The sequence below is a fragment of the Vombatus ursinus genome, unplaced genomic scaffold (assembly GCF_900497805.2).
Source record: "Vombatus ursinus unplaced genomic scaffold, bare-nosed wombat genome assembly UNPS02014791.1, whole genome shotgun sequence".
NCBI classification, from domain to species: Eukaryota; Metazoa; Chordata; class Mammalia; order Diprotodontia; family Vombatidae; genus Vombatus; species Vombatus ursinus.
Genome location: NW_020954569.1, coordinates 44,550,787 through 44,622,875, shown reverse-complemented (window position 1 = coordinate 44,622,875; position 72,089 = coordinate 44,550,787). Strand labels below are relative to the sequence as shown.

The following is a 72,089-nucleotide window of genomic DNA, read 5'->3' as shown; positions in this document are numbered from 1 at the left end:
AAGCTCATTAGCCCATGGGGTCTGTAGACTTCACTTCTTTGTGAAAATAGGGACATCTGCTCACCTTCATTCCTAAGGGACCTCTTCTTCAAGGATTACTAATAGTGACTGACCAATCCTATTTGTCACTTCTTTCAGAAAAACAGATGCAATTTATCTGGGCTTGCATAAAAACATTCCGGACAAGATAAGGTCTCCTGAAAGGAAAAGCTTTACTAACAACCAGATTTCCTGAATTTCACACAGGTCACTACTGTCTATAGACCTATAATGAAAAGTATATCATGATCAAGCAATAAACATTAAAATGAACTTCACCTTGACACATGAAAACCTCTTATATGTGTGGCCTCCCCATTTTAGAACATGAGTTTTCCCTATACCAGGGACTGTGTCCATTTCCCTATTTCTATCTCCAGAACTTAACACAGTGCTTTGTAAATATTAAGTGCTTAATAAATGCTTTTTCATTCACTCATTCATCTTTAGTCTGATTCTAACAAAGGAGTTCTCAACTTTCTGTTGGTCAATCTGGTGAAACCTATGACTCTCTTCTCAGAATAATGTTTTTAAATGCATAAAATACATAGGACTACAAAGAAAACCAATTGAAATATAGTTATCAAAATATTTTTTAAAAGGAAAAAAGTTCATGAGCACCAAGGTTAAGAACTCCTATCAGGATAGACATGCTGAAAACAAAGTTGAGGTAAAATAGACACAGAGAAAAACTAATTGAGCATCAGATTTTTAAAATGCATTTCTTAAATGACAGTTAAAGAAATAAAAACTATTTTATGATCAAGCTTTGTGATATAATTGTTATTTAATAGTATTATTTCCAACATTTGACTGGCTTCATTTGTTTCAGGTTTTGCATTCTTCAATTAATTAAATTTTCTGAAGGATGGATGGTATTTTCGATGTCATTCCAGAAATCAAAGAGACTTCAACTGTCGCTGCTTGTGTCTTGGATTTGTTTCACAATACACAAACCATCGTCCACGCCTTTTCACAAAATAACAGTTCTTACATCGTTTCTTTAGAACAGCTTTTGTTTTGAACCCAAGAGCAGGTTGAAAGGATGGAAGCAGGTAACGTGAAAGAAATGGCTGAATTTTTGAGCTATACTTCATGGGATTTGCATCTATGGGAACTGTACTTTGTCGTGAGGCAAAGAGGAATGCAGAGATTGAGGAAGGTTTTGCCAAACACCTGCTCATTTGGAAAAGAGGACTGCTGATGGTAAACATCATTTTCTTTACAAACAGAGATGCCATGTTTTAGCCAAACCTGGGGGAAGAAGAAAAAAGATTTTTTATTTCCCCTTTATTTGATACTATTTACAACCTTTCGCCCATTTTATTCAATGCTTTCATGGCTCAAAGCTTAGAAAAGGTAGTCAACATATCTACAACTATTATCAAACCCCCAGGAGAATTATAATAAAACCCAGAGGTCATTCAGAGTCTTTGGTAGAAAATGGACATTATTAGAAATGATGATACTAAGGGCCAAAAAGGGCAAAACCCACCCTTCCCACAGTGAAAAAACAAAATAAATTGTTTTAAATACATTAACAGAAAAAAGGTATCACACACTAATAGGCAGGCAACACTTTCCTTCTCTTCTCAAGACCACAACTCACCAATACACACATACTCAGACACATACATGAAGAGACAGACACACCCCTTTAGATCTGTAGATCTTTTAGTGTTTTGCTTTGTTGAGTGGTTTTTAGATTTTTATTTTTCCCATGGGGCTGGTTAGGATATTCCGGATAAACTGGGAGAGAATGAGAGTCAATTGGCTGAGCACTTACTCAGTTCCCCTGTTAAACTACTTTCCTCAGGGAGAATAAATGTACAAAATTAAAGAGTTTGTTGTTGTAACCAGAGCATTTAGGCATCCTTAAAAATACATACTATCTTTCCAGTACATGTAAAAAATTTCTCATTGCTCATATTACACTTAACAACTACCTACTGGGCAACAAAATTAGATAAGTAAAGTACTGTAAACTAATTCCATCTATAATAAACTAACTTTATCAACAGTTCTACACATGTACAATATCTCAGATTATAAAATTACTTTTAGCAATTAGCTGAAATAAAATGACAGTTCCTTAAGGATCAATGATTGAACCTTTGCTATTTAATGTTTTTATCAATGATTTGGATAAAGATACAGATATATTTATAATAATGCTTATCAAATTTTAAATGACATAGGACTGGGAGATATAACATATAACAGTTAAGATCCAGAAAGATCAACATTAAGCTAATTCTAAAAAGATGAAATAAACTTTTACATTTAGGTTCAAAAAATCACCTTCACTAATAGAGGATGGGAGTAATATGGCCAGAGAGTTATTTATATGAAAAATACCTGGAGATTTTGGTAGACCTCAAGCTAAATGAGTGAAGTACGTTAGCCAAAAAGGCTAATGTGATCTTAGGCTACATGTTAGGGAACAGGGAGATGAGCATCTTAATATATTCTGCCCCAGCCAAACTACAGAATTTCAGTGTTACAAGGAGTCTCAGGGGCCTCCTAGTCCAACCCAAACCTGAAAATCAATACACTAAACAACCCCAACAAGTGATCACCTAGTCTCTGCATGAAGCACTTCAGTGATGGGGACCTCACTACCTTCCAAAGCAACCCATTCCACTTTGATAATGTTCCATTTTGAGGATGTTCCTTCTTTACATCAAGTCTAAATGTGCCTCTTTGCAACTTCCATCCACTGTTCCTAGTTCTGATCTCTTAGGACAAACAGAATGAATCTAATCCCTCTACCACAGAATACCCTTTCAAGTACCTATAGACAAGTATCCATCATGCCCTGCCTTTAGTCTTCTTCTCCATCCTAAGTGTCTTCAATTCCTTCAACAAGTCCTTACACTGGAAGCCCTTCATCAATCAGGTAGCCCTCCTGAGGAAGAGCTGAAGGAACTGGCAATGGTTAGTCTGGAGAAGATTTAGAGGAGCATGACACCTTTCCTCCAGTATCTGAAGGACAATCACCTAGAAGATGAATTAGCCGACTTCTTCTTGGCCCCAGAATGCAGGACTAGGAACAATGCACAGAAGTCGAAATAAGGTAAATTCAAGCTAAACAATTAGAACTGTCCTAAAGTGGAACAGACTTTCTCAGGAAGTAATGGTTTCTCCTTCACTAGAGGTCTGTGTTTTGCTGTAAGGAGGATTCTCAGTCAGATTCAGGTGGATCAGATGGTCTATGGTCCCCTTCCAATTCCGTTTCTATGATGTTGTGTAATATACCCCATTACATGTCATCAATGACTTCAAATTTTAAACCCCAACACTCCTATAATTAAAAGCACATCAACACTAGAAAACATTATTTCCAAGTTTCCATGAGTCCAGGTTTATGCAGGAGAAGTCAGATGCAGGATCTGGATAAGAAATATCAGGTCTGATTTCCAAAACTCAGTCCTAACCCAGTGAACAAGGCAGCTACACCCTAGGTTCTATATGAGATTATGAGCTTCTTGTGGTCATAAACCATTGTATACAGCTTTGCATAAGTAATAATAACAATAACACTTAGTAACATTAATGTGACTTATTTTATTTATGTTTCCTATCTACATGGCAGAGACTAACACTAAGGGCTGAAAACAAATGAGTAAATGCATGTTCTATGAATGAATAAATGGCACTTTAAAGGTTTTCTAACACTCTCCTTCCAAGCTTTAAGAACAGCAACCACGTGGGAGGAGTAGTGCAAATGTGACATCCATCTTTTACACAATGAGAATACGGCAGCTAAATGGGTAAGTGATGTGGCCAGGCTCACATTCACTTCAAACATGTCAAATTTTGCCTTTGATGCCTGGCAAATATGTTAAGTGCTTAATAAATGCTTGTTGATTTGACTTTGATGCTTATTCTCCGTTTGACCCCATACATGCAGCACCAAATCTCCCTGGCCCTTAGCTTGACTAACTGTAAAATGGGAGGTGGGGATTGGACCTGGATGGTTTCTGAGGTCCCTTCCAGTTCCAGATCTATTGTTTTATTACAATAGTAACAGCTAATACTTACATAGCACTTAACTAGACGCCAAGCATTGGACTAAGTGCTTTACAATCATTATCTTATTTGATCCCCAAAACAACCCAGGAGGTAGGTGTTATTATGACCCCTTTTTTACAGATGAGGAAACTAAGGCAAATAAAGGTTAAGTGACTTGCCCAGGGTCACACTGCTAGTAAATGTCTGAGATGGAATTTGAACTCGGGTCTTCCTGACTCCAGGCCTGGTCTTTTGCTGCCCCAAATACGGGTCTGTTTTTATGAAGATAAGAAAATAGAAACGAAACAGCCACTGCCCTGGAGGAGCTCACACCGGACTGGGAAGGCATGGGGCTGGGGCCCCGCCCGAGGGTGGGGTGGGGGCGGGTCTCGGGTCCGACAGGCCAGGCCCGTCCGCACCGGCCGGCCCAGGCTCGGGCTGGGGGCACACTCGCCCCGCCCGGGGCTCCGAGCTCCTGAGAGCATCCCCCCTCCGGGGAGTCGGGGCGCCGGGTCTCCTCGCCGCTTCTGGGGCGGAGGAGGCCGGGGAGGGGAGAAATGTGGGAAATCGAAATAAAAAAAATAGATATGATTAGTTTTGAAAATGCACGCCGCACCGGCGCGTCTCAGGAGGGCGCAACCCAAACCCAACCCCTCCCCAAAGCGTCCCAACAGCCCTGAGGGTGGCAACGACCAGCACGAATATGACCATTTTACAGAGGAGGAAACTGAGTCCAGGAAAGGCGAAGCACCTTGCTCACGCGGTGACTGCGCTTGGCACTGTGGCTGGCACACAATGGGCGCTTAATAAATGCTCACCGAAGGATTGCAAGCAAGAGGCGGAAATCAGGTCTGGCTCACGGTCACTCCCAGGCGCTCTCCGGCAGCTGCGCCCGAAGGCCCGCACGGTGGGGGCGCGGCCCCTTTAAGCAAAGGGAGGGGGCGACGGAGAGCAGGCCCAGGCGCCCGGGAGGTGGGGGGGGAGTGCGCCCAGAGCTCGCGCGCCCGGGTTCTGCCCGCTGCCACGCCAGAACGCCACTGACCTGGTGCGGAGGGTGGCTGTGAGGGGTCCCCGCAGCGCCCGTCTCGCGGGGTCACTGCTACCGAGTCAGGAGCAAAGAGCCGCAGCCACGGCAACTTTTCCAAGCCCTTCAGAGATATCGTGCTTGCAGCTCCAGCGGCTCTGCGCATGCGTTACGTCTTTACGTCACACGCAGGGAGGCGAACGAAGGCGCGGCGCTCACGCTCTCTCTCCAGGAGCAAAGATGGCGCTGGGGCAGTCACGTGACCGCCAGCTACCCTCCACCTTTCTCCTTTGGGCAAGAGCTGCTCGGGCTGTGGTGCCAGGGATCCACCAGACTGTTCCCTCTCTGGGAGGACGTCTAAACAGAATTTCCTAAACCAGTATAACTGACATATATATAAAAATAAAAAGATTTATCATGCGCAAATATATTTTGTTGTTGTTCAGTCGCCTTGGCCTCTTCGTGACTTCATTTGCCGTGTTCTTGGCAAAGATAGTGCAGTGGTTTGCCTGAACAATAAGCACATATATAATTATTACTAAGGACCATCATTATTGTACATAAGCAACCTCTTTTTACATGTGTGAGCATACTAGAGGTGAAGCCCATTCCAAACTTCTTTTAAATATGGGCTTCTATTCCATAAAAGCAGGAGTTTTCCTTACAAATTGGAGCTCTAGGTCCTCTAGTCCCAGGACTTCACTTGCTTACGTGGATTTTATGTGTCTGTTGTACATATGGGAGCTTATGTTCCTAGATCTTTTAAATACTCTATATGACTATTACATATGGAGCACTCTGTGTTAAGTTAAATATAAATTCACTAAAATGAGAGAGGTTAAATGTATAATCGTTAAAGATAAGACTCACTGAGGGGCAGCTAGGTGGTGAAGTGGATAGAGCAACTGTCCTGGAGTCAGGAGGACCTGAGTTCAAATGAAGCCTCAGACCAAACACATGACACTTACTAGCTGTGTGAGCCTAGGCAAGTCACTTAACCCCAACTGCCTTACCAAAAAAAAAAAAGAAAAAAATAAGACTCACTGAAATGTGCAGTATTGTTTCTAGATCTCAACAAGAGGTAAATCCAATGGCTGGATAAGAAAACATTAATAATCTTAAGAAGTTAAAAGAATTCCTCCTATGTATTGAATGGATCTACTATAGAAGATTTACATAAAGACAGGTACAAGAATTGTCTAGGATGATGTTTTGGAGGGGTTAAGATTTTCTCATTTATGAAATGAGGAGGTTGGATTAGATGATATCAGAGGTCAATTCCTACCCTAAATGTATAGTTCCAAGATCTGTACTAGTAAAAGGATGACCCTCACCAATGCTGTAGCAGACTGTAGAATCAGATTTAGTTAGACAGAATCTTTAATGACATTTAGTCCAACCCTCTTATTTTATAGATAAGAACGCTAAGACCAAGTGAGTTACATGACATCCATGACAGTTGTCGTTTTTTTTTTTTTTTAGTTGTCTGGCTCTGTCCCCATTTGGGGTTTCTTGGTAAAGGTACTGGAGTGTTTTGCCATTTCCTTCTCCAGTTCATTTTACAGATGAAGAAACTGAGGCAAACAGGGTTAATTGACTTGCCCTGGGTCACACAGCCTGTAAATGTCTGAGGCCAGATTGGAATTCTGGAAGATGAGACTTCAACCTCAGCAATCTCTCCACTTCGACACCTAGCTGTCTGATGTCACAATAGATAGTAAATTACTTATACTCTTTCAACTGAACCATCAAGCATCTAATTATAAAGCTGAGAGGTAGCTGACCCCTAGGAAGATCTGCAACTGGGGCAAAATGGCTAGGCATTGTCCTAAATGCCAACATTGGAGTATAGTCGTCAGGCATGCTTCCTTCTTATTGTGGTACATATATTGACATGCCTGTGCCTCACCAATCTCTGCCAGTTCAAAGCCCTTTGGGGAATGTGAGCTCTAGGAGAAGAAGAGGGAGTATGGTTACCCACAGGTGGAAGTCAGGGAGGAAACAGATAACTATACACGATAGTCACTGTCTCTCCCAGGGTACACCTGCTTCTCTTCTGCCCTGCCAACCTCCCCAAGGACATAAGACAGACACTGTAGAGGATATGTGTTCTCCTGCTCCTCAACTGGGTTTTTCCCAGGGGCAGAGATTCCTAATTATGGCTTTGCTGACAGTAACAAGCAAAAAAAGTAAAATGTCAATTGTTATGAAAATATTATCCCTTAAAAAGAAAAAAAATTCATGCCATTTCAGTTTAAAGTTACCACTAAAAAAATTAACACTCATTTTACTGCAATCCATTTTCAAATTTTAAAACTTTAAATTAGCTTTATTATATGTTTATGACTCTCCCAGATGAATATTTTATTTATTTTGTTGTATTTATTTTTCTACTTATCATCCATCACACTTCTCATGGTAAGCTACAGAAACATTTATTATATAGTTACAGATTGATCACACATCTAAATCATAGGTATTAACCTGACAAAATGAAAAACAGATAGAGGAGGGTAAAATCTTGATGCGTTTACGTATTGTTTTTAACATACATATTCATCCTAATCCTAAGTAAATTTCAATACTGGAGATGTGGAAGAAAACTCAGGACTCATCACTAGCATTAAGATATCATGAGGACATCACGCATATCTTTTCTTTATTTATGAGTTCAGACAACTATACAAAGGAGAAATATATTTAAGTTAGAGAATTACCTATCACGACGCTAAGTGATATAGCAATAAATTTTCTGATGTTAGTTCCAGACAAATCTTAAAGTTCCATAATTAATTTTTATCACTGCCAAAAATATTCATTTAAGAAAAAATCTTAAAGGAAAAGTGTTTCTTCCAAGCACTTCAATACAACAGGTGTATGTCTAACTAGATGACCAGAAAAGAGAATGTTAACTTTTATATACATAATAATTTATTAATATTAGATTTAGATGGTAACAGATATATTGGACATAATACATTAATTGTTGAAATAAAAACTATAGCAAGACAGGGGGAGAAATAGGTGTGAACTCTACCTCTGAAAGAATCAGTGAGGCATGTAAGAGTTAGCAAAATGACAGATCCCTTTTCAGATATGACCACAGCTAGTGTCAATTTCTCATGCATTGCAAAGCAGCTTTCTTTGTTCTATAAATTTCTTATCATTTTAGCCACGATACTCAAATGTCAAAAAACAAGTAGATATCTTAAAGAAAACTCAAAAATTATCATCAAAATTATAATATTTTCTTTATAAATAATTAATGGAAATAAAACAATTTAAAATAATCCAAAAAGCAAATATAAATAAACTTAAAAGAACCCCTTTTAGTGACAGGTACTAAATATATTCCATCCCTTGAGCTTCATTTTGCTTTATCTTTTCTTTTCTTTTTTTCTTTTAATTACCAGGTCTCCTTTAGGGAGAGGTGATATAAATGATGGAGAATCAGCAGCCTTTACTACTTCCCAGAATAAAATTGTTACTCATTCTGAATAAATATGTCAATAACTATTTTAAAGACTAAATTAAATCTTAGTGTAAAGTAAAATATAAAATACATTCTCCAACAGCTTTTGTTTGCAGGTTCACATAGATGAATAATAAAATATACTTAGAAGCTGTATACAAGGCAAAAAGTTTATATATACTATTGGTGTTCACTCTTATCAAGAGTAGTCTATTTTCTTACTGATTGCAAATGAACAGATTCATTACTTCTTGCAATCTTTCTGAACCTGTTTCTTCATGTATCAAGTAGATTTTAAATTTCTCAATAAAGACAATGCAAATTTAGTTTAAATCTAGCTTAAAGAAAACAAAGAATATACAAACTATTTTCTTCTCTGTTTTTATTCAAGTCCCTGGTTCCTGAAATTCACTTCTTCCTCTCCTTGGCTTCTGAATTCTTCCTTCAAAGCTACCTTTACTCAATGAAGCCTTCTCTAATTGCCCATTTATTTATTTTTGTACATTATTCGTCCTCCTCTCTCCCTTCCTCTCCCCCTCCCCCAAACTGAAATCTCATTAAGGGCAGGGTCAGCTTCATTTTTCTTTGAATTCCCAGCTCATAATATAATGTGTTATACAGAGTAAGCACCTAATATTTGTTGAATACAATACTGAAGGAATACTTTTGATCATATACTTGCAAGTTGAATTATTGTAGAAATGTCTTCATTCTCAAGAATCCCTCTTGCCATAACTTAACAAAGGAAACTTTAAACATTTAGCACATATAGTTATAATAAACTCCAAGAACCAATTATTCCAGTAATCCAGACTTATATATGAAGCCAAGTATGAATGTAAGGGAAGGGGATAATGTAATGTCAGGCTAAACATAAGGCCAAAAGGTGTACTCAGGGATCGATATACCATCCTCCACAGTGTTCATGGGCTTATTCTGTTGTTAATTCTCTCTCTTCAAGTTATAGGACATCTAATGAGTATGCTCTGCAATGGATTCGGAAATTATCAAAAAAAATTATCAAACTTTCTCTCTAATTAACTTGAACTCCCATTTTTCTCCCATAATCTAGTTTTCCTCTTAATCTCATACTCCCTCAACAAAATCACTCTTAATGGCCATGTAGAATGCCATGCAAATTCCCTGGGACAGAGTGAAGTCATTAAATATTTTGACTTAGACACGTAAATCTTACAACTTTTTTAATATCTTTTAGAAACTTTTAATTTGCTGTACATCCTCCTTTTGCCGTAATCATTTTTCAGATCTTGATTTGACATTGAATTCACGAGATTTGGGCAGATACTCTTTAATTCTTCATTAAGAAAACACTTTTATCCCATTGACTTTTAAACATACCTTTGATAAACGATCCATTTTTCTAAGTATCTCCTTTATTCCAGTCCATCAATTTTGAATGGATTTTACATCAGACAAGGTCCCGAGTCACTGAAGCATGTGTATTCTCCATCTCTTGGATAAATTTCTTAACTTTTTGTGATTTGTGGCATGGTACAAAGTTATGTTGTGATACTGTATTTCAATTTGGGAATTTCTGTAATTCCAGAACAATTCTGCTTCTCAGAATATCAGTATATTTATCAGAGTCGATAATTTCCTTAATGGAAACAAAACTTTTAGCCCTAATGGAAATAAAGTATCCCCAGAATATTTTGGGAATGCATGTTTTATAGTCTGATGAACATCCTAGATCTTACAAGCTTATTTGGTCCTCTTCTGATAATGATTTTAGCATAATTCTGGGTAAAAACATGTTTTATCAGTAAAAATCACCTTCTTTCCATTTTTCAGTACTCCAGTCATTACATTCTTTTACAAACGACAAACATTTTGCTTGTTCATAGCAATAGTTAGCAGGATTCCCCCCCCCTTTCTTCTTGCTATTCTTCAACTCCAAGAAGCCATATTATAGAGGAATCAATAACAACTTCTTCGGTTGCCAATCCCTCTGAAAATCTTTACTTGATTTCTGATGATTACCAACTAGACTGCAGCAATAGTCTGTGAGGGTTTGTTTGTTTTGTGCTCAAAAATCTTCAGTGTCTTCATACTGTTCAGACTTTTTTGCCTGGCATTTGAGGACTTCCAGCTCTGCTCTTCTGACCTTATCAAAAATTATACCTCTCCATTGTCAAAATACTCTACTGTTGCTTGAACATGCCTCATGCTTCCCAATTTTTATGCTTTTGCTATTCTTTTTGTCTAAAATGTCCCCTACCCTCCTTTGTCTACTGAACTCTTATCCACCCTGGTCCAACTCAAAAGTCACTTCCTCCCTAAAACCTTCCTGTTGTCTGTCAGAAACAACCCTCTCCCTTAGATGTTACATGCATTTCCTGTGGTCTCCTCACCATGGCCCCACTCTCTTACCATCTCCACTCCATCTGAAACTTGGGAGGACTATACAGGGTCCTTTTGCTCTGCCTTACCAGGGAACCAAGCCTCACATCATTTCCAACAGTCTCTACTCCTTCGCCTCTTCTGGCTCTCCCTTAAGGTATCATCATCCCCCCATTAGAATGTAAACTCTAGAACAGAGAAGCAACTCCCTAGGACTAAAAATTGCCTAACAGTTATAGTTCTGCATAGGTAGAGAGAGTCTGCTCAATAGGGAGTTCCCTACAAAGAATCACAGGTCTAGAACCCCTTACCCCAAATACAGGTATCTCATATAATTGTGTTTCTCTTTTGTCTCCCTCCTAGATTGTAAGTTCCATGAAGCTAAGGACCACCCTTTACCTAAAGTTATAACTTCCCCAGCATGTAGCAGTGCTGTTCATATAATAAGCAATTACTAAATGTTTCTTGAATATATATATATACACATACATATACATATATATATACTATATATATGAATTAGGTCATCAGGGCTAAGGCAAGGCTTTTCTTGAACTTTGTAGAATACAAATTATCCTCATTTGACAGCTATTGAACAAAGAAGTAATTTGTTTTTGCTTAAAGTCATGTAGCTATTTAAAGACAGAACTGGAAGCACAACAAAGACGTCCTGACTTTCAGCTCTATGTTCTTTTGATTTAATTCAACTAAGTTCAATTCAAAACACAATATATGCTCATCACCAGGATAAGTGCTGCTGAGAATTCAGAAGATGGGCCTATAAAAATTGGTTCCTTTGCTAAGAACCTTCCTTTTCACTACAGAGACAACACATACAAAACATAAAATAGCTAATAATATGGGCAACGTATAGTTTCATGCCAAAGACAGTAGTAAAGATAATAAATACGAGAGTTGTTTTACACAATTGCAATACACTTACTATATGAAAGTGGATAGGGACTAGACACATGATTTCCCGGGTATAGGGAACTTTCTGGTAAGGAAATTCCCTCATCCAACTCAGGTCACACCTTCTCTGCAATTTATAGAGTTGTCTTGTGCAATGAGAGGTTAAGTGAATTGCCTAGAATTACACAATCAGTATGTTTCATGGTAAAACCTGAATCCAAGGTCCTCCAGGGAAATTTTCTATCTACCATATTATGCTGCTTCTCAGTACGGTACGTTCCCGTTGACCACCACTTCCCTCGACACCCTGATGGGAACTGCCTGACCTCAAGAGCCTTGGAAATAGCAATGCTTCCAGCATAGTGACCTCAGACATCATTTTGGGAAGCAACCCTTATGGCCTTGTAGCCTGGCAATTGCTCCTGCAGGAGTTATAACCACAGGTACTAAAGACTCAGAAAAGAAAGGATTGGCCACCAAAGTCCTGGGCACTGTTTACATAGTTCAAAATCAAAAACTGATCCAATTTTATAGTGGAAATGATACAAAAGAAGAGGTATTACCATCTGCTTTGCCATTTGTCAGTCAGTCAATAAACATAAGAGGCGTTACCATCTGCTTTGCCATTTGTCAGTCAGTAAATAAACATTCATTAAGAGCCTACAGTGTACCAGGCACTATACTAAGCCCTGGGCTTACAAAGAAAGGCCAAAAATAGTCCTTTCCTCTAAGGAGTGCCTTGTTGTTGTCTTTTGTTTTCAAAGAAGAGCAACTAAATCACTGAATTAGAATTAGATTTAAGTGAGGCAGAGTTGCACAAAGTCACCAACCTTACTCTCTCTTCCAGAGTCATCAAAGTCCAGTGGCAAGACAAAAGTCTGGACAACTGGTGCTCCACAACGCCCACTTCAGCCACCTTCATGGTCATTGGAACAAATTGTTCTCACCTGCCCATTTCTCGGGGAAGTCTTCACATGCTTGGGGTAGACAGTCCTCAACTCACAGGCTTGAGGCCTGCTGGTTACCCTTAACCTGGTTTAGCCCATCTTCCAGACAGTATTACTGAGGTGTGGCTGCTGTGCATGCAACAGCTTCTTGGAGCCACAGGTGAGAGCTGGGTGACAGGTGGGCACCAAAGGTGGATGAGCAGCCCTGAAAAGGGCTTGGTAAACCTTCATACCAGAAGTGCTTCATACACCCCTAAAGAGCTCATAAACTTAAACAATATAGAAGAGGTAAGCCATAAATACAATCCCATGTTACTCCCGCCAGATTTCCAAAGCAGCTGGAGAGGCAGAATCTATCTGTCGACTCGCCAAGTCATTTTGGCTTTATGTCAAAACTCCTACCTTGGTGGAGTGCTCCCTCACCAATGTGAATGACTGGGGTCTCCCTATACAGGAAATTGGCTAATATCTCAGTTAGGGGATCTCAGTTTCCTTAAGTTGATACAGACCATCTCCACAAGAAAATTCTAGTTTCTATCCTTCCTTTTCCTTCCTCTCATACCTATTCTTTTTTTTTTTGCCAGATTGTTCTCTCCTGCTCCTCCCCTCTAGATCAACTCACCCTATCTTCACTAAATCTACTCCCACTAAAAGTTTCCTTAGCTTCTCACAACTCCACCTGTCCATTTTCAAGGCCCTCTCCCCACAAGTCATTATACTGCCTTGGGGGGGGGGAGTAGCAGTAGAGATTCCCACGAACACTTCCGAAAAGCAACGATTGATGTTGAAGACTGTAGCACTGTACTCCTGGATCCCTATTTAACGAAAGTTCCCGTTTACATCCCATGATATCCATCGTCACTTCAGCACTGATAGCACTCCTCAATCTGCCTTGAAGGTGACCTGCGTTACGGTGTTAGCTGGGGTGTCATGCATCCCCCAAACCAACCTGGTGGCTCAGTGGCAGGGGCTGAGGCTGCTCGCTGCCCCGCCCCAAAGCTCAGACTAGGTGAGGGTCTCGGTCACGTGCGCAGGGGTTTAACCAAGTGGTGCCCACGTGAAGAGTAGGGCGGTGACCCGAAAGAGCGCGGCATTCGGAGTTCGAGGTTGCAACCCGGCCGGGAATATTTAAATGCCTTTACTTCGCGGGCCCATCAGAAGAGGGGAAGAGAGGCTGGATCGGATAACAAAGTTCTCTTCCAGCTTTTAAATCCACGACCACTTAGGAAAGACCAGACGACACTACCCACTGAGGACACCAAGAGCCCTCTGGGCAGTAGTCACTCACCACTAGAGGCGGAGCCTCGGAAAGTCTGACATGCGCAGACGCCCAGGACCGCCGAGACGCGCCGGACCACCGTACGCATGGGCCTTTAGAATCGGCGGGGGGGTCATCAAAAGAAAAAGCAGGCCCTCCATGGAGGTTCCAGAAACAAACATGGCAGTTGGGCTGGTCACCATTTAAATTCACTCCATTGATTTTACAACTGAAGAAACAGAAACCTATTAGAGATAAAGTGACTTGCTCAAGGTCACACAATAAGTGTCAGGGCTGGGATTTCAGTCTGTGCCCTCTGACCCAATCTGAGTGGGCTGTCCACTCCCTCCCACAGGAATGAGATTGTACAAACCCTTAGTTTAGGGATGGGAAGCCTCTAGCACCTGCCAGTCACGCTGCCAGGACTGGGAATGCAAGTGCAGGGAACTTTTCCTCATCTCCCTCACCTTCAACTGCCAGTGCTTTCCCAAGGGAGGTAACTACTGTATATTTATTTGTATTTATCCTTTTGTAACTATTCTGCATATATATTTATGTACAAAAATGCTGGTCTTGGACACAGGAAGTCCCGAATTCAAATCCTCACGTACTTAGTAGCTGTGTCCGGCTGATCAGGTCATTTAACTCCCTCAGCCTCAGTTACTCATATGTCAAAGGATAATAGCATCTGCCTCATAGGAGTTGTGAAGCTCCAGCGAGATGGTGCTTTGCTATTTCTTCTTGCTTTGTATTTGTCTGAAATAGGTGAACAAATAGCGATCCTGAGATGGACATTTTCAGCCTTGAAGAGCTTTCTTAGTCCTTTGGTTGGAGCTGACTGGCAGCAGCAGGAGTTTCTGCACTTGAGAGGATTGGTGTTTGGCAAAGGAGCTCTGCCTCTTGCCAGGCTTCCCAGAAGACAGATCTGGAGAGAATTGTGTAGATAGTACAAAGCAAAGGTGAAATATGAAATGCCAATTCAGCAGTGAGGAAAAATTCTTTGTTTTGATGGTTTTAAGTCTCAATTTTCCAGGAGAATATGACAGTAGTCATAAATTATTGCATTCTGTTTTGTCTTTTTTTTAATATGTATTTGTTGTAAGAGCCCTCAGTTTAGCATTTCTTTTGTGTGGGAGAAATAAATAGCTAAATGATACTTGAATTGTATAATACACTGCATACGTTTCTTTTCCCCACATTAGAGACACCCTTGACATGTCAATACTAAGTTTTAATTATTTTTTTCCCTGGAGCACTGGGGTTGGGCTAAAGAATAAAAAACTGTGAGAAAAGGAGTCTGATCTTTCTTTTAGGTGGTCAGCTTCTCCCAGCACTAAACCAAGTCTTCATACAGGGGATTCAGAGAAGAGAGGCCCCTTATTTGACAAGGAAGGTCCCAATACCTTCATTTATAAAGTACAGAAATGGGACTTGTCAGCTCACGCCACCCTGTATCTGTTGCCCTGCTTGGTTTCAACTCCACAGACCAAGATGCCCCTGATCTTCCTCAAATATTCCTGCCTGAATTTGTGTGTTTTCTCCCCCCATTAGATTACAAGCTCCCTGAAGGCAAGAACAGTCTTTTATTAATTGTATCGTCACTTCTTAGTTTATTGGATTGGACTTAGATATGTATATATTTCTACTCCATATAAAAATGTATGCTTTTTGAACTTAGATATGTACTTTGTGTGTGTCTGTGTATATATATATATACACATACATATATATATATATATATTTCTACTCTATATGAGAATGTATGCTCTTTGAAAGCAGGGATTCCTTCATTTTTGCCTTTGTGCTTTAGGAATATCATTTTGGCAGCTAAATGAAGGATAGAGGAGGGAAGAGACTTGGGAGAGGAAAGACATTAGAGGTAGGGAAATCAGTTAGACTATTGCAATAGTTCAGGTGATAAGGGCTTGAACTAGTGTGATTGTGGTGTGAGTAGAGAGAAGGGGATGGATGTAAGAGGTACTGAGAAGGTAGAATCAATGATGCTTGGCAACTCTCTTAGTTTTGTCTCATAAGAGAGCAGTGACGATCCCAGTTCTTGGGATCATAAAACCATGGTCTACTACAAAATAGTTGTGTGTGGATAAGTCACCTAAACCCTCTGGTTTCTGATCAATCAATAAATCAACAAGCATTTATTAACTGCCAAGTACTGTGCTAGCTGCTGGGTATTCAAAGGTAGAATAACTTTTATTTATTTGGTGTGTGCTTGTTTTACATACTAATAGACCAGCTCTATAAGATTTCCATCCAAATGCATAGAAATAAGACATTCTTCATGCATTTGGTTTTTCTTGTGCAAACAGACTGGATTCTTGAGTGAACACAGATCTGTTTCTGGAGGCTCTTCAATATTCTATGTAATCAGCATAATACAGATGAACAATGAAGTGGGCCCAGTGTTGAATAGGAAGAGAAAAGCAGTCTGAATTGCTTTCAGGAGATTGCAAAGCTCCTTTACCCACCTGAAATTTTCTATGAAAGCAAAATCCCATTGTTTTAATACTACCAGATTCCTGTATGGAGGATCCCTGCTCAGGCTGGTTACACTGAGGTTATTTCCATCTCTGAGATTCTGTAATAAAGGCCCAGGAAATCCCTTCTGAATGCTATGCTTACTCCCATTGTTCTCATTATTTTTCTGTGAATAGTTTTTGCAGGCGGCCTACTCTCTTCTGGTTGTTGTATTATTGTTTACTCACTGTTAAGTATCACTAAATTCATTGCTTAGTTCACCATACTCTATTTCCAGTATTTTTACTCCAAGAGTCTTTTCTGTCCTGTAGCATTTGATGCTGGAATTGCAAGACATATGTTGGTATTAGGATGGCAAAAGTTATTAGCTTTTCAAAAATCTCCCTGCTAGGATACTAGAAACCTAAGTCTCTCTAGGTCATCTTGAGGCCCACATATATTAAACTTCTGGTGAGTGATACATTATTCAGTCCAGACAGTATCCTGAGAGAACAGAAAGAAATATTGAAGTTGCAAGTTAGGACAGGTTAAGAAATTCCATTACTTCAATAAATCTGAGAAGCTTTATTGAGTAGCTATGACTAGATAATAGATCAATGCTCAGGAGCTTATGAAAGTAAGGAAGACATATTATGTATGTACTTTTACATTTGAAGGGTTTTTATTATAATTAGTTAGCATACAGTGATAGTTGCTGTAGTGCTGGGATATGGGCAACCAATTGATGTATACCCTAAAATCTTGTACTTTTAAAAAATGATTTTAAAAAATTTATGCTGAACTTAACACCAATGAATATGACATTTCTATAGTTAAGAATACAACAGAAAAAGAGTATGCATGAATCCATGACTATCCATTATTTACATTACATATCTTCATTATAGATATTGGTTTTGGGGGAGGGGAGAGACCATCATCAATCCATGCTGAAGCCATTGACCATATACCTCAGGTTGAAGTCAGTCCCTCTCTAGCTGAACTTCCAACCCAAAGAAGAGGTTTTGAATGCCATTAGGCTCTCTCTCATGCAGTAAAGTTCTTGGTGGTGATTCTCTTCTGGCTGAGATTTACAAAAGCTGACTGAAATCTTCCAGCTTATATGGCAATAGGAGGTTATCCCCCAGGAGATCAAGGTTGCCTTCATTGTTCATCTCTATAAAGGAAAGGGAAATAGGTTGTCCTGTGATAGGGGAGTCTCTTTCTTAGTCATTGCTAACAAGATTATTACTAGAGTCCTTCTTAAGAGAATCTTCATCTGGATCTTCACCTGGAAGATGGTCATCTACACAAGAGCCAGTGTAGCTTCACAAAGAGACAAGGAACAGTCAATAGAGTGTTTGCTGCTCGATGACTCAGGGAGAAATGCCAGGAACAGAACAGAGATCTGCATTCAATGTTTGTTGATCTGACCAAGGCCTTTGATACTGCCAGTCCTGAGGGCTTGCGGAAGAACAGGGCAGAATTTGGTTGTCTGGAGAAGTTCATCAGTGTTGTATGCGAGTTCCATGACAGCATGCTAGCACGGGTTCTGTATAAAGGACAATGTTCTCCCACTTTTCTGGTCACCGATGGGGTGAAGCAGAGCTGTGTGCTTGCTCCCTTGCTTTTCAGCATGAGGTTTTCATTGATGTTGTCAGATGCTTTCAGTGAGGACTAAAATGGCATCAAGGTCAGCTACCACACTGATGGTAAATTATTTAACTTGAAAAGGCTACAAACCAAGACTAAAGTGGAGGGAGAGTTGTTGCTCACAGATGATTATACACTCAATGCAGCCTCTGAGGCTGAGATGCAATAAAGCATTTTTTTTTGTTTGTTTGTTTTTTACAATTGGGGTTAAGTGACTTGCCCAGGGTCACACAGCTAGTAAGTGTCAAGTGTTTGGTCTGAGGCTGGATTTGAACTCAGGTCCTCCTGACTTCAGGGCCAGTGCTCTTTCCACTGTGCCACCTAACTGTCCTGATGCAACAGAGTATGGATTGATTCTCTGCCGCTTGTGCTCATTTTGGCCTGACAATCAACACCAAGAAACCAGAGGTTCTCCACCAGACAGCACCATGCAACCATATGTGGAACTATTGGTTACAGCAAATGAAGAAATGTTGAATACTGTGGATAAGTTCACTTACCTTTCTACATGATGAGGTTCACACACACACTGCCAGAGCTAACTCAGTGTTTGGAAAGCTCCAAAGGAAAGTGTGGGAAAGAAGAGCTATTAGACTGCCTAACAAAATGAGGGTCTACAGAGCCATTGTGCTGACCTTGTTGTATGCCTACAAAACCTGGACCGTCTACCAGCACCATGCCAGGAAACGGAACCGCTTCCATTTGAATTGTTTTAGGAAGATTCAGAGAATCACCTGGCAAGATAAGGTATCAGTCACTGAGGTCCTTTCTTGAGCTGAACTGCCAAACATTAACCTCTGTTGTTGTAGAGAGTGCAACTCCAATAGAGATAGACTGGCTAAGTTGTTCAAATGCCAAACAAACATTTGCCTAAAAGACTATTTTATGGAGAACTCGCATAAGGCAAGCGCTTACACAGAGGTCATAAGAAGATATACAAGGACACTCTTGGGTTTCTGAAGAACTTTGGAATCAATTGTGAGACATGGGAGACACATGGACTACCCAGCATGGTGTGCCTGCATCAAAGAAGGTGCTGTGCTCTATGAGCAAAGCAGAATTGCAGTAGCTCAAAAGAAATGTGAGACGTGCAAATTTAAAGATATCTCTACGCCAAATATGGACTATTTGTACCCGACCTGTGGTAGAACCTGGCGAGCTTGTATTGGTCTGATCAGCCACAGTCAGACACACTGTGCCTTGATCCCAACACAGTGATGTCATTTTGGTCCTTTTTGGGCAGGAAGGAGAACAACTAACATAATACATCTGACAACTTGGGTCCATAGCTGTCCCAATTGTCTGTATTTCCCTTTTGTTTGGAGTACTTTTAAAAATGCAGCATTGATGCTATTATCATCTGTCTTTTGGCCTTACTATCATTTAACCCACTCTCTTCCTAAGGGTTTGCCTGCTTCAAGTATTCATGAAGATAACAAGGTGATTTTTCCTAAAACACAAGTCCAACTGGCTCACCTCTCTACTTCAATAAACTCCAGTGGCTCTCTTTTGCCTCCAGGACCAAATACAAAATCCTGTGTTTGGCATTCAAAGTCTTTAACAACCTACCTTCCACCCATTTCAGTCCTCTTATGCCTCAGTCCCCAACACAACTCTTCAATCCAGTCATACCAGCCTCTGACTCTTCAACAAACAAGACTCTCTATCTCTGTCTACAGGCATTTTCTCTGGCTGTCCCCCATGCCTGGAATATTTTTCCTCCCCATCTATACTTCCTGGCTCCCTTAAAGTTCTAACTAAAATCCCTTTTTTTATAGGAAGTTTTTCTCAATCATTCTTAATTTTAGTGCCTTCCCTTTTAAAATAATTTCCTATTTATCCTTATGTAGTTTGTTTGTAGGTGAGCTCTTTGAGGGAATGGACTGGACTGTCCTTTGCCTCTTTTTGTATCCTTTTTGTATCATTTAGCACAGTGCCTGACACGCAGGAATTGATTAATAAATGTTTATTGACTGAACTGACTGATTGGTTTACTAGACACATAAGCCAAGTTAAATTCTAGGGATACAAAGAAAGGCAAAACCAATCCCTGCCCTCAAGGAGTGTACATTTTAATGGAGGAGACCCCATATAACTAACTAGGTAGATATAAGATATATATAGAATAGATAAAAGTAATCTGAGAAGAGAAAGCACGAGCAGCTGGAGGGAACTTCTGCAGCTGCAGAGTGGAATTTCACTGAGTCTTAAAGGAAGCCAGGGAAGCTAAAAGGTGGAGGTGAAGGGGCAGAGCATCCTTCATCTCTAGCCCATCAACTCTCTGTCAAGAGATAAGAGACTATGAAAACTTGTCAAAAGGTTCATTTTATGTTTTGACCTGAAGGCTAAAATGCAGTGGGAAGCAAGGAGGAATGCAAGTGTCAACAATTTCAGGCATATATACTCTTTCCTTTGACTTCATTCAAAAGCTTTTTGATTGGTTGATTGATTGACTTTGTTACAAAATGCATCTCTGGAGCCCTTTTTCATAACTCTTTTCAGCAATAAGCAGGTGCAAATTAGTTGTCAGTCTGAGTTCAGAGAAGGTTAGAGATAGAAAAAAAAATTAGATTTTTTAACAGCTACAGGGAAATTAGCAAGAGTGGTAGGTTTTAGGGAAAGATTTGTTTTGGACCTGTTGAGTTTGAGATGCCTATAGGACATCCAGTGGAAAACGTTTAATAGGTGATATGGGACTAATTCCTAAGAAAGACTAGGGCTTGAGAGATATATAAATCTGAGAGTCATCTGTATAGAGATGATAATTGAACCCAGGTGACCTGATGAGCTCACGGTGAGAATGGCTATAGAGGGAAAAGACAGGAGGTCCCAGACAAAGTTTTGGGAGCAGAACACATTTAGGAGGAAGGAAATGGATTATTATCTGGCAAAATAGATGGAGGAATGGCCAAACAGGCAAGAGAAACAAGAGAGAATCATGCCACAAAAACCCAGTGTGATGAGAGTATCCAAATGCTTCATAGAGGTCAAGAAAGATGAGGATTGGGTAAAATCCAGTGGATATGAATAAATTAATTGAATGAATGAAAAAAAGTATTAAATGCTGGGGAAGCAAATAAAAAAAAAGCAGAGACTATTTTTGCTGGCAAAGAGCTCATTTTCTAAAGGAGGAAACAACACAACAGAGGTTTTAGGTGCAAGTCAGATGGAAAGGTCCTGTGGTGCTTAGGGCACAGGAACAAAGCAGAAAATAATTTATCTTCTTTAATGTCATTCCACTAATAAAATTCTGTTTCTGATGTTTAGATATTTGATAGTGGCAAGGAATTTCTTTTCTGGGTCTTCAGTAGCTGTGGTTGGGGAAGAGGTGGAGGTTTCAGCTTTTGAAAATGGCAATTAAAAGATCATTGGTAACTTTGGAGAAAGCAGATTCAGTTGAGTGATGAGGTAAGAAGCCAGAGTGAAAGGTGTTGAGAAGTAACAGCCTTTTCTAAGAAAGTCTGAAGATTAGAGAAAGAGAGGCTGTGGTTATGGGGGTAATTTGCCTGAGGAGATGAGAAACTATGGAATCAAGGATACAAGTTGGGGAGTGACCATGGCAAGAAGCTCCACCTCTTCTTCATCAGAGACTGAAGAAAAGAGAAAATGGGAGAAGACAGAATTCACAGCAAACTTGCCTCTTTTCTCAATACAATTTGGGATGAAGTATCCAGCTGAGGAGTAAGGAGGACTTGGTAAGGAAGGAATGAAGAGAGAGAGGAGAGGATTTGGAATAGAAACTGTGGGGATTGAGAAAGTCAATTTGGGGAGAATAAAGGGATTGCCTTGAAGTACTGAGGTCTCAGTTAAAAATAAGTCATACATATCTGTGATGAACCCAGCTTGCAAAATTTTGGGACTTTCTCCAGCACAATTAGGTGACATGAATAAAAGTTGAGGAATCAAATCAAGGGTTAGGGGTTTGCAAGGAATGAGCGAATAGGGACAAGGGATTTGAAGTTAGAGGACAGTAGGAAGCTGACCTGGTAAATTGTAAGGTCAAAACTGGTAAGGGAGGAAAATGAATAGTTGCAAACATCTTTGGTGAGCATTTCTTCCTGTTTTATGCCTTGCTTGATATTTATAATCACAAAATCATCAAATTCTGATACATATTTCAAGGAATGTTGTAAGATGCTTTTAAATGAAGTCACGGAAGGAAGTTTGTTGGAGAAGAGCCTTAATGTAACATTGTGCTCTATGAAATCAGGTAGGACTCCCTTCTCACTTGAGCCTCCACACTATCCCATATCCACTAAAAACCATAGTTTATGAGATCCCTCTGATAAGTTTTTTTTTTCTGTCTAGTCAATCTGAGGACAGAATTAGTTCAAAGTAAAAAGCTTCTTAATGAAATAGTATAATCAGAAAACTTATAATAGAACATCCTGTATTGCCCTCCTCCCCAAACTAATGAAAACAAACTAAAACCAGGGCAAAATACATACTGTTAATGAGGAGGGTTGGAAATGCATAAGGATTGTGTATACTTTTGATTCTTGTGGTGACTACCAGGCATGTAATCTCAGCTGAGTGTTGCTCTTGACATTTGATTGGCAGGCCTGCTCTACTGCTCTGCTCCTCTCCATTGGTCTTGTAGTAACTGGTGGCATATAATAACCTCAGCTAAGGATTGTCTTGGTCTCCATTGGGTATTACTCTCCACTATTAAATTCTGGGCTCATCTCTTCAGGGCCACCCGAATCATCTCAGCTCCAGTCTGCTAGGATATGATGGCTACAACTACTTTCTAATAAGGGCAGGTCAATAGGTTATGTGGACTTTATTTAATGCTATGTCTTCTCACTTTATTTTTTTCCCCTAATTTGGAACTTATTTTGATCTCTATTAAGTTGATCATCTGACTATAGAGAGACAACTCCTTCAGAAATGACCACTACGTTGGCAATCATTAGAAAGTAGCCTAAAGAACTTCAAAGTACTGAGTTCACAAAAAACTTTAGCAGGTCAGTGAACCCAGGAACATCAATAACCTGAAAGGAAAACTTCTCAGGGGCACGTGACATAACAAATAATTTAGACACCGTATACCTTAAAAAAAACCTCTCTAATTTTAGCAATATATAAGAATTCTACCTTAAACATAGGTTCGCCTGTGTTCTTCAATGTCATACAAGATGCACTGTAGAAAGCCAAAATTAAATGATTCTTTGTTGATGGCAGTTTTCTTCCAAATATTTCTGTTTGAAAATAACATTGAACTAATTATGTCAAGCCCTGAAACACTACAAAGCCATCAGAGTCAATTCAAAACAATACAAAAAGTGGTCTAACCATCCACGCTAGAAAAACAAAGTGATATAAAACATATTGTCTAGGCTATAAGATACACCCAAGCAGGTAGCTCATTAAATTAGTACAGAAATATGTATATATTTTAGATAGGAATTTCATATGGATAATGAATTGGCCACAGAATTGAGTAAAAATTGAACTGGATCAAATTTCAATTATTGCAAATTGCTTGCTACTGATGGAATCCTAATAAAGCTGCCCCCAGCCCCAATATTCTAACTTCCTTATAGGCCCCACTAAACAGCAAGCCCATTGCCCCTACCTAGCCACTGCTCCCTCCCCACCCCCCAATATCCTAACTTCTTCATATATGCCTCACTGCTCACTAGAATAACAGGTGTGTCCATGAACTCATATTTCTCATAGAAACAGGAGGCATGTCCATGTGATGGGATCCCAGCCACTGCCTCTAGCTAGCCACTGCCCCCAGACCCATTCCTCATATTTCCCACAGAAACTTCAAGTGTGTCCATGTACTCAAACACAACCATATCCTTCTAGTCTAAGACAGGACCATAATACTCAGCCAATTAGAAAGCAGCATGTGGGATGTGGACCCCCAAAACAATAGAAGGGACTTTCCCTAAGTAGGCACCTGCGCAGTAATAGCAAAAGCTGTCCTTTAGGTGAACTTATGACATAGAGAGGCTTATTATAATATCATTATCATACATACATATCCCCCTCCAATGGGTTTTTCTGTGTGCATTGTGGGAAATGGCATGCATAGTTCCACCAAGGCTGGGATCCTTCCCCTATTACCTAATCCCTTAACAAACCCCTCCTGCCTTTAAAATATTCATAATTTCTGTTATGTAATTGCATCTTTACCCTATAAAAATCCATCTTGCTTTCACTAAAATTGCTGGTTCTTCTTGGAACTTAGCCCATGAGAACTTAGCCACTTCATGAGAGGCATCAATCTCAATAAATGCCTATACTTGGATTAGAGGTGGTCTGACTGAATTCTTTGAGATGGTTCTGCCACAATATATCATGAAACCACAACACTGCTACAGTAACCCATGTCTTTAACAGTAATATTCTCTTGGATAAAAATTGAAGAATCATCTAAATGAAATGACAACTCATAGAGCAATGGAAAGATGCACAGGTAGACTGCTTTGATGTTCAGTCATAGCCAACTCTTCTTGACCCCATTTGGGGTTTTCTTGGCAGAGATACTGGAATGTTTGCTATTTCTTTATTCAGCTCATTTTACAGATAAGGAAAGTGAGGCAAACAGAGTTGAGGAATTTGCCCAGAGTCACATAGCTAGTAAGTGTCTGAGGCCAAATTTGAACCTCATTTTACTGGGGAAGAAATTAAAATCTCTAATCCTCAGTTTCTTTATCTGTCAAATGGGCATACTAATGTGTTCATACTGACTTCCTCACAGAATGGTTCTGAGAAAAGTGCTTATAAAGCTTAAAGTACTTTCTAAATGTAAGTGATTATTATTGATAAGTGATTGAATACAGAGGATGAAGTAGTTAAAGATGATCTAGGGATCTGGAGCCTAGAGAATAGTGATATCAGTACCAGAAAAGGGAAAGTCTAAGAAGGGTGATGATATTGTTTGGGGAAGATAATCAATTAGGGTTTAGAAACGTTTAGTTTGAGTTGATTTCAGGAGAAAGTAGAAAAGTTCAGCAGGTAGTTGGAAATGAGGGATAGAGAGGTTAAAGATAAAGATTTTTAAAATTTCACGTTGGTATTTATGTGAATACATATTATTACTAACAGCAATAGATTCTTTATTGATAATACTATATGATATATTTATATAATACTTTAAGGTTATAAAACATTTTATATACAGTATCTCATTAACAGTAATAATACCTAACATTTATATATCACTTACTATATAGGCACTTTACAATTATTATCTCATTTGAGCCACACAATAACCCTGGGAGGTAGGTGTTGTTCTTCCCATTTACAGATAAGGAAACTGAGGCAAACAGAGAGGTGAAGTGACTTGCCCAGGATTACACAGCTAGTAACTGTTTGAGGCTGGATTTGAACTCAGGTCTTTTTAACTCTAGACTTGGCACTCTATCCACTGCACCACCTATATATACCTATATATATACATACATATATGTATGCTTTAGATCCACACAAACTTGTGAGGTGTATACAGCAAACATTTTTATTCCTATCCTATAGATTTTTTTTTCCTTTGCTAGGTAATGGGGTTAAATGACTTGCCCAGGGTCACACAGTTAGTAAGTGTTATGTATCTGAGGCCTGATTTGAACTCAGGTCCTCCTGAATCCTGATCAGGTGCTCTATCCACTGTACCACCTAGCTGCCCCTTTATCCTATAGATTTTGAAACTAAAGTTCGGGGAGATTTTGTAATGCAAATTTTTTCCCCATTTGATGATCTCTTTTCTTATTCAATCCACAAAGATGCACGTCTTTGTATGAAATGTAACAACTTTTGCATAAGCAAAATAAAAGCAGATACAAGTAATTTACATTGTTTTTCTTGATGGTAGTCCAGATTTTTCCACTTGTCTGGTCTAGGAGTGCTGGGAACCCCAAAGTGCAAGGGTACAGGCAAGCGTCTGACTAGAAAGAATTTGAGCACTGAAGCCTTTCGGTCGAAGCAGGCAGTTCATTGTAACACCAATAGAAGCAGGCTCTGCAGGGTGAGTCTGCACTACTTGTGACCCTAATGCTAGGTGGGCAGATTTTAAGAATCTGAGCCATTGAGGAGGATAAACCAGATATTTTTGTACAGAAAGACTGTGGGAAGATCTGGATGAGATTTAGGACTGGCAAAATGCCTGGGGTGGTCTAGAGGTAATCAAGAAAAGGGCTGGGATGGGATTAAGGAGTGTCAAGTAAGCTAATTAAGTAATCAAGGTGGGCTGGAAACCCCAGGGATGTGGCCTGCCCGGGAGCGTCCAAGGCCTTTTAGGGTCCGCATCAGTGCCCCAGCAATCTGAGGTCACACAGACGGCTGAGTCTTCTAACAAGTCCTGCGCCCTTTTCATAACAGTCTCCAACAAACACTAGCTACTGAGGTGCTTAGTAACAACCACAAGAACGAAGTCAGCATGATAAGGAGAATACTAAGATCAGGAATAGAGAGCTGCAGGGGAGGCCATCTAGTACAGCCCCCTTGTTTGACAGATGAGGGAACTGAGTCCCGGAGGTTTAAGTGACTATCTCGCCCAAGGTCAAATCTTTTAATTCTTTGTTTGCCTCCTTAAGAGGTTAAAGGAAAGAGGAAGATGTGGATACGTCCAGCCCCAGGGGCCAATCTGCGACCTCAAACCCAAGACGCTCGCCTCCTTTCCTCGCCCCCCACGCCCGGTCCACTTCTCCTCCCATACCCCGCCCCGCCCCGCCCCATTTCTCCTTCCTCTCTTCCTCTGCCCGTGAGAAATAAATCCCAGAAATAAACTTTCAGTCCGATCGTCTGCGCATGCGTAAGACGTCACGGAAGCGCGCGTTCTTTCGCGCTGTCAAAGCGCCGGGGTCACGGGGTCATCCCGCGGAAGATGGCGGCGGCGGGGACGTTGACCTTCGGTCGCTTTCTGGGCCGCAGCCTCGGTGCTTCCCGGGGCCTCCCTGTGGCCCACAGGTGTTTTGGTGTGAAGATATCACCCTCAGGGGAGAAAATTACCCACACGGGCCAGGTAACGGGGGAAGGAGGAGGAAAGAGGGTGTCTCGCCCTTCCCCACTACCCTCTGCGATGCTGAGGTTCCCGCTCAGGTTTCTCGTGGACTCGGGGCTCTGGCGGGGGCGGACAGTTTGGGTGACCTCCTCTCCCTCTTTCACCCTCTTCTCTCTCCCCCCCTTCTTTGCCTTTCCCTTCTCTCTTCCTCCTCCTTTTTCTCTCCTCCCCTCCCCCTCCTCCTGCCCCGTCCTCCCCGCCCCCCACCCCCATCGGACACAGGTTTGTAGCTCAGGACGTGTCCGGGACCTGTGGGCCGCGCACCCCAGAATGCGGATCTCTTCAGTCAGGTCTAGCCCCGAGTCCTTTCTAACCCGTACACTGACACAGCCTTATCCCGTGCTCCCTCCTTTAGGGTAACTTTCCCATGTCCTGGAGAAGGATATCTATCTTCTGCTGATAAGTGTCAGCCTTCCTCTGTTGTGTGTCTTTTGACATTCGGTGGGACCCCGATTTTGTTTTTAATTTGTGTTGTATTCCCAGCAGTGCCTGGCACATAAAAACTCTTAATAAAATTCTTCTTTCTGGATTGCTGTCTCCTTAATTACCTTGTATTTCATCTTTTGCTAAAAAACAAAGTGGATATTACCTTGGTCAGTGTGAAATACATACAAGCTTGGTCAGAGTTAAAGATCATTTTATTTAAGGAAGGAATGTTATTCCTCTTCTGTGCTGTGTTCCTGTTAAGAATTTAAATGTTTTCGAGCCGCAGTTACTGAAAATTGTTAGAGTTGAGTTTGCATTTAGCAGCAAAGTGAAATGGATAACCTGTTCAAGTCTAGGTTTGTCGTATCGTTAAAGTGCCACATGTGTAATTGTAATATTCTAATCTTTGATGCCCCTTCTGTCCCCAACATTCTGATTATCTTTTGTCCACTTATTTTGATTATGATGGAACAGCTTCACATATTTCAGCATGTAAAAACACATTTAGTCTTCCTTTGAAAAATTTTTTAAATTTTGTTTTATTGTGGATATTGGAAGTTTGAATAAGTCGTTAAAACTATAAAATTTAGGTGTTTAAAATATAAGAAATTTGAATTCATCATTTGAGTTATTTTGACTGCATTCATTAAATCAACTGTGTAATGGAAGTGGCCTGTCCAGTAATAATAATTATTTATAAACATTTAGACAAAAAGAATTTAAACATATAAACAAAACACGCGAAGGATTTTACATATATCTCATTTTATCCTCACAACAGCCCTGGGAGGGAAACACTGTCATTATCCCCATTTTACACAGGTGAGGCAGAGCGATGAAGTTACTTGCCCAGGGTCACACAGCTGGAAAAATATATGAAACAGAATTTGAACTTACTCCAGGGCCAGCACTCTATCCATTGAACCACGTTGTTGCTTCATTAAGAATATATTGCAGCAGATACAAACAGTGTGCCCTTCAAAATGGTGTTTATTTTCAACCTATGTGCCTGTAATTACAGATTTCCTCATTTTACCTTACTTGGTTAAGTAACTGTGTCCAAATGTCGAAGGAAAGCTTCCTTAAATTACAATATTTATTACTGTTGTGTACTTTTTAAAGGACAGTTTTCTTCTTCATTTATATTAGAATGGAGAACTCATTCTTTTAACTGTTTAAGTAATTAATTTTGTATTACGAAAACATCAAGGGGCAGCTTGGTGGTGCAGTGGATAAAGCACCGGCCCTGGAGTCAGGAGGACCTGAGTTCAAATCCTGCCTCAGACACTTGACACTTGTTAGCTGTGTGTCACTGAGCAAGTCACTGAACTCCAATTGCCTCACAAGAAAACCAAAAAACAAAAAAAAGAAATCATCAGGGATCATTTATCAAATAACATATAGGAAGATGTTCTAAAAGGGGTTAAAAAACAAAATTAAGGCAGTGCTATTAATATCTGATTATTCAAAGAAGCATGTTATAATTAACTTTAGTGTCTACTTTGACAAGCATGTTTAAAATAAGACAAAAATTATTGTTTTAAAGGATAAGCTGTAAAAATAAAGCACAATTTTTTTTAAAGGTTTATGATGAAGAAGATTACAGGAAGATTCGCTTTGTTGGTCGCCAGAAAGAGGTAAGCTTATATCTTTCAGAAGAGAGTTAAGTCTTAATAAAACTAATTTGACAAGAGAAATGAAATAGATATGCACAGTTAAAGAGCAATACAGGAAGTCTTAAAATCATCTAATTTCTTAAGTTACATATTTCTTCATAGTGTTAAATGTGATCTTTTAGGGAGTGCAGTTCTTTTAGGGAGTGCAAAAATTGTGATGCCACGATTTTTGTTTTTGAAATGTCAAATTTTAAGAAAAATAATTGTTTCCCTTATAAACTGAGATCACTACTTTCTTTACCCCATGCAAGCTTTTTCAAGTCTACAAATTCTATTGCTAATTTTTTTTAAACCTGCTATTTTAGTTATCTAATGCAGTGTGATTTTTTTTTTTAGTTCGTCTTAAATAAGTTAGGTTGGTTTGTTATTTGGACATAAGGAATCTGTTAGATACTGGAAGTAGTATATGAATCATTCTTTTCTGAGGTCTAGACCAAATTAATGTGACAAGTTAGAGGTAAGTTCTCGTTTTCTACATAACTAGTACTATTTCTTGTCACCAGTGAGTGAATTTTATGGTTGGGCATGGGTCTTCTTAACTCCCCTTTCTGACTGTTTTATTTCAAGTGACAGTAATATTATCTAGTACCTAGATGTTCTTTTGGCATTGACATATGCTGCTACCCTGCTTCTCAACCTGTAGCTTCTCTCCTCCCCGTATATACTTGAGCGCAGGGACTGTCTTGTTTTTGTCTTTGTATCTCCAGCACCAGACACAGTGCCTAGCACATGGTAGGCACTCAAATGTTTAATTCCTTGTTTTAAAGAAAGGCTTTAACCTTGTTACCATTTGCCATTTTCATTTGAATTTATTTACAACCTATCTCTTTTTAATCTCTGTTAATCCAGTTTTTTGTCCTCTCTAGGACGTCTAATCATTCTGTTAAACTTCATCCAACCAATTAACTTACTTCTCGTTACTCTTCACATGATGTCTAGCTTCGACTTCATGACTATTACCATATTTCTGCCTAATCTGCCACCCTGGAGTTTTTTGCCATCTTGAGCTTTTGCCATGCTTATCGTTTTTGTTCTTTGCTTTATCCACTCTGACTTTAGGCCATAGAGTGTCATCACTGGAAAAGGTCCCAGAACTATACAGACCTGGACTCATATAGATTTATACTATATAGATTTATCTGGGTCCTCAGCAGTTTCTTTTACTCATCTTTTCTTGATTCACTGTCAGAGTCTAACTGTGGCTGTTAAAAATGTTCAATTCTACTCTTCTCAGCCCCTCAACTCTCCTATTGATAAAGTTATCTAGCATGACCTTCCCCTTTCAAGTTTTCTGTTTACCTTACAGTATCTGTTTCTTTTTGGTCATATCAGGGAGAGAGAATACACAACACAGCACCTACTATGTGTCAGGCAGTGTGCTAAGGGCTTTACAGAAATTATCTCATTTTGATGCTCACAGCAACCCTGAGAGGTAGGTACTCTTATTTTCCAAATTTTACAGATGGGAAAACTAAGGCAGACAGGTTAAGTGACTTGCCCAGGTCCCACAGCTAGAAAGTGTGTGAGGCTGGTTTTGAAATCAGGTTTTTGGACTCCAGGCCCAGCACTCTGTCCACCTAGCTGCCTGGTGTCTAGCAGTCAAATAGCAGGCATTTATTAGGCACTAATATATACCAGTCATTTGTGACGTACTGGGGATAGAGAAAATTAAAGCAGGCTTTGTTCTCAGGGATCTTGTGTTCTATCAGGACAGACAAACATAAGTAAATACAAAATAAATATAATGTTATTTTTTTTGGAGAGGGGAGCCATAACTGATGGGAATATTTTACCCATTTTACTGTCCTAGCTTCAAAGTCATCTATGAGAGTCATCTATCACTTCTAACAGAGTTAAATAAGTCAGTGCCATTCAGGCAGGTGATTGCCCCATGCCCCTATTCATTTTAATCTCAAACATCAAAATAGCTTGTATTTTTAGGATATTAGGGATAAACTTACATATGTGTTTCCATCCATGTGACAATCTTTGTCCATTATACAAGCCAGGTGATCATTGATTAGGCAACTACATGGACAGCTGGTTAGAGTGGTAGGTCTGGAGTCAGGAAAGACTTGTAGAAGATGGCACTTAAGCTGAAATTTGAAAGAAACTTGGGATTCCAAGAGGCAGAAGTGGGGAATGAGTGCATTCTAGTCATAAGCAATCTGTACAAAGGCATGGAATTAAAAGATGGAGTGATATGTGTGAGGAGCAGCAAGAAGGTATTTTTAGGTAAACTATAGAGCACGTGAAAGGAAGTAATGTAAAATAAGACTGGAAAGGTATGTTGGAATCAGATCATGAAGGGCTTTAAATGCAAAACAGAAGTCTATATTTGTCTCAGATGAAGTATTCCTCCATTTCTAAGAGTAACTCCTTTCCACTTGAGTTCTTGTCACTCCTTGCCTACCGTGAATCTTGAAAGAGACCACATGTAAATAACTTTCTGTAGCATCTTCTGTCTTCTTCCAATTCCAAACATTTATCTTCATTACTTTGAAAAAAAATTTGTTTTTATCTCTCCCCATAGCTTATATTCATTGACTTTACTTTATTCCCTTGTTCCCTAACAGTATAGGTGTCCAAGGTTTATTTATTATCTTGTGGTCTCTCTACATCCTGTTGGAGAGAGTTATCCCCTCTTACATGTTTCATCCATCATTGCTCCACCCTCTTGTCATTTCATGAATTTTAGCATGGTATAGTGTGTCAAGAAACCTAGGTTCAGGTTCTCCTTAGGCTGAACTGGCTGTGTGATGATCCTGTGCCAGTCACTTAACATCGATATTCCAGGCAATTCTAAAAGTTGATTGTTTCACAGTAGTTGATGATCTCCATGGTTGGACATTTTCTTCCCTGGGAACTCCCTGTGTTGATAAGATCACTGCTTTGCACTTAAAAAGAAGTCATTTCACAATAAAGTCATTTATGGATTATGACCGAATCCCACATTCTCTGTAACATAGTTCAACCAGTTGCTCATTTATAGTCGTTCCCGTCTATATTTTCCAAGGAATTAATGACCTTAGGCCAGATATGCTAATTTTCTGACATGTATCTTCAGTTATAGCCAGGCTTTTCTTTTCATTTTTCAATGTCATTTTTCATTCTTCAAGGTAATGACCTTGAGAGCTGGCCTCAAAGGCGGGAAGATGTGGTTTGAAGTCTTGCCTCTGACACATTGGTTTTGTGACACTGTGCAGATCACTTAAACTCATAGTGCCTTAGGTTGAGTAAGCTTGCAGAAAAGGTGCAATTCTGAATTGGTAGAGGGAGTTTGCTCACATAGGATTTCCTTAGTATACCAGTAAAATCACTGGTTTAGTATTCTGTCCATTCCATATTTATTCTCGCTTCTAAACCTTTGCTTATCCTGTTACTCCTTGCTTGGAATCTCTTTTCTCTTTACTCTTTATCTAAATAACTCTCCATGTTTTAAAATTTACCTAGTCCATGAATCTTTTCTCATTTGTTACCCCTATCATACAGATGCAATGTAGGTTAGTAGAAAGACCATTGTATTTGAAGTTGAGAGACCCATGTTTCAGTCTTATCTCCGTTACTCCTAGCTGTGGAACCACGGACAATTCATTTAACCTCTGTGATCTTTAGTTTCCTCATCTGTAAATTAAGGATGGTGATCTCTTTTTGTATCTTATCTCACAAGGTTGTTGGGAGGATCAAATGAGATAATATGTGTAAAAATCTTTGTAAATCTTAAAGCATTATGTAAAAGTAAATTATTATTATCCCATTCTATAGTAATCTCTACTTTCTCAGTTTTGATAGTATTTTCCCGTGCATTCATTTAATACTTGATTATGTACTGCTTGTTTCTGTGGATGTATTATTTTTCCAGTGAGATTTTAAGTTCTTGGAACATTTCATTGGAGCGTTTTTTCTGTACTTTGTGTCTCCCATAGTACTTAGCGTATTATGCAACACATAGCAGACAATAGAAATTGTGGAATCAATGAATTCCACATCATTTTGGTAACTGGTTTTTGTGTTCCTAAGCATTCTGAATAAGATGTGATATGATACTGGTTATTGTTAGTGACTTTTTGCTCTTTTTACACTTATTCCTATTTGGCCATGTGAATTTGTTTTGTGGGTGTGGGTATATGTTTTTTGTTTTGTTTTTTTGGAAGCAGTCGGGTTAAGTGACTTGCGCAGGGTCACCCATCTAGTAAGCATCTGAAGCTGAATTTGAATTCAGGTCCTCCCGACTCCAGGGCTGGTTCTCTATCCACTGTGCCACCTGGCTGCCCCTTGTATATATGTTTTAATTAAGTTTTACTGACACAAAACTACTATGACAATGTGGGGAGACTGGAAGAAAAAAAACAAAAAAAACCCGCAAACCACCTTAGCTTCCCTTGCGTTTTATGGCGCTGTAGTTAAAATCACTTTGCCTCTGAGCTTGTTTCATTGTCTGTAAAGTGGAGGTACTGATTGGTATTTGTAAGATCTCACAGTAATGTGAGGAAAGCATTTTTCAAAATGATAAATATATTATTGTTGTAACTACTGCTACTGTGAATATTATTATTATTATTATCATTATTATTATTATTACTACCATCACCACCACTACTACCATTACCATTTCAACCACTACTACTGCTGTCACATTTCCTCAGTCTTGTATGTCGCCAAGTACCCTCACTGAGAAGATAGTAGAACTTGGGTCAGTTATGTGCTGCTTGTCTATTTTGTGTCTTCACCCATTTCACTATCCTAGCTCCAAGGTTGCCTATGATAGTCATCTATCTCTTATAATAGAGTTAAGTAATTCAGTGCTATTCAGGTAGGTGATTCCCCCATTCATTTTATTCTCAAACCTCAAAATTAAGAGTAAACATACATGTGTTTGAATCCATGTGATAATCTTTTTGCAGTATAAAAGCCAAGTGATTAGTTTATTAGGCATCAGGTGGTGTAGTGGATAGAAAGCTGAGCCTGCAGTCAGAAATACTTGAATTCAAATCTGGTCTCAGAGCCCTACAAGCTCTGTAACCCTTGGCAAGTTCCACTCTGTTAGCTTCCTTTCCTTATCTGTAAAATGGGAATAATAATAAGTATTTACCTCCCAAGGTTGTTGTTGGGATCCAGTGAAATGATGCCTTTAAAGTGCTTGGCACATAGTAAGGACTGTATAAATGTTGTTTTCATTATCATCATTATTATTTTTATTCTAAAGTGATGCCTTTTAGATAGGATATATGAGAAACTACATATTTAGAGGTTTTATTTTTGTTTTCATTTGTTTGAGCCTATGTTCCATTATCTCCCCTTCAATGATCCTCTTAACATGAAAGTTTTGATTTTTATGGTTAGAGTAAGAATGCATAGGTATCTTCATTTTTGAAATCTGTGAATAACTATGAATTTTTATCTCTTGCCTGCTTTCAAAGACTGATCTAACAAAAATAATGGTGATAGAAGAAGAAAGATTTATTTACCCTCAAGGACCTGAAGGAAAATATTTGAAAATATGAATTCATAAACCCCAGGTTCATGAAACTAGTGGTTTAGTCAGTAAAGCTATGTGAGTTGTCCTTTAATTTTATTCTTTGTGGTAGCTCCAGGACTTCTTGCTTGTTTCTTTTTTTTCTTTTTTTTTTTTTAAATACTTTCCCTTGTTAGGTGCCAGCAAGATTAATCACTGAACTCCTTTATGTCCCTCAAAACCAGTTTGAACAAGTCAGTACAGATGCATCAATTCGCCACTCTTTTGAATTATCTTTTAAACTGTTTCACTTGAAAATCTTATTTATGTAAAAAGCTGTAGTTTTTATTATAAAATTTTCAGAAAAGTATAAATATAAATAGGTATATCTGTATTTCTAGAATCAGTACTTAGGATCTAAACTTTAAACTTCTTTAATTTAAAAATATAATTTAACTCATTGTTCATTTTAAACTTAAGAATTTAATGAGAATCATGATTTTTAAAAATACTTTTATGAGACAGTTTAGTATTTTAAGGTTCCATAGTAAATCTATCTTATTTTTCACTTTAACTTTAACGTTGATCTTTTGTTGCTGTTCAGTTGTTTCTGTAGACTCTTATTTAATAGTGATTTTGCCCCTCTGCTTCCCCTTTTTTGGTAGGATTTGAATTTGACAGAGCAAATACTCCAGAGCAGTTGCTATCCCTAAAATGTATCATTTCAGTCAAAATCCTGCCTTTTAACAGCACTAAATATTTAATATGTGTAGTTTATAATTTAAAAAAAAGACAAAAGCCTGGCTTTAAGACTTTCTTTTTTAGTGATATCCAAAGCAGGGAAGAATTTTTCTTACTACAAAGCAGGAGTCGAATAGTTTGGAGGGTACATGATCTGTCACAAGCTTAGAAAACCCTTAGCCAATGCTACCATCTAATCAGAAATATTCAAGGCATATGACATTCAATCCATTAATAGTACTCATAAAATAGTTTTTTCTGTTAAAATTTCCTTAGTGATAGTAAATAAGATTGAAGGTTTTAAAAACATTATTATTTTGACATGCCATTAGCATCTAATAACATTTTTTGTGTTATAGATGGATGTGTTTTTGTTGCTGTGTTCTTTACATTCTTTCAGTTGAACTGATTTCAGGAACCAGACATTAATAATTGGAGGGTTATGATTTCCCTTCAGATGTACTGCAATAAATGACAGTAGTGTGTGCCCTTTGTCAGTCAGAAATGTCAAGGCATCAAATGCCCTTCCCTCAAGAAGATGGCTAGGTCTCTTTAACTGCTATGATTGGTGCCTAACTGTTTGTTAGTCTGGCCTGTGTGACATTTTTGTCACTTATTTAGGCATTGTATTATTTAAACTATAAGACTTCATTTGTATGGTTAGTTGCTTTGTCCATCAGTAGCAGAGGTGAACAGTACATCACTCATTTCATACCACACTATAAGGATGTCACTGTAAGGGGAGAGACAAGACTGTCAACAAATATATTCTGTTTAAAAGACCATGTAATACAGCATTAGTATAATGCTACACAACTTCATATTTTTGTTTTATTGTAACTGCATTTTATCATAAATTCTTTCACCTTGAAATTGAACTTTAAGAGGAAAGCTTATAAACTGTAATGATGATAGTAAATTATAAATTGTCAAATACTTTCTTTGTCATATTTCTATATTTCTCTAAAACCTTGTATTTGTCTATATCTGGGACAGTTAGTTTTATTCCAAATACATCTGCGTGTGTGTGTATTTATTTCACATAAAACCATCTCTGGTTAAGCATAAATTTAGGAAGACTGTGGTAACTAACATTAAATAGCTGTTTAACAGGGGAAGATTTTTTTTTCCCCATTAATGTGTCTTCAGAAGCAAGAGACTTGTTTAACAAGTAACTTAAGAATAGCTCTATTTACCTGACATTAGCAAAACTCTATAAAAGTTAAATAGTATTATATTGGTTTTAGATTTATTGCACTTGCCTAATCCTTTTTTAGGGGGAGGGGTTGCGTTTTTACTTTATAACAAAAGGGAGAATTATAGGAACACTGTGCTTTAGGCAAGGAAAGACAGTCTTTGTCCATGGTCATTTGACATCTTAGCAATTCCGAACTTTATTTACTAAAGTAAATGAATATAGAGGGAATTTATACCTTGCCACTCAAAAACAGTCAATGTTCTAACATTCTAATATTCCCCAGATGGGGAAGGTCTTTATTCAATTTGACCTGGGTTCTAATCCCAATTCTGGTGCTAATGTAAGTGTGACCTTAAATGGAGGAGATTGTTTTTGATCTGATGAATAAAATGCTAAGTTGGAAGGAAGTCGGGGTGAATATACTCTGTTGAAGAGTGCAAGGTAGAGTTCAAAGTGGGGAAAATATTGAGGGATGAGAAAACTGAGAAGAAGTGGGGCTAGCTTAAAGGGCAGTTATTCTGAGGAATTACAGTTACTGTTCTGTTGGTTATCATGAAATTGTGTTTCCTGTCAACTAGTGAGAGTAGAGTTTTTTAACTAGATAAGTTTAGTTCCTGAAACCATGTATTTTTCATATTGACCTACGAGAATACCAGAATGTAATAGTTTAAATTATATTGTAGAAAAACATTTTGCACTAGGCAAATATCCTGGCATCACACACAACTTTTAGAGCATTATGTAATTACTTAGCCTCTCAATGTTTTATGCATAAAATTTAATAATTTTCTTTTTCAGTTTTTATCTGTGATCATGACAAATTTGACACTGTTGACATGGGACTTTGCAAAAATTCTCAAGATGTCATTTTAAAATGACAGTTTATTTAATGTTGAATACAAGATTGCACTGGTTCTGAACATTGTTTTCCAAGTCCTTTGTTTATCTTGCTATGTTACCAGAGCACTTGCCACCCTTCCCATCCCTGTTAAAATTCCTGTATTCAGTATATGTATTTTGTGCCATTTTCTCCTCTTTTCATTTCACTCTATGTGGTATTTGCATTGTGTTCAATAAACTTTCTCTTTTGTCTGAGCATACTTTCTGGCCCTTACTGTGATATGTATCAGGAGACGATTGCTGCTTTTTCCCTAGTTGTTGTCTTCCATGAAGGTTCAGCTATTATCAATCAGTATGTGGAAAACACACAAGCCTATGTCTCTACTCTGTAGTCTAATCACACTTGTCACAAGACATCTAAGTGGGATATCTTATCACCAACTCAAATATGTCCAGGGCAAATCTTCTCATTTTCTACCCTCTCTTGCTTTTGCCATAAAGTAGATGACTCTGCCTTATCACCAGCTTTCTGAGTCTAGAAACCTCAGTCATTTTGAAAGTGTCATTGTCCTTTTGCTCCATCCATCTTTTCTAGCCTTATCCTGCTGTGTGATCCTGAGTAACATATCCCAGATCCACTCCTTCCTTTCATATCCATAAGACTTAATCTGCACTGTGGGTCTCTCTTATTGGAAAATGAAACTTCTGCTTCACACTTTCCTCTTATGTCATCATCTAACTGCAGGCCTTCTCAAAACTGTGATTTGAGTAGTGCTTTTTTTTATTTGATCAAATCACTTACCTCCTTAAGTCCATTGTTGGATTTAGAGAGGCAGTATATTATGACGGAGGAGCTAGAACTCTGAACAACTTGAAGTCAGGAATACTTGAAGTTGAATCTTGCCAAATCATGGACCAGTTACTTAAGCTCCTTGAACCTCAGTTCCTTGCCTTATGAAATAGAGGTGATAATAGTACCTCCCCCATCCCCTTTGTCCTGAGGATCAAATAAAAATGTGATTATATGCGAAGTGCTTGCAAATCTTAAAGAATTATGCAAAAAACTAGCTGCTGTTATAATTGTGACAATCATGTTCTATATGCTATTTCCTTTATGGATAATAAGCAAGCTTTGTGTTTTATACCATAGAGTCTTTTGTAAAATTCTATATAAATAAATCGTTATTAATAATGAACTTTTAATCCATCTTAGATAATATTTGCTTAACCTTTGTCTTGCTCTTCAAGGGGTTCTCTTTTTATTCCTTTTCTAAAGATTTGCTTAATACTCTGTCATTATATTACTCTTGCCTTCAAGCTCTTTCTTAAGCTTCATTCTGCCAGAGCATCTGCTTCCCTGACAGTTTGCCAAATTCCTGAAATTCTGTGTTCTGTGACGGAATAAAAGACAATTAAATTCCTCCACATCTCTCCGTCTGACTCTTCCTTCTCTTTTTCTGTTCACTATCAAATAAAATGTGCTTGCCTTTTTTATTCATAATCTAAAAATTTATGTTTATCCAATGTCTTATCGGTTGTCTGTCCTTTATATTGTAAATAAATAAGAAAGTTTAATTTCATTCATTTCGATGCCTGTTCCAGAGGGCTGAGATTTTTTTAAACTTGTAAAATGATATAGAAAAGTAGTTTTTTGATGATACCATTTTAGGTTAATATTTTATCAGTTTTTGGGGGGGGGGGGGGGTTTGGGGAAGGTGAAAATTGACTTAAAATGTTTCTTGCCTCTTTTAAATAAAAGCTGTCATCCTTAATCTTAGGCAATTTTAGGTATATTCAGCTGTCTAACATTCTGTTAATTACAACTGTGTTAACCTGAATTTGTGTAAATCTGCACTAAAGTGATATTTAATATTTATAGTGATGACCATGAGGCCTGTGAAGTTTTTTTAAAAAGGTGAAATTATGGCCTATATAATTTTTAAGTGGTTAGGCCAAAATTATTTTCTTTTGTCCAAAGGTTATTATAAGACATGATATAAATCACTTTGCACACAGTTTTATTAAATTAGAACTTTTGACAATTGTATTTCATGTATGTTGAGCATATCACTATTCTAACCAGAATATTTGATTAAATAGAATAATTTGTTCACCAACCATACTGGATCGTTTATTTTAGATTTAAAAACTTAAGGTGTTAAACAGCATCCATTTCCTGAAGAAAAAGATTTCTTTGAATCAGTACAGATATAAACAGTTGATATTCTTATTTGAAAAGTAGTACACTGTTTATTTAGCTCTTGAGCAAGCAAGTTTTTGTCTCTAAAATATTGAAGTATTCACATTTTCTTTTTAAGATCCTACTAAATTAGGCTAAAATTATTTTTGTTGTCTGAAAAATTCTACCTATAGTTACTGATGCCCATAATTATTGTTGCTATTTTTCCCCTTGTAAATTAAAAAAAAAAAGAACCTACAAATACTAAAAATTTACTTTTGTTATTTGAAACTGACTTCTTAACATCTATAGAATAATGATATAGTTATCCCATTAAAGTCCTGCTCTACTACCTTATCACAGAGAAGAGGGTGACCTTGTATTTTTGAACGTCATAATAATGGAGCACAGGCTCTAGGTTTACTAAGGTGGGAATATTTTGAAGATAGATCTAATGACAACTGCTTTGTTTGTCATCTCAGGACTAGGTTATATAGTATAGAAAGACTTATCACTAAAAGGTTAGCCACTATTTGGAAAGGTTTCAATCTATATTGGTAGAGGAAGTGCCCATCCTGTAGAAATCTTGAGTCTTTCAGAATTTAATGGAATTTTGCTTACATTTAATTTTCAAAATTCGTGTCAGTGGTATGAAAAAAAAACTCTTCTTTTTTTCACTTCAGGTAAATGAAAACTTTGCAGTTGATTTGATAGCAGAGCAACCAGTGACTAAAGTGGAAAGTCGAGTGATATCATGTGATGGTGGAGGAGGAGCTCTGGGTCATCCAAAAGTATACATAAACTTGGTAACGTATCCTAGTTTGTCCTTTCATTGTGCTTGCATTTTAAAGTTGAGTGTTCTTTGATCGCTTTCTTCATAATTCACCTTCCTTACTAATCCACAAGTGTTTTTCCTAACCATTTGCCATTTCAGACTCATCTGTTTACTTTATATCTCATCCACCAGGTTAAGTATGGTTTCCTCTGTCTACCTACCTAGTCTACCTCTTAGTTTCAGCTCTGCATCTTTGTAGATATATTCCACTACATTCCTCACTAGTCCCTGCTCAGCACTTGGCACGTATAGGTAATTTATTAGCCTGGGAGATTTATTAGGTTTTATAAGGATATTAAGAAAAATGTAGAGATAACAGGAAAAATTTTTCTGGAGAAGGAGAATAACAAATGTTGGAGGGAATGTGGAAAAATTGGGACACTAATACACCCTTGGTGGAATTGTAAATTGATTCAACCATTTTGGAGAGCTATCTGAAATTATACCTGAAGAGTTGTATTAGGTCTCTTTCCCAAGGTGATCAGCGAAAAAGGAGGAGAACATATGTGTTGTAAAATATTTATATCTGTTCTCTTTATGGTGGCAAAGACTGGAAATGGAGGACATGTCCATCAGTTGAGGAATGACTGAACAAGTTGTGGTGTATGATTGTAATGGAATACGACTGTGCTGTAAGAAGGGATGAGCAGGTTGATTTTTAGAAAAACATGTAAAGACTGGTGAGAAATAATGAGTGAAATGAACAGAACCAAGAGAACGTTGTGTACAGTAAGACCCATATTGTTCAAAGAGTAAATGTGAATGACTAAATTTTTCTGAGTATTATAAATACTTAACTACAATCCAGAGAAGAATTGATAAATAAAAGTGTGGTTCTATATATAGTAACAAAATTTTTTTGTTTAAATTCAGAGTAGCTGTGAATATTAGGACCTAATTTTGTGTAATACCCCAGTATTTGAAGCAGGAAAGAACATTAATAAACAAAGTAATCAGGATTCTCTTTATAAGGGGTAATTTGTTAGTAAGAGTCAATTCCTGAAAGACTTATCTAAGCTGGAGCCCCTATTGCAAAGAGTAGAAACTGTAAGCTTATTTGTGGGAATTCAAAAACATAATTTACTCAAGGCATTAATGATTTCAAATATAAGGTATCTCATAAATAAATTGTTAAATATATTTTTATTGATATCTTTTGTTTTTACATTACCTGCATTTCCCAAAGTATTCTTCTTCCTTCTTAGAGCCATTCTTATGGTAAAGAGGGAAAAAATAGTTTAGGAAAACTAATCAGCATATCTGAAAAGTTTATGTTAAATATGTTGCCCCACACTCTGCAAAGAAGCAAGGGGAGGTGCCTTCTCACATCTGTTCTTTGGGGCCAAGCCTAGCCATTATAATTTTACAGCATTCAGTTTTTGCTGTTTTGTTTATTGATCTTTCCATGTACATTTTTGTACTTATTGTATATATGATATTCTGGTCCTGCTTATTTCATTTTGCATCAGTTCACATATCTTCCTGTCTTCTTTGTATTCCTCATACCTACCCATTTTTTCTTATATAGCACAATAATACTCTTGTTACATTCATGTGCTGCAGTTTGTTTAACCATTCCCCAGTTGGTGAATATTTCATTTGTTTCCAGTTCTTTGATACTGGGGGTGATGTGGGTGAGGGGTGGTGTTTCCACATTAGCCCACAAAAGTCTATAATATAGGCAGTCTACATTTTCAACAGTATTTTTGTTTTTTTCATTGCATTGTATTCAAGTTCTAAACAACTGGAATACAACCTGTTTGGAAGCTGGTTACTTCTCTCCTCTTTCTCTTTCTCCTTTGTCTTCTCTGCCACTCACCATACATATATACATGTGAGGTGTGTGTGTAAAATTTTAGAAGTGAGCTCTTCTTAAAGAGTATCCAGTAGTAATGAGAAGCTTATTAGTGCAATTGGGGGAGGCCCAAAGATAGTAAGAGAAAATTTAGTTAGTTTATTTATAGGTCCAAGGAAATGTGGAAGAATTAGTGTTGGAGCAGTGGAGATGCAGGCAGTAACAGCTTTTTCCTCAGTGTCCCTCATTTCTAACAAGATACAGCTCAAGCAGCACTTTTTTCATATTACATTTCCTTAATCCCTCCCAAATGGTAATGCCTTCCTGTCCTAACTAGATAGCATTTATTTTGTGTTCTGTATGTATTTATTTTGTATGTACTTATGTAATCTTCCTTGAGAGCAAAATTCTTTTTTTTGTCTTTGTATTCCTAGTGCTTAACACAGTGCCTGGCACAAAGTAGCCACTTAATAAATGCCTGTTGATAGACATTTCTGTAATTGCATACCATTAGTTTAAAAAGTTTTTACATTTCACAACTCACTTGAATTGCATGCATTTTGTATTGTACCGCTTCTGATGAACTCATATGGCTTGAAACAGTCATTGAAATTGTTACATGGCAAAAGGAATTAATTAAACTTAAAAAAAAAAACAACCTTATGAGATACATTTTAAATACTTACATATCCTTTTCATTCTCCTTTGTGGGATATTCATCCAGGTTATGCCTACTCATTGTGGGTAATTATCCAAGGTTCTGTGTTGGGCCCCCTTCTCTTTTTCCTCTATATCAGGGCCTCTCAATCTGAGATCTCTGATTAATCTCAAAGGGCCCGTAAACTTAGATTGGTGACCTAATCAACTGTATCAGAGGATTCCAAAGCTTTAGATCTATCTTTAATCTCTGTTGTGAATTCCATTTCTACATCGCCAGCTGCCTTTTGAATATTTCAAATTGGATAGCTGCAAATCTAAAAAATAACTCCTTATCTCCTCCTCCACCTAGGGGCCAGCCCTCTCCCTCCAATTTTTTCTTCTCATCTTCCTATTACTTTTGGTGAATACCACCATCCTCCCAGCTATACAGACTTGAAACATTGGTGTAATTCTCAACTGCTTAGTTGCATTGAACCCATATGTCCAATTTATTGGCAGATCTCATGTTTTTTACCTTCACAGCATTGCACATTTAAGTTCCTAATCACCATTTGCCATTAGCCTCTTTGCCTCAAGTCTTTTCCTTTGCAGTCTATTTTCCACTGCCCTGGCAAATAAATATATATATACCAAATATATGTATGTCAGCCTGGCCTCTCTTTTTATTCAGCATCAATGGCCTATTTGCTATGAGGGGCAAATCAATTTAATTTTCTGTGCCCTACATAACTTCCTAAGGGTATAAGTTATGGATAAGTTGTTAATTTACATTTGAGGTGGAATTTTCATATCAGGAGTGGCCTACGCTGACAGAACACAAATCACGACCATGTACACGCATACATACATATATACATACACACATATATATACATAATAAATACACTTACAGTGTGTACGTATATTAATTGTTGTATAAAAGGATAGCCGTCATATAAAGCTTTGTAAAGTTAATGTTTAATTTCAGGTTTCATGAACTTTGATAACTTATTAACTGATTTATAATGTTAGTTTTTTTTTTTTCATAAAGTTGTAGCAAAATATTGGTACCTGTGTTTAGAGTTTGCTTTTTCTTTTTACAGGACAAAGAGACTAAAACTGGAACTTGTGGGTATTGTGGACTTCAGTTTGAACAACACCACCATCACTAAAACCAGTTCTCTTCTTTGGGCCTTGTATAATTCTCTGCATGTAAGGATTTTAGTATTTTGTAAAAAATGCTTCTTTAAGAATTATAACATAAGCTTTGTTTTAAAAATATTCAATGAATAAAATATAATTATTGAGTATAATTTAAGTTTAAGGTGACTTTTTTCCCCATGGAATATAGTTCTTGAACTGCATTATTTTTTATGGATGTAGAGCATTCAGTTAATCTTTAAATTCACTGGCTTGCTCCCTTTCAAGAAAAATTAAACGCATTGGCAGATGTTAAAATAAAATTTCATTACTTTAACCCAAAAGTATGTATTGAATTATTGGTAATACTTTAGACATTATAAAGACAGCCTTATGTAATAGAAAGGGCACTGGATTTGGAATTTAAAAAACCTGGGTTTGGCTTCCCAGCTCTGACGCTTATTAGCTTCGTGATCGATCACATGCAAATCATTTAATGTCTCAGAACTTCAGTTTCCTTATCTGTAAAATGGAATTTCTTTCTTTTTCTTGTCATATCAAACATAAACATTTCAGTATCAAGAATGGAAAAGAAAATTGTAATTACAGTGTATTGTTATATGTAGCCTATACATGTATATATATGTGTGTGTGTGTGTGTGTGTGTGTGTGTGTGTGTGCACGCGCCTGGCACATAGTAGTTGCTTCAATATATATTGATTGATCCTATGTATTAAATTTAACATTATAGTAACAAAACTGCCCTGCTTGTCTGTCCCCTTTTGGATTTCTGCTCTTTTCTGTGTATTTTTAAAAAGTTTCATCGATGGTCTTTTCTTTTTGTGCATTATTACCACAACTATCCAGTTCCTATGCCCAGTAAGGGGAAGCCCTTCCTTGTGAAAGATAGCTATAGCCAAGGAAAACAAATCGATACATTGGCCGTGTCTGAAAAATATATGTCTCATTTTGTCCAACTAGTCCATTGCTTCTTCCAGGAAGCAAACAATACAAAACACTTCTCAAATTTGTGTCATTCTTGTATAGGGGTCATGCAGATTTTCTCTATATTACTCTAATTGTAATATGTGTGTTGCTGAAGTGAATAGTTAAATGGAGATATTAGTGCTTGCATAGTTGATATCACTGTTGATGTCATAAAGTTGTGAGAATAGCATTTGTAAACCTTAAAGTGTTATGTAAATGTACATTATTCTAAAAAAACATACATAAAGTTTGTATGCACAACTCCTTTTACTCACTGTTATCAGTCACAATCTGATGATAGCATCATTTCTGCTGGAGTGGGACTGAGCAGGCAGTAGATGGTTACTAAGTCTATGATTTCTTTAATTGGTCTATACCATATTCTAAGTAGCACCCTTAGGATGCTGAGAAACTGACTTTCCCAGGGTCATGTAGCTAGTAATTGTCAGATACTGAACTGAGGTATTCTGACTCTAAGATAAGTCCACCATTCATTGTTACATTATATCTAGTGGCATCTTACCTGCTGAAAGAAATACTAATGTTGGGTGTTATATTTTCAATGTAAAAAAATTTTTCAGTATACTTATGTGCCTTTGTGAATTTACTTAAGCAATTTGTACTGGCTTTTGCAGAGCTCTGAATATTTTCCCCTGGTAAATACTTATTTCAAGAAATACCAGGCAATTGGTGGCACATGTCATGTTAATTAAGACATAGTGCTAATGTATGATCTTTTATCTAAATCTTCATTTTCTCTTAGCCTCTTTTATTCTTGATTTTTTTTAATATTCACAAAAAAAATTGGGAAAAATGTTTTAAGAAGAATTTGTCTTAAGATTGGATAGGGTAAAACAAAGAGAGAATAAAATCTTCAGGCCCAGGTGATTATATATGTAATCACAGAATTACTATTGGTAGTCTTTTTCTTTTACAAACAGGAAATGGTCACAGAATTCTGCAAACATTTCAGTTTTCAATAGTGTGGATTCTAATCAATAAGCTTCATGTTATTGCAAAATTCTAAAAGATTTGGTTTGTGGTCATTAAGAAGGGAAGGTGATTATGACTAGGAGGTAATGTAGGTTGACAAAGAACAAGTCATTTCAAACTCACCTACTTTCCTTTTTTGATAAGTTTAGTGATCATATGATGGACATTTTATAGATATTATGTATTTTGATTTCAGCAAAGCATTTGATTAATCTCATAAGTGGTACATTGATGAAAGTGAGGGTGAAATGTGGGCTGGATATTAGTGCATTTAAGTGAATTTACAGCTGCTTTAACCACCTTTCTCAAGAGTATTATTAACGTCTTTGTCGACCTGTAAGGATATTTCTAGTGGTGTATCACAGGATTCAAATCTTAATCTGGTTCAGTATTTTTATTTGTAACCTGAATGAAGATAAAGAGGACATTATTACCAAATGTGTATATGACTCAGCTGAAAAGAGGTGCATAATGGTGGTAGATGATAGAATCAATTAATATTCAACATAATATTGATTGACTTGTCTTTCCTTGGTATTTTTTGTATCTTAGGCCAGGAATTTGCATGTAGAAGAAGCTTAACAAGCATGTGGTGAATTGAAGGGACTAGAAACTTGAGTAGAAATCAACAAACTGAATTCTAATGGGGATGAATCAATATAAAAATAGTACTGCACAGTGCTTTACATTATATATAGATATTCATATAGTTGGTTGAATGAATGTAAAGGCCTGTGTTTAAAAATCGTTTTCATAGTTGTAGAATGTTGAAAACCTAGTTTGGCAGTAAGTTTACATGAAAAAGATCTGGGGAATTTAGTTGATCACAATCTTAATTCCATTCAATTGAGCAAGCATCAAGTACTTATTATATGTAAGGCACTGTGCTAGTCTGTTGCTATTAAAAATAAAACAGTTCCATTGCTTAAGATGTTTACATTCTACTTGGGAGAAACGGTGGATAGGTAAGTAAGTACAAAATAATTTGGTGGGAGCAGTAACAGTTTAGGAAGTGTCTAATACCTGAGCTGATCCTCATAGGGGACTTGGGTTTCTAAGGAGCAGAGGTAAGGAGAATGAACATGCCAGACATGGAGGACAGCCTGAACAAAGGCATGGCAGTGGAATATCATGAACAGAGAGCAATGAGTGGTCTAGTTTTGCCAGAACACATATGGAAAAGAATAAGTCCAGAAGGCTAAGCTGTAACTAGATTGTAAAGGGTTTTAAATGCCAAACAAAATAACCGTTTTATCCTAAAGGCAGTATGGAACCACTGAAAGTTGAGCAGGGGGACATGGTCAGACTAGTGCTTTATAAATATTATTTTAGTGGCTGTATGGAAGATAAACTGGAGAGGAATGGGCCTGGGTGAAGGGAGTCCCATGAAGTAGCTTTAGTCCTGGTAAGAAGGGCTGAGCATAAATTAGGGTAGGGGCAGGAGGGAGGGAGGGAAAAAGATACAAGAAATGTTTGAGAGGTAGTAAAACTTGGTAAATTGGTTACAATTTCATATGGCAATGTCGGAATAAAAGCGAAGACTCAGCAGGTAACTGAGATTGCAAATGACTAGAAAGATGGTGGCACATCCATGCAGAAATAAGGTAGATGGGAAGGAAAGTGGATTTCAAGGGGAAAAAAACTATCTTTAACTTATTCATATGGAAAAGGGATTACTTGCTCCAGAGGGCAGAAGCGTGACAAGGGGGTGTAAGTTACAGGAGGAAGCTGTTACTCAGTAAAAGAAAAAAACTTTCTAACAACTAGCACTGACCCCTAATTGGGTTGTCTTGTGGTAGTGAGCTCCTTGGTCCTGCAGGTATTCATGAGAAGGCTAGAGAAATATTTGTCAGGGAAGTTGGAAAGGTAATTTCCTGCATCTGGTGAGTAGTTGGACTTAATGACCTATTTGTAAGTTCTCTTCTAACTCTTTAAGATTCTTTATTTCTATAAATATAGTTAATATAATAACAGCAAGCAGCTAATAAAGGCAAATATTTTTACGAATTTAATGTTAATACAGATTTATAAACCATCATATGTTAATGTAGATTTGTAAACCAATAAACATGTTTCACTGAGGTTTAAAATTGAAATACCAGTTTTGTCTTCAGTCTGTGAGGGCCTTTCCTTTCTGCTTGTCATTTGGGAAGGATGCCCATTAGGCATCTTCTCCCATCTTCAAAATGTTTGCTAGCTATGTTATTTACTCACTGTCCTAATCTCCATTTTTGGTCTAGATAGTTGAAAACTAGTGATATCAAGAATGAATAAAGGAATGCAGTGACACTGTTCAATCAACTCAGAGACCCCAGTTATTGTGAATAAGGACTCACTATTTGACAAAAACTGTTGGGAAAACTGGAAAGCAATCTGGCAGACATTAGGTACATGTCAGCACCTCAAACTGGGTACCAAGATACTCTAAATGGTTGCATCACTTAGACATAAGTAGCAGCATAAGCAAGTTAGAGGAGAAAGAGAGACATTGTTATCTCATCTATGTGGATGGGGAAGAGTTCTTGACTAAATGAATTAGGAGCACAAAAGATAAAATGAACAATTTTATTTAAAATAAAAAAGTTTTGCACAAAGCCCAGTGAAATTAAAATGAGGAAGGAAATGTAACTGGGAAAAAAAGTCTTGGGGGCAGCTAGGTGGCGCAGTGGATAGAGCACCTGCCCTGGATTCAGGAAGACCTGAGTTCAAATCTGGCCTCAGACACATAACACTTACTAGCTGTGTGACCCTGGGCAAGTCACTTAACCCGCATTGCCCAACCAAAAAACAAAACGAAAAAAAGAGTAAACCTACAGGGCAGCTAGGTGCCGCAGTGGATAGAGCACCGGCCCTGAAGTCAGGAGGACCTGAGTTCAAATCTGGCCTCAGACCAAACACTGGACACTTGCTAGCTGTGTGACCTTGGGCAAGTAACTTAACCCCAATTGCCAAAAAGAAAAAAGAAAAAAAGTCTTTGTAGTGAGTTTCTTCCTAAAAATCTTCAAAATAACTAAGAAACTGGTTCAGATTTATAAGACTGAGATCCATTCCCCAATAGATGAATGTTCAAAGGATATGAACAGGCAGTTTTCAAAGGAAGAAATCCAAGTTATCAAACATAAAAAATGCTGCTTCTTGTTCAGTCATTTTTCAGTTGTGTCTGACTCTTCGTGACCCCATTTGGGAAAGATACTGGAATGTTCTGCCATTTTCTTTCCAGCTTATTTTACAGATGAGGAAACAGGCAAACAGGGTTAAATGACTAGTCACAAAAGCTAGCGTCTGAGGCCAGATTGAAACTCAGGAAGTTGAGTCTTCCTGACTCCACTCTATCCACTGTGCCACCTTGTTAAAAAATGCTATAAATTACTAATACTTAGGTGTAAATTAGAAGAACTATGAGGTTCTACCTCATACCCATCGGGTTAGCAAAGATAACAGAAGAGGAAAATAATAGATATTGGAGGGGATATGTGAAAACAAGCACACTGATTCACTGCTGATATGAGTAAGCACACTGTTCTAGAAAGAAATACTAAATTATCCTCTCCCCCCCCCAAAAAAAATCAAGCTGTGTATTCTCTTTGACCTTAGATAATAGGCTTATAGCCCCAAAGAAATCAAAGAAAGAGTAAAAGCGCTCATATTTATGGAAATACTTTTGAAAATCCTTTTTCGTGTAGCATCCCCAAATTGGAAACTAAGGGGGTTATTGACGAATGTCTAAACAAGTTATAGTATATGAATAGTGAATGTTGCTGCACTGTAAGAAATGGCATGTGAATGAACTAATGTAGAGTGAAGTGAGCAGTACTAGAAAAACTATTTAATGATAACATTACAAAGAAAAACAACTTTGAAAGACTATATATTTAATTGATGAAATGATAAAACGTGATTCTAGGGGCCCAAAAATGAAGCAGAGTAGACCTACCTCCTGTTAGAAAGGTGGTCTTTTTTTTTTAAATTTATTTTGATTTATCAATAATCACTTCCATAAGCTTTTGAGTTTTAAATTTTTCTCCCCCTCCCTTTCCACCTTCCTTCCCAAGATGGAGTGCAGTCTGATATAGGCTATACATATACACTCCTATTAAACATATTTTCACATTAGTCATGTTGTAAGGAAGAATTAGAACCAATAGAAGGAACCACAAGAAAGAGGAAACAAAACAGAAGGGAAAAAAGCAAATAGTGTGCTTCAATCTCCATTCAAACTTCATAGTTCTTTCTTTGGATGTGGATAGTATTTTCCATCATGAGACTTTTGGAGATGTCTTAGATCCTTGCATTGCTGAGAAAGACTAAGTCTATCAAAATCAGTCATCGCACAACGTGGCTGTTATTGTGTATGGTGTTCCCCTGGTTCTGTTCACTTCAGTCAGCATCAGTCCATACAAGTCTTTACAGGTTTTTCTGAAGTCTGCCATCTCATCATTTCTGGTGATGTTCTTAAAATAAAGAATGAGACATATTTTTGAACATGGCCAAAGTGGGGATTTGTTTTGCTGTACTAAGCATACTTGTTTTGAGGGTTTAATTTTTCTTTTTAAAAAATTATTCAATGAGGAGGAAGAGGTAAATGCTTGTAAGACAAAATTAACTTTTTAGAAAATTAATAATGGGCAGGAGAGGGAGAAGACATTCTATGAATAGAGTACAAGCAAAGGTATGGAAACCATAAGAAAACTGAGTTTATAACCCACTTACCTAATATGAAATATATTATTTCCTTCATGATGAACCAAGAAACATTGCCATAATCATCTCAGTTTATTATAAATGTAACATGCCCAAATTTCCACAAGTTAATCCTCATCACAATTTGTGTATCAACCCAATCTTGGAGTCACAATATACATTCTGACAAAAATGAGGCTGAGTGCTGATTCTCAAGGTCAAATGGCCTAGTAGGCTTATATGACACATACACAAATAATCCTAAAGTGAATACTATAATCATGCGTTACGTTTTAGGTCAACAAAATGAGAAAGGAGTGGGTTCAACCAATTTTTTTGTTGGTTTCAAAACATGCCAACATCTTTGACGTCACCAAAATCATCCTAGAATGTTTTCAGGTTTCTTGCTTTCTGGTCAGTGCTGCTGTTCCTTCCTTTTCCATGGTCACTATTTCAATCCTGGTATCTCTACCAAAGGGAATGACATCCTCAAGGCCACCTTACGGAAGGACACCTACCACATGCCACGGCAGAAATACAAAAGGGCAATGATTTCAGTAGTCAAGCAGTGCTTTAGCCAGGGATTTTCTGGGCTTATGTTAGGATGTAGCTCAGCTGAACTGCATGAGCCTGTGACCAAATTGAAAGTTTTTATAATCAGGCCAGCTTTTTAAAGGTATGGAACAAAAAGAAAAATAGAGGTTTCTCCTCTTATCCACTGCCTTCAATTTGGTCAGGGAAGAAGTAGATTATCCCTGAACAAATACACAACAGTTGAATGATAATTTGCATCTGAACTTAGAGAAGTTAACCGGGATATTTACCATTTAATCTGGAGACATAAAAATGGAAATAGCTATTTCTGAAGCTGGGGTGAAGGAGAATGAAAACCTGGTAAAATTGGACCATTCAAATAGTGGTATTTCTTTAAACAGAGCAGAATGCTACTAGAGGAGAAATTGAAAACCTATAGCCTTAGGGCTTGAGTTTTCATTTAGAGATACCTTCTGCTTTCCAGAAGGGAAAGCTTTTTGTTTCATCTAATAAGTAAATCTAATAAGTTTCATCTAATAAATAAAGTACTTAAGCAGTGCACTTTGAGGTTTAGTAAGTTGATTATCCCAATTAAACTAGCAACTTGACAACAATAGTAAATCCATGTCTTTGAGCTAGATTGGGCTACTATCTTCAAGCAGAGGAGAAATTTGAGGGAGTGGGGAGGAGTTTATGTTTTGATAAGTGAGCTTTTGAAGGGGTCGGTGTTTTGAGAGAATGGGACATTGAAATGATTTATATAGCAAGCTGAATAAGCAAGCTTCCAATTTTCCTTTGCAATTTCTTACTGTAACATGTTGCAGCCTGCTCAGGCCTGCCATATACCTCCCTGTTGTCTTTTGGTGAGTTCATTTTAAATTCTTTGGAAACTACAATGTCCTGTGTCTTACAGCTTTATGATTATACCAGAAACAATAGATTTTAAAAGGTAGAAACTTAGATACATAGATATGCATATTAACACCTACAAAGTTAAAGGGAGAGGTATAAAGTTTTTAAAAACCATGATGATTACACAGCACATGAAACAGATTATGTATGCCTCGTGATTTAAAAAAAATAGCATCCTTGCATACCTGTATGTTTAATTACATAACTACTACACAATTCATATATCCATTTTTATTGGCCATTTTTTCCAGTCTTAAAGATAGATTCTGGATTATCATTTGGCACAAAATTCACTAGACTGACAAAAAAAATCTATCAACTTGTACATACTGTACAAATATCAGTTTCAGTGCTCATCACTTCTTTCTGTCCTTATCCCTTTCCCAGTATAATCTTATACTGAAACTATTGCCAGAATGAGACAGATTTTCTCTTTTCAATTTTTACTTCTCACCTTCTAACTGTTCTATTCAGTGGACATTTATTTAGTGTGTTCTTTGCACAGTATGCTCAGGAATGGGGGAGATGTTTTAATATGTCCGTGATCTCATAGATATAGATGCTACCTCCAGAGGTGCAAATCACAACCCAACCATGTCTTTTCATTTTATATGTGTCCTCTCATAACTCTTCCATAGTGAGTTAGTCCAACATGTGAGGGGCCTTCCTCTATTTTATCCTTTTTGTCTCATGGACACCTTTTATAGTCTGGTGAAGCCTATGGACCCCTTATCAAAATAATGTTTTTAAATGCCTGAAATAAAATACACAGGATTACAAAAGAAACCAATTATGTTGAAATATAAAAATGTTTTTGAAAGCAAATTCACAGACTGTTCCAACCATTCCGGAGAGCAGTTTAGAACTATGCCTTAAATGGCAACCGAACTGTGCCTACCCTTTGATCCAGCAATACCACTACTAAGTCTGTTTCCCAAAGAGATCATAAAAAAGGGGGAAAGGACCCACATGTACAAAAATATTTATAGCAGCTCTTTTTGTGGTGGCCAAGAATTGGAAATGGAGGGGATGCCCATCATTTGGGGAATGGCTGAACAAGTTGTGGTATATGAATGTAATGGAATATTATTGTGCTATAAGAAATGATGAGCAGGTAGATTTCAGAAAAACCTGGAAAGACTTACATGAACTGATGTTGACTGAAGTGAGCAGAACTAGGAGAACATTGTGCACAGCAGCAGCAACATTGTGCAATGATTAACTATGATAGACCTATCTCTTCTCAGCAATACAATGATCCAAGACAATTCCAAAAGACTTGTGATGGAAAATGCTATCCACATCTAGAGAAAGAACAATGGAGTCTAAATGCAGATCGAAGCATACTATTTTCACTTTTTTTCTTTCCTTTCTCATGATTTTTCCCTTTTGTTCTGATTCTTCTTTCACAAGATGACTAATGTGGAAATATGTTTAACATGATTGTACATGTATAACCTATATCAGATTGTTTACTGGTTTGGGGAGTGGAGAGGGGAGGAAAGAAAGCAGAAAAATTTTATATTTCAAAATTTTACAAAAATGAATGTTGAAAACTATCTTTACATGTAAATGAAAAAATACTGTACAAAAAACAAACAAATAAACAAACAAGTTCACAGGACCCCAGGTAGAAAATTCCTGCTCTAGGTTTCTTAATATTTCATGGGCATCAGTCCAGCACTCAACTTGTCTGTCTGTTATTTCTTGCCGTTGCTATGTGACTGGATCAGCTTCTTGTCTAGTCATACATCTTTTTGATGATACCTTTTGTACTACTTCCTCACAACTTGTCAGTAATATCCTGGTCTATTCATGTCTGCCATATGTCTTTCTCTCTGGATGATCTGAAATTCTGATTCTTTAGAAATTATGGCATTCTGTAATTTCTAGCAATATTGCATCAGTGGAAGAATGTTAAAAAAAATAGGTTTTTGTTTCAAGAAGAAGGTTGGGGTTATTTAAAGTACTGCACAATTTCTCAAGTGTAATCTTGCTCTCTTCCTCTTTGTACTAATCTGAAAGGCTTTCCCTGACTTAATCCTTTTCCAACAGGTTGTTTCTGCCCTGGCTCTTCCTAGTAACCCACATCCTTTTCTCTAATTTGCTGAGCTAGAAACTCATATCTCCCATGCAGCCTCACTGATTGGTGCCTCCTTGCCCATGACAACAGAGGTGGTAATAGCAAGAATAAAACAATGGCATTATAGAATGTGTTGATGTGGAGTAAAGAGAACTCAAGATGAATCAAAACTATTAAATCAATAAGTAGGATCTTCCAGCTGCTCTCTCCCATGTCCCAATGTCATATAAGTTTCAAAAGTATTAAGATATTATGCAATCTTCATTAATTTTTAGAATCGGGATTCTACTAGGCTTCCTAACTTTCTAAGGACTATCTTTTCCAAATCTGCGAAGATGCCAGTAACTGTGAAGTTAAGCTTGAAAATAATTTGAAGATTCGCAAAATCACTGGCAATGGTCTCATGTCAGTAACATCTTTTGTTAATGTAATGTCTCGTGGTGGGCAAAGCTTTTATATATTGTATGTGATCTCATTGAATCATAACAACTGTGTTATGGCACTACAAGCTACAGATGAGGAAAGTGAGCTCCAAGAGGCCCAGGAATCTGTCAAAGGTAATCTCTTTCCATGATAGTTTTTCCTAGACCTAAACCAAGAGTTCATTTTTTTTCTTTGCAGCTCCTAAGACAGGCAACTGAGATATGTGTGTGTGTGTGTGTATGTGTGTGTGTGTGTGTGTGTGTGTTTGGTTGTTTGAAGAGTAGGAAGGGACCATAGCAGCTCTAGTCTAACAAAAGAATACCCGCTATGACACACCCAAAAAGTGATTAGCCAGTTTGAAGACCTCCAGTGATGGGGAAGCCATCACCTCCTGAGGCAGCCCATTCCACTTTGGACAGATCTAATTCTTAGAAAATTTTTCCTGACATCAAAGCCTAAATTGGCACTTTTGCAACTTCTAATCCATTTCTCCTGGTCCTGCCCTTTGGGGCTAAAAATAAGCTAGTTTAATTCTTCCACCTGACAGCAATTCAAATATTTGAAAATTGCTGCTATATCCTTCAGAGTCATGTCTCCTTCAGGCTAAATATGCCTCATTCTTTTAATTTAATCCTTCAATTTAATTTGGTTTTTTTTTAGTTTTAGCATTTATTTTTTAAAATTTTGAGTTCCAAATTATTTCGCTTCTTACAGCCTTCCCCCCCCCATGAGAAGGAAGGAAATATTATACAAATTTTACATGTGAAATCATGTGAAAATATTTCTATGACTATGCCCAAAGAGCTACAAAAATGCGCATCCTCTTTGACCCAGCAATACCATTTCTAGGGCTGTATCCCGAAGAGATCATACAATGGGAAAAGGACCCACATGTACAAAAATATTTATAGCAGCTCTTTTTGTGGTGGCCAAGAATTGGAAATTGAGGGGGTGCCCATAAATTGGGGAATGGCTGAAACAAGTTGTGGTGTATGAAATGTATTGGAATGCTATTGTGCTATAAGAAATGATGAGCAGGCTGACTTCAGAAACCCTGGAAAAACTTACATGAACTGATGCTGAGTGAAGTGAGCAGAACCAGAAGAACACTGTACATAGTAACAGCAACATTGTGTGATGACCAACTTTGACACACTTATCTCCTCTCAGCAATGCAAGGATCCAAGACAATTCTGAAGGACTCATGATGGAAAATGCTGTGCACATTCAAACGAAGAAGTATGGAGTCTGAATGCAGATAGAAGCACATTATTTTATCTCTTTTTTTTTCTTTTGTTCATTTCTTCTTTCTCATGGTTTCTCCCATTGGTTCTAATTCTTCTTTACAACATGACTAAGGTGAAAATAGGTTCAATATGAATGTATATATAGAGTCTATATCCAATTTCATGCTGTCTTGGAGTAGGGGGAGGGGAGAGATGGGGAGAAAATTTGGAACTCAAAATCTCATGGAAGTGAATGTTGAAAACTAAAAACAAATAAATAAAATTTAAAAGTTTCTATATTAGCCATGTTAAAAAAAAAGCAAGAAAAAGTGAAAAATTGTACTTCATTTTGCACTCAGAATTCAATTTTCTCTGGAGTTGGATAGCGGTTTTCATCGTGAATCCTTTGGAATTGTCTTTGATCAGAGCAGCTAAGTCTTTCACAGTTGATTATTATTGCAATATTGCTGTTACTGTGTACAATGATTTACTGGTTCTTCTCACTTAATTCTACATCAGTTTATATAAGTCTTCCTAAGTTTTTTGAAGCCATCCCCTTTGCAACTTTTTATAGCACGGTAGTATGCCATCACAATCATATATTACAACTTGTTCAGCTGTTCTCCAATTGATGGGCATCCCCTCAATTTCCAGTTCTTTGCCAACACACACACACACACACACACACACACACACACACACAGAAAAGACAAAAGCTGCTATAAATATCTTTGTACATATGGGTCCTCTTCCTATTTTTTTTTTAAATCTCTTTGAATACAGACCTAGTAGTGGTAATGCTGGGTCAAAGGTTATGAACAGTTTTATAGCCTTCATCAGTATCACTGAGAAGGTGAGATTCCATGACTGGAATGTCTTATTCCAAAGAAACAGGATGGGTAAAAAGATGTGTGTGGGGTGGGGAAGCAGTGTATACAAATGTGAGAAAATCCAGGAACTACAGTATAGGAAACATGGTAGAGAGAATTTGAATGAAGGAGAAGCAATTTTGTCACTGGAGTCTATGATAGACCACTTGGACAGAATAAGGAATATAGTCAACATCACAATCCTGGCATGGAAGCCTGTATCGTAGGGGAGATTTCAGATATTCAGAATCTGCTGGAGCTCTCTCTGGCAAAAGTGGAATAGCTAATAACTTCCTACTTTGCCTTAATATGAATTTCATTCTTCAAAAGGTAGAGGAACCAACAATGGGAAATCCTTGATTGGATCTTAGTTTGATTAACAGTAAAGAACTGGTTTTTGGAATAAAAATAATGGGAACATTGTGGGTAAATGACCACTCCCTCCTGCAGATTGTGATCAAGACAAAAGTTGGGCACAGTCTGACATGTATCCTAGATTTGAGGAACACAAATTTCAAAGACTTTTGGGGAAGACTAGATGAGGTTTCATGGACTGAAATTCCACAGGGGAAGTCAGACTGCATGGGCCAGGGAATTTTCAAGACCGAAATTCTGAAAGTACAAAGGGAAATTCCAGTAAAGAAGGAAAAAGGGGAATTTGAAGAAACTGACATGGATACACAGAGATCACACCGATGAACTTAGTTTTGTGTTTTTTGTTTTTTTTTTCCGGCAAGGCAATTGGGGTTAAGTGACTTGCCCAGGGTCACACAGCTAGTAAGTATCAAGTGTCTGAGACTAGATTTGAACTCAGGTCCTCCTGACTCCAGAGCTGGTGCTCTATCCACTGCACCACCTAGCTGCCCCTAATTTTTAAAAGATATACACAAGATAGAAGCAAGGTTAACAGAGATTAAATATAGGGGCATAGCACAGGCCTGAAAAAATAGTTAAGGGAATGATAAAGCTCAGAATGAGTTGAAGATGGAGAGAGGTATGCTAAAGTCAATACAAGTGTGTGTGTGTGTGTGTGTGTGTGTGTGTGTGTCGGTGTGTCTATCTACACTAGGTCAAAAAATTGATAGGCCACTGATTGGAGTAGATCAGATGACAATAATTGGCACCAGAAAAAAGTCTATTTTTCTTCTTATTATCTGACAAGGAGAATGACCTTTGTACTGCATATTACCAAATGAAAATGGATAAGAAGGAGTTGATGCCTAAAGTAAGTAAGGTGATAGTAAGAGAGGACTTAAAATGTAACGAATTTTTGTATTTGTATCCCCAGAGCACGGGGAACATTCAATTGTTGTTGAACTTTACCCTGGAGAATTCGGGCAATCAATGAAGCTGTTTTCTTCTCCCTCCATCCCACCCCCATCCTGCCCCTTTCTGTGTTAGAGAACGGATGCATAATCTAGATGTTTTCTCTTCTTATAGAGTTATTCACTGTTTTCACAGTATTTTTAAAATTGCCTCACTATAAATAAAATTTGATAGATTAACTACTTCTGATTTATATATCCTTAACTGTGAACTGGAGCTGCAAGAGGGAGCAAAAGTGTCTAATTTTGGTATGTAGAGATACAGAAAGGACCAAAGCTTGAGTCCTGGGCTAAGTGCCAAGTTTTTTCCTAACTGGGGAAATTGAGCAAATTGAGAGAGAATTTATTGATTTTTGGATAAACTTCCCCAAAATCAGAACTAAACTGAATTTGGGGCTTTCCTCCTTTCAGTCAGCCTAAACAAGTCAGAGTATCACTTTGCTGTTTGGGACAAGGCTGAGCTGTTGGATAATGTGGCCTTACTCATTTATTCTCCCCCTCTGTGCAGAAAAAGCTCTCTGTAGACATGTAGTTGAGGGCATAACTAGGGAATAGGAACTTCCCTGTGAGAGGAGAAAAGGTGTGACTGCTTCTGTCTAGCAGTAAGTCAGTCAGCTAGCATTGATTAAAAACCTACTACGTGCCAGGCATTGTGTTAACTGTTGGGGATACAAATAAAGGCAAACAACAGTTCTTACTGTTAAGGAGTTGATCCACTGTGGGAGATGATATCAAAACAACTGTACAAACAAGATCTACCAGATAAATTGTAAGTAATCAATAGAAGGAAGGCACTAGCATTGAGGGGGGATCAGGAAAGGCTTCTTGTAGGAGATGTGACATTAGCTGAGACTTGAAAGAAACCAGGAAAGCCAGAAACAGATGAAGAAGGAGGGAGTTCCAGACATGGAGGGCATGCAGTGAAAAACACTTGGCATCAGGAGTTGGAGTGCTGCAGCAGTGCTTACATTCCAAAGGTAGAAACTAGAGTAAGGAGTACTTTTTTCCCCTTTGACTTCACTTTCATCCTTATACCCAGACAAATACAAATGTTGCAAGACACTCAGTTGAAGGAACTGGGTATGATTAACCTGGAGAAGAGAAGACAGAAGCAGGGACATGTTGGAGTCAGTTCACATGAGCCCATTGCCAAATTTCCTTTTATACCTCAGAAATTGGCAAATATTACAAATTAGGACTTGATTTATTGTTTTGTTGATTGTCTGGACTTAAGAAGGTAATAGAAAAAAATGTTAATAATGCAGATTAAGCTTAAAAGTGTGTCATAGTTTTTTGGAAAGCTGGTTAATAAATATTTACCAGCACATCCCTGTTTAGAAGGGACATGATACCTGTCACCAAGTATTTGAAAGGCTGTTACATGGAAGAGAGATTGGATTTGTTTTGCTTGCCCCCAGTAGGCTGGAGTTGGAAAAATAGGTGAAAGTCCAAAAGAGGCAAATGTAGACTCTCTGTTGGGAAAAACAAAACAAAACAAAAACGCTCCTAATAATTAGACTTATTCAAAAGTGGAATGGGTTGCCTTTGGAGGTAATGAGTTGTCCTTCACTTCAGATTTTCAAGTAGAAGTTCAGTGACTATCTGTCAAGTATGTGATAGAGGGCACAAAAAACTTTTGTTTTGAGTATAGATTGAACTAGATGCCCTTTGACTTCTTTTAAACTTGGAGATTCAGTGGTTCTGAAACACTTAACTGCTGAATTGCAAGTGTGGTGGGAAGGCCAGTGCCTTCTACTCCTCTTCATTAGAGGGCGACAACTCATAGACATTCATGATGAGTAGCCTGAAAAATGCTGACTTTGAGCTGGGTGTGTTCTATTATTCACCTGTGATCACCATGACCACATTATGTGATTCTCTAACAAATCATTAGATTCGCTAATTCACGAATGCAAAATAGTTATAGCTTTTATAATTATTTAAATTACTTGCCCTGGGTCGCACAGTTAGTAAGTGTCTGAAGGCTGGACTTGAACTCAGGTCCTCCTGACTCCGGGGCTGGTGCTCCACTGCACGACCGAGTTGCCCCTGACATATTCTCTATTGCATTTGTATCCCCATTTTTTTAGAAGAGATAAGATGACACGCTTTGAACGTTTAGAAGAGATGCAGCTGAGCTATTCACTTTAATTCAACACGCGTTTATTAAACTCCTAATAGATGTAAGGCTCAGTGCTAGGAACTGGGGTTGTAAAGAAAAGAACAACCACAACAGTCCCCGTCCTCCAGAAGCTTATACAGTATTTTTTTTGGTAGGAAACAACACGTACATAGCTGAGTAAATCCAATGTATATAGAAAATAACTTCACTGTATTGTTTTCCAGGGAAGTGGTGGGGAGTGGGGTAGAGCACAAGCAACTGGAACGGGAACCGGACTAGCAACAGGAAAAGTCTCTAGTAGGAAGTGGTTATTGAGTTAAACCTAGAAGGGAGCTAGGGAATCTAAGGGAATAATATGATGAGGGAGAACATTGCAGACCTAGGGGCCAGCTTGTTCAAAGGCCCAGCGATGAGATGGGAATGTCATGTTCAGAGACCAGCAAGAAGAATACCTTAACTGGAACAAAGAGTGTGTGAGAGGGAGTCCAGAAAGATAGGTGGGCTCCAGGTTGTGAAGGGCCTGAAATGACAAAGGACTGTGCGCTTTATCTTGGAACCAATTAGGAGCCACTAAATCTTCTTGAGCAGGGGAATGACATGGTCAGACTTGTGCTTTAGGAGTACAATTTGGCATCTCTCTGGAGAAGTCATAGCAGAGGGGAGTCTGGATGCAGGCAGACTAAACAGGAGACTCATAATGAACAAGGTGAGCGTTGATAAGGGATTGAATCAAGGTGGCTGTGGATGAGTAGAGAGAAGAGGACTGATACTGGGTACGTTGTGGAGATAAATTGATAAGACTGACAGCTTTGGCAATTGATTGGACATGGGAGGGTGGAGTAAATGGGAATAAAGGGCTGACGATGGCTTCTAGGTTGGGAACCTGAGTGATTAGAAGGATGGCGGTACCCTGGACGTACATAGGGAAATTAGATAGGATCAGTAACCACCACATTTCCCCTTCCCCTGCCATATAGTGTAACATCTTTGCCTATATGGATTGAGTGGTACCCCACAAAATAACACTGTGATACCCCAAGCTGCATATATGTAAGGGGATGTGACTCCTGGTTGAATGAGAGATCTCTGAACCTAAGATGCTGCCTGTGATATTTGTGAAGGAGACATGACCACATTGTCAGAAGAGGAGAAGAGACAGGTTAAGAGAGGCAAGTGAGCACTTTTGAATAGTGCATTGGAGATCTCCCTAGAGCTGTACACGTGTTGGAAAGCTGGCCCCCCTCATGCTCCTTGATTCCCAGAGCCTGCAACCCTAGAGACTGGTAAGAGCAGACTCTTCTTGTTGAGATCATTCTATTTCTTCTCAAGAAATCTGAGAATTTATAAAACCAAAGAATACATACTCTTGGACATAATTAGTCTATTTTAATCTGTATAATTCTTCCAATTTCTGTTTACTACCTACTTTGATAAAGAGGTTTGCTAGCTCTTTGTGATGGTCTTTTGTGTAACCAGTGTTTGGTTGAGAGTGATCACTTTTCATTCTGCACTCTTAGACTACAGATATTTGTGTGTTGGATGAATAGAATTCTAGTTCGAGAGATCTCTTGGAGATAAGAGAGTGAGGAGAGATTAATCCTGGAAACTGTTAATCCCTCCCTCATTAGGTTGCTGGATATGCCGGCACAGCTCTCCTTAGAAGAGGAAATAGCAGTCTTCCTTGAAGATGAGGGATGGGTGGGTCAGTTATCAAATCAAATATCTATACATGTCAAATGCAGGCCAGCCATATTTTTGTATTAGACAGATACCAATCACACGTATCTAACAGTAATTTAGGCTCCCCCCCCTCCAAAAAAAAAAGGCAGGGAAACTGTCCCTAAGACTTGATTGGCCTGAGGGCTAAGGCTTCATTCATGTTGTTTTTAATGCAGCATTCTGGTTGCCTCATGGTGTGTTTATGTGGTTTCCTGTTTATCTATGGATATAAATAAGCCTACCTACATGGAAGCAGGGCTTCATACTTGGCAGATATCCTAAGGACAGGGGAGTCACCATACTCCGCCATCCTGACCAGACATGCATCTACCTGAGCTAGGTGCTATATCTTTGTTTAGCCTAAGTGAACCTCCTTTGATTGACTGATGAGTGACCTATAAATGTGTTTCATTTCTATAGATAGTCAACCTAAACTACCAGAGGATCGGCTTAAATCAGGCCTAGACTACAATAGATGGATTTAAGGGGAAAGCTAAGGAGCCACTCTTTGAGGGAATATATGAGAGAAGCCATTCTGTATCTCATTTTGCAATTAGGAAAAACAAAGATGACAACAAAGTGCAAACTCTACCTAGTTCCTGTTTGCTCTTCCTGCAGCTATTCATTTAAAATCTGGCAGAATCAAAAGCTTCATACACCAATTTCTGGTTCAAGGTGAAGGGCGAAGTCTATGTTTTATCACCCGACAAGAAAGAATACAAAGAAATCCCTGCTAGTGAATCTTATTAGCAACTCAGTGAAATCCATTTTCATTCCAGTGAAAGGATTAGGATCTGAGGTTTCCAGTTAACAGAGCCTCTGAGATGTTTCTTCCTGCTAAGGAGAAATCCAAAGGAGAGAATTAACTTGGAGGGGATACACTGGAATTGGATTTGATCTAGAGAGAAGACCTGGAATATGAGCAGCTCACAAAAAAAAGGAATGTGCATATGCTTACTGAATACAGCCACTGGCAAGCAGAACACGCATTCTCTCTCTCTCTCTCTCTCTCTCTCTCTCTCTCTCTCTCTCTCTCTCTCTTTCTCTCTCTCCTCTCCTCCCTCTCCATTTCTGTCGCTCTCTGTCTCTATCTCTCTCTGTCTCTGTCTCTGTTTCTGTCTCTCTGTCTCTGTCTGTCTCTCTGTTTCTCCTCTCTCTGTCCCTCCCTCCCTCCCTCCCTTTCTCTCTGTCTCTATCTCTTTCTCTCTATCCCTCCCTCCCTCCCTCTGGCTCTGGCTCTCTCTGTCTCTGTCTCTTTTCTGTCTGTCTGTCTCTTTCTCTCAGCTCAGTAATGACAACTCTAGCAAATTATTTTGGCATCTTTCACAAAATGGACCATTGAAATTTAAGGGTGCCTTATCCAGAACAGAAAGTGCTACATACCTTATTAAACAGTGTTAAGAACTTTCGATGACTTCCAGCCCATTATGAACTGCAGCAATGACAGATTACTGGAATATTCACATCTGACAGGACCTCTTTAGTCATGCTAAACTGAATTTGATTCCTGAGAGTCTAATATCAGTATTACAGTACTAATTTATTAGACATGGTTAGATTTAAAATTTCATTTTTGTGCAGTTATTTAAAATTTAAAATGATAACGTCTAACCCAATTAAATTTCAGTTGATCATTCTCCAAATGCACAAAAGTCTTATAAAATATGAATAAGGAGTCTTAAGAACTTTTAGAACAATTTAATCTTCATATAGATGATCAGCTTTTGGAATTGTCATGTCACACAGTAGACATTAGGAAATATAAAACAGATATGAGTTGAGGAGATACGATATAGAAAGAAGATCTGAACTAAATGACACTTAAGTTAGCGGACCATTTCATATACATTAAAATCTTCCTTATGTATTTTAATAATTATATTATCTTATTTGACCTTTCCCTTTGGGAATTTCTGTCTTTTTCATATAAAGCTCAGAGAACTTATTTTTAGCCTTGTAGAGGTGGTTAAATCTTATAGAATTTTAGATTCGAAGTGGGCCTGGAGATGTCATTTAGTTTATATCTTTCTTCTATTTTGTCCTTTCTGCTGTTGCTGCCAGCTAGGAGTACTCTGCTCCCTTACTACCTGTTCCAACTGCTACACTCTCATCTCATGACTAGCCAGTGTATAGCAAAGATGAGCTTGGGCTGATGGGCTCAGCAAACACTTTAGGCAGCATAGGGTGGTGTATTCAGAGTTGGCCTTGAAGTTGGTGAGGTCTGGGTGTAATTCCTACCTCCGACACCTACTGACAAGATCAGGATCAATCAACTTAAGCTTTTAATGCTGCCCCAGGCAACTCATTAAGACCATAAATTGAAGAGTTGAAGATTGGCAACTCTATGCAGGGAGTTCCCCTTATAGGTGAAGTCACAGATAGGGTGGGGGTGGGTAGGAAAAACCACTTCGTTTGATGTGCTAACAACTCTAATTAGGAGATTAGTTTTTTATTGGAATAAACTCATAAAGATTGGGAAATAAAAGGTCATCACAAGCACAACCTACAAATTTACGTGGTCAAAAAGATTTTGGGATGAGCAAGTCTCCATTACTAAGGATGGCTAGAAATGATCAGTCCTTATCTGTTGTCTCTTCTCATTCACAGAGACAGTAACAAATGGTACTGGTAGTGTCTGGGGCGGGGGGGAGGTCTGGAAGGAATCCAGTTAGTTTAAATGATGGAGAAAGTGTGTTAGGGAACGGAAAACCTGACTAGACAAGGATCTTGCTCTCAGTCTTGGTTTTTATTTCTCCCCTCTCTGCTTTCCTTTCACTTCACTTATCTGCATGGCAGAGCTGAAAGGATTATATAGCTGAAAAACTGTGGGTTCCAGGAAACCAAGGGTCTTGGCAGCTTTTTAGGAGAATGGCTTTCAGAGTAGAAGCTGATTAGTAGTGTAGCCATTGTAGACAAAAAGGAAAGCACAAAGAATCCCTATTGTAAGCTAGACTGAGGCAGTCAATGGGGAGATGCAAACTTCAGTCATTAAGAAATGGAGTTAAATCAATCAATTGACCAATGCATTTATTAAGAGTTTACTATGTTTCTGACCAAGGCATTTATGGCAAAGTTCAGGAAGACCTCTCAAGTCTCTCCTAAGACATGTACCGACTTTGTGATCCAGGTCAAGTCACTTAAATTCTCAGTGCCTTAGGCAACTCTCTTAAATCTTTATGCTGTAGAACTGGTGCCCAAATGCATTGACCGGGGGAGTTTCCTAATACAAATAAAATATCAAGTCCAGTCCAAAAACAACAAAAGTTCCAGTCACTACATTAAAAAGTAAAGTCTTTTCCCTCAAGAGGCTTTCATTCCATGGAAAGAAGACACACATACTCATAAAAACAAATACCATTTGGGTGGTGGGGTAGTGAGATGGAGGTGAGACACTAGCAGGTGAGGTGAAGGTTTAGAAAAGACCATATATCAAGATGACATTTGAGCTGAAGATTCTAAGGGGTGGAGGTGAGAAGGAGATGATTAGTGTATTCCAGGTATGGGGACAGCCTATGCAAAAGCATGAAAATGGGAGATTGAAAGTTGTGTATGAGTAACAAGAAAGTTCAAAAAGCAGACTTAAGCCTCAGGTTTCTAGCTAGCTTGTAAACACCCTGCTCTGTATTTTTTTTTGGGGGGGTGAGGCAATCAGGGTTAAATGACTTGCCCAGGGTCACACAGCTAGTGTCAAGTGTCTGAGGCTGGATTTGAACTCAGGGTCCCCCTGACTCCAAGGCCAGAGTTCTATCCACTGCGTCACCTAGCTGGCTTGTGGTACCTCCTGCTGACATACATTTATTCTGCTAATTGAGTGATAACTGGATATTTAATGGCTCTCTTTTGATTTCTTCTTTTATTAACTTTTTCTCTTCATCTCAGAAAGAGAACAATAGTTTTCTTTATCTTTCTTTTGCTGCTGACATTTGAAAAGAATATTCTATTTTTCTTTGTGTCCCTGGTCAGTTGATTCTTATTTCCCACTTTAACTTTCCTGACCTTGGAACCACAGCTTCCAGCCTTGGCTATCGTGGTCCTATTTATTATACCCCTTTCTGCTCCTTGGTAATCTGGCCCCAACTTTCACTTTTCTTGGAAAATATATGTGCTGCCAACCAAAGAGGAATGAATTAAGCACCTGCATGTAATTAAACACAATTTGGAGTGAGGGATATTAAAGGGTTTTGTAATTTTGGACCCAGACAGAATTAAATATTTCATAACATGTAATTTTATGCATTCATCTTTGAACCTCTGAGTGGTAGGTAACAGTCATAGCTCAATCCTTTTTTCACCCTTGGATGTACTTTGGCAGGCAGGGAAGTATGGATGGTTTCATTGGCCCTGAAATGCTGTGCAAAAGACAGAGCTGGAGGGCTCTGATGGGTGGCATCTTTTTCCAGTTTATACTCCTAGGTCTTGCCTCCATTTCCTTGGCACACCGTTAATTACTATCATACCATCTCTTACCAATCTTGAAAGGACACACAATACACTTATGTTTCTTAGACTAGTATAGCTTAAAATTATTGTTAGTCCCCTCTCCCTTCTCAAGTTACCCTGTATTTATTTTTCTGTGGACAGGTCATGTTTTCTCCCTACCCAACTAGAGAGCACCATTGTGCTAAAAAAAGAAAAAAAAATTTCTTTCTGGAAAGAGAGGGGTCTAGACAGACTGCTTTACTTAATACACTTCTTTACCTCAAGAAAAAAAATGTTAGAGCTTCTAGGATATAGGGGTCACTGAACAGGTTGCTAGTGAGCCTATTGGATAATGCAGCTTTACCCATACGTACTCTAAATGTAATTTATAGGGTCAAAGGATTATAGTTTTAGAGCTGGATGAAGCCTCAGGGGTAACTGAGGTAACAGAGACCCAGAAAATATATCATTTGCTTGAGGTTACACACAAAGTAGCAGAGCTGGAATTTGAACCCAATATCCTTGATTCCAGGTCCCTTGACTCTTTATACTACATTTTGATTAAGAACATATTTGTTGATTTGTTTTTATAGAGTACAAAAATGTACATTATGGTCCCAATCTTTAAGAAATGATGCTCTTCTTCTTTTTTTTGGGGGGGATGAGGCAATTGGGGTTAAGTGACTTGCCCAGGGTTGTACAGCTAGTAAGTGTCAAGTGTCTGAGATCAGATTTGAACTCAGGTCCTCCTGACTCCAACACTGAAACTCTATCCACTGCACCACCTAACTGCCCCCCACTGCACCACCTAACTGCCCCAGATACTCTTCTTTTGAAGACAAGACTTTCAACATAATGAAGGTATTAGAGAACAGTACCACTCAGACTTGTTAAAATATATGGTTCAGACAATAGGTATGTAAGGAGGTGCTTGTACAGGTATATAGAAAGTCAGGAGATCAATGTGGGATGAAGTTATTCATGCAGTAGAACTTCAGATAAACCTTAAAAGATAGGTAAGGATTTAAATAAATGGGGAGGACAGGGAGGGTGTTTCAGATTGTAGGATTACATGTGCAAAAGTATGGCAAGAAGAAGGAATATGGCTTGCATAAGGGAATAGGAAAATATTACATATATGTATATATTACATACATGTAGATTATACATTATAAAAGCTTTTCATTTAATGTTGCCACCAGTTTAGTTTGAAGGAGAAAAAGTCCATTAGACTGAATGTCAAGATAAAATACAGCTGCTTGCTTTTTTTGGTTGATCTGCTTTTGCTTAAGTTATGCACGACTATTTTTTAATGCCATCAATCATTATAAAGCTGTTGGCTTAGTAATTCCAAATACATGATTAGAATTTTTTGAGAATCCACCCCTGTGAACAACAGGATGATAATTGGGTGTATTTCCCTCTTTGTAGGAAATATATTGCCATTTTTAATGAATTAGGCAATTTGTAGTTTTATGAAAAGAGAAATATTTATTTAGACAGTAAAAAAATACCGGACCCTTCATTTTTAGTGTGGTGATATTATCTGGCCAGTAAATAGGAAGATGTATACAAAATAGTTGGGAGCAGAGAGGTCCTGAGTCACAGAATTCTATGAGACTTTTGTGTTCTTGGTATTTCTAGCCTTACCAGAAGTAGGAAAGGTTTTCTTACTATATCCTTCAAAACTTCAATAAGTCCATAATCTCTATGATTTGAATACTCTCTCCAAGTTTATTTTCCAGTCTACATATACTTTGTCTTACTCTTGAGAATATCTTTCTATATATCCTCCATAAAGAATGTGCTCATTGTGCTGGAAGTCTTCCTTTATCAGACATTCTTAACCTGGTTGTGCATGAATTTGTTTTTAAAAAAACATTTTGATAACTGTATTCCAATATATTGGTTTCTTTTTGTATCTTATTTTGTGCATTTAAAGAATTTTTTTTTTTATGAGAAAGGGTGCCCTAGGCTTCAAGTGAGATTAAAACCCCCTGGGCTAGATTCTTTACAATTATGAAGATGGTAATATATAACTTGGTGCTCCATCTATTTACTGTGCTATTAATACATGGCCAGTATATTTTCCTTTTTTTTTTTTTTGCTTAGGCAATGGGGTTAAGTGACTTGCTCAGGGTCACATAGCTAGTAAATGTCAAGTGTCTGAGGCCACATTTGAATTCAGGTCCTCCTGACTCCAAAGCTGGAGCTCTATATACATTTTCTTAAAAGCTTTCTAGTCACATTTTGTATTCAAGTCATTATGGAATTGCGGAGTTTATATTTGATCCCAGAGGCAATAGGAAGCCACTGGGGTTTAATGAGTAGGGGAAGGCATGCCATGGTTAGACTTGTGCTTTATTATTTAGCAGCTGTGTGGAGAATGGATTAAAGGGGAGAAAGATGGGAGCAGGGAGACTAATTATAAGGTTCTTGCAGTAATCTACTGAGAGGTAATGAAAGTTTGAAGAAGGGTGGTGGCTGTTTGGGTGGAGAGAATGGGATAGATTTTAGAGATACTGTGAAGGTAGAATTAGGGGTAGAATGAGCTGTTGGGGGCAGCTGGGTGGTGCAGTGGATAGACCATGGGGCCTGGAGTCACAAAGATTTGAGTTCAAGTCTGGCTTCAGACACTTACTAGCTGTGTAACCCTGTGCAAGTCACTTAGCCCCATTAACTTCAGTTTCCTCATCTGTAAAATGAGCTGGAGAAGGAAAGTAAAAGAAAAAGGAAACTACTCTAGTATCTTTGTCAAAAAAACCCCAAATGGGGTCACGAAGAGTTGGACATGACTGAAAGGACTGAATAACAAAAAGAATTAGGGGTAGGGAAAGGAGAGTGAGAGATCAAGGATGATTCTGAAGTTACATAGCTAGGTGATTGGGAGAATGGTGATTCTCTTAATAGAAAACAGCAAGTTGGGAGGAGTAGAAGGGAAAGATAATTTATTTGTTTTGGAAGTGTGGAATGTGAAGATCCAGCAAAGCAAAAAGAAAGTATGCAAATTCAGAAACAGTAAGGCAGTGCAAATAATTAGAAATACAACTGAAAGAAACCTACATAATATAAGACAAACTGTCCCTTAAATTTCTGAAATTTTCACAGGCCTACTTTGACCCATAGTAAGTCTCTTTCTTCCTGGTACACCCAGGCCCTTGTGACCTTGATATGAGAATGAAATCATCATTTACCTGCCATTGACTTGGGATTTGAAATTTCCCCTTCCCCACCCATATACACAGGGTGATAGATTGAATTTACTGGTATATTCTACAACTCCAGAATCATTTTGAGCCAATCAGGAATTCTAATTGCATGATGAGTTTTAGAATGTCCCACCCCACCATAGTTTACAAAATGCTTTCACATTCGTTATCTTATTTAATCTTTGAAATGGCCTGGTGATTTAAATAGGATAACTATGGCTATTCCCATTTTACAGGTGAGAAAGTGAGCCTCAAAGAAAGTTTGTGACTTGACCAAAATCCCAGAACTAAAGGTTGGCAGGACCAGGATTCAAACTCAGGTTTTTAGAGTCTTAGACCGGTACTTTTCTGAAAACCCCAAAGGAAATCTCTACATAAAATCGAATAAGTTATCCTTTATGATTTTGAGGCTATTGGGGACTGAAGAAGACTATTTAAACTGTTTCTGTCCATTTACTTTGGTCCTTCTACTTAAAATAAATCAATCAGAAAGTCCTTAGTAAGTATCTATTAAATGCCTAGTGCTGTCCTGAGTACAGGGAATATAAGTACAAAGAATGAAGCAATCTGTATTCACAAAGAGTTTATATTTTAATGGAAATCAACAAGCATATATAAAAATGTATGTGGCATAAATATAAAGTGAATAAATAAAAACATATATAAATTAGTTAAATACGAGGTAGTTTGGGAGGGAAGACACTAGCTCTTGGGGGATCAGGAAAGGTTTCATGTAGGAGATGGTGTTTGAACTGTGTTTTAAAAAAATTTTTATTTTTTAAATTAAATTAAATTTTTATTACATTTAAAGTTCTGAATGTCTCTGTCCACCCTTACTACACTATTTCACACACACACACACACACACACACACACACATTATATAATATGTAAAACCATACTATGCATACTTCTATTTATCAGTTTTTTTCTGAGGAGATGGATAGCATCTTCCTTCATAGGTCCTTTGTAGTTGATTTGAATATTTATAATACTAAGAACAGTTAGTTCTTCCTTTTGCAGACTATATGATGATATATTTGGAAAATCTTAGAAATTCAACCAAGAAACAATCATTTTAGCAAAGTAGCAGGATTTAAAATAAGCCCACATAAATCATCAGCATTTCCATGTATCACCCACAAAACCCTGCAAGAAAAGATAGTAAGAGATACCTTAATTAAAATACCTATAGACAACATAAAATGCCTGGGAGTATACCTGCCAAGGCAAACCCAAGAACAACATGAGCATAATTATAAAACACTTATTACACAAATAAAGTAAAATTTTGATAACTGGAAAAATATTAATTGCTCATGGATGGGCAGAGCCAATATAGTAAAAATGACAATTCTACCTAAACTAATCTACTTATCCAATGCCACCCCAACTAAATTATTAAAAATTATTTTATTGAGTCAGAAAATATAATAAAATTCATTTGGAAGAACAAGAGGTCAAAGAATTGATGAAAAATGTAAAGGAAGGAAGTTTAGCAGTACTAGATTTTAAACTGTATTTTAAGGTGATAATTATCAAAACTATCTGATACTGACTAAGAAATAGAAAGCTGGATCAGTGGAACAGATTAAGCAGATGATACACAATAGTAAATGGTCATAGTAACTTTGTGTTTCATAAAAGTAAAGATTTAAGCTTTTGGGATAAGAATTCACTATTTGGTCAAAGTTGGTGGGAAAACTGGAAGCAGTCTGGCAGAAATTAGGTATAAACCAATATCTTTCACCATTTTTCAAGATAAGGTCAAAATGGATACTAACTTAGATATAAAGAGAGTTATGACAAGAAAATTAATTGAAAACTAAATAACCTAATATTAAAATATGTGAATAGGTTAAAGAACAAGTCATAGAAACAATAATTTTATTAACAAGAATGATAATAATGAGACAACATACCAGAACCTATGGAATGCAGCAAAAGTAGTAATCAGAGGAAAATTTATAGCTTAAAAGGCTTACATCAATAAAAAAAAGAAAGAGCAGATCAGTGAATTAGGTATACAATAAAATAATTAGAAAAAGAATTTTTAATTTTAAAAATCCCCAATTAAACACTGAATTGGAAGTCCTAAAAATTAAAGGTGAGATTAATAAAATTGGATATAAGAAAACCATTGAATTAATAAATAAAACTAGGAGTTGGTTTTATGAAAAAAAAATAGACAAACTATTGAACTGTGTTTTAAAGGAAGAGAGGGACTCTGTGAGGATTAGGAGGGAGAGCATTCTAGGCACATGAGGTGGCCTTTCTGAAGATGTGGAGATGGGAGATGGAATGTAGTATGTGAGGTACAGATAGAAGGTTAGTTTGAAGAAGGTCTAGAGTTCTTCAAGCAGCAGCACTTAGCATAGGCCTTTTATCACAGAGGAACTGACTAAATACTTATTTGATTTAATTTTAATTGCCCCAAATTGACACTTACTCAGTTGAAACCAATCACTTGCAGAAAATAGTGGGTTCCTGAGCAATTTC

The 72,089-nt window shown here is 37.9% G+C and overlaps 2 protein-coding genes and 1 non-coding gene across 5 annotated transcripts; 1 reads left to right on the top strand and 2 right to left on the bottom strand.

Moving 5' to 3' along the window:
• Positions 1–807: 807 nt before the first annotated feature.
• Positions 808–5,183, bottom strand: MRPL36 (mitochondrial ribosomal protein L36). 2 transcript variants are annotated; one of them, XM_027868973.1, is made up of 2 exons: positions 5,096–5,183; positions 808–1,293 (listed from the first exon to the last, which is right to left on the bottom strand). In XM_027868973.1, exon 2 carries the CDS (start codon positions 1,278–1,280, stop codon positions 939–941), a length of 342 nt encoding a protein of 113 aa, XP_027724774.1. In that variant the 5' UTR covers positions 1,281–1,293; positions 5,096–5,183; the 3' UTR covers positions 808–938. The 2 variants fall into 2 exon arrangements, with proteins under 2 accessions (XP_027724774.1, XP_027724775.1); XM_027868974.1 differs by lacking the exon at positions 5,096–5,183 and adding an exon at positions 4,872–4,977.
• A 21,776-nt stretch (positions 5,184–26,959) lies between these two features.
• Positions 26,960–44,262, top strand: NDUFS6 (NADH:ubiquinone oxidoreductase subunit S6). Of its 2 annotated transcripts, XM_027868989.1 has the most exons (4): positions 26,960–27,126; positions 29,175–29,228; positions 40,364–40,486; positions 44,053–44,262. In XM_027868989.1, exons 1-4 carry the CDS (start codon positions 26,989–26,991, stop codon positions 44,119–44,121), a joined length of 384 nt encoding a protein of 127 aa, XP_027724790.1. In that variant the 5' UTR covers positions 26,960–26,988; the 3' UTR covers positions 44,122–44,262. The 2 variants fall into 2 exon arrangements, with proteins under 2 accessions (XP_027724790.1, XP_027724791.1); XM_027868990.1 differs by lacking the exon at positions 29,175–29,228.
• Positions 44,263–45,093: 831 nt separating this feature from the next.
• LOC114048237 lies at positions 45,094–45,198 on the bottom strand. The gene has a single exon (XR_003569717.1). It is a non-coding gene; the product is annotated as a U6 spliceosomal RNA (small nuclear RNA).
• Positions 45,199–72,089: the final 26,891 nt, after the last annotated feature.

Excerpts from the sequence above, each read along its gene's own strand:
- MRPL36 (XM_027868973.1), bottom strand. The coding sequence starts at position 1,280 with ATGGCATCTCTGTTTGTAAAGAAAATGATGTTTACCATCAGCAGTCCT.
- NDUFS6 (XM_027868989.1), top strand. The coding sequence starts at position 26,989 with ATGGCGGCGGCGGGGACGTTGACCTTCGGTCGCTTTCTGGGCCGCAGC. Across the intron at positions 27,127-29,174 it reads AAATTACCCACACGGGCCAG|GTTTATGATGAAGAAGATTA; the intron begins GTAACGGGGGAA and ends TTTTTTTTAAAG. Across the intron at positions 29,229-40,363 it reads TTGTTGGTCGCCAGAAAGAG|GTAAATGAAAACTTTGCAGT; the intron begins GTAAGCTTATAT and ends TTTTCACTTCAG.